General features: G+C 37.5%; 1 protein-coding gene across 3 annotated transcripts; it reads right to left on the bottom strand.

The window, feature by feature from the left end:
• Positions 1-16,513: 16,513 nt before the first annotated feature.
• ajap1 (adherens junctions associated protein 1) lies at positions 16,514-58,189 on the bottom strand. Of its 3 annotated transcripts, XM_077613886.1 has the most exons (7): positions 57,430-58,189; positions 38,255-39,009; positions 27,157-27,244; positions 26,778-27,020; positions 23,765-23,897; positions 22,760-23,694; positions 20,165-22,452 (listed from the first exon to the last, which is right to left on the bottom strand). In XM_077613886.1, the coding sequence occupies exons 1-5, from the start codon at positions 57,456-57,458 to the stop codon at positions 23,825-23,827; spliced, it is 1,188 nt and encodes a 395-aa protein (XP_077470012.1). In that variant the 5' UTR covers positions 57,459-58,189; the 3' UTR covers positions 20,165-22,452; positions 22,760-23,694; positions 23,765-23,824. The 3 variants fall into 3 exon arrangements, with proteins under 3 accessions (XP_077469999.1, XP_077470012.1, XP_077470004.1); XM_077613873.1 differs by lacking the exons at positions 20,165-22,452; positions 22,760-23,694 and adding an exon at positions 16,514-20,151; XM_077613878.1 differs by having other exon boundaries at positions 20,165-23,694.
• Positions 58,190-72,089: the final 13,900 nt, after the last annotated feature.

Genomic DNA, 72,089 nt, shown 5'->3' on the forward strand with positions numbered 1-72,089 from the left:
TAAACATTTGTTGGGGAACTTTGGAACTCAATTGTTTGTTTTTTTGTTTTAATCTGTTTGTTTTCCCTAAAAGAGTTTTCTTGGGTTCTCGATGAAAAAAAAAAAGTTGGGGCTTCCATCTCGAGAGGTTCCAATTTATATGTAAATCACTAAAGAAATACGGAACCAGGAAAGAAATGGTCAGAATCAATGCCATTAATCATAATTTGTTGATTAATAGCTTAAAACAAATGAAAAGGGGGACAGGATAGCTCTATAATACATTTGAACATTCTCACTTCTATTTCACTGGTGACTCAGATCAAAGCGATATTTTAATGATTTATGATAAGATGTTCATAAATTTGCATTCTGTGAAAGAAGGAGAGATGTGGGTAGGCAAGCCTGATGGTCTACTCCACAGCAGGACGAGATCGCCAGGTTCCAACATGATTAAGGACACACACACACACACAGACACACACACACACACAAAAAAGATGAAAGCCGATAGAGCTTCTGAGATAAAAGCTGACTTTGGCTATCGGCTGGATTGAATGGACGGCTCTCTTGGGGCATCAATTTACTACAATGATCTTCAATAATCCTCAAAATCTAACTTTTCCTTTAACTGGTTCAAGTTTGAACTGCGGTTGTGAGTTATTTGCGGATTTGGTGGATGAACTTCGGTCATCTCATCTACAATCACATCTGACGCGGGGTTACGTTACATCTTTCTTTTCATTTGCACATGAAGAATAATAAAGATATGGCTTATTTGATCGAGTGATGAAGAGAACAGAGTTTAGGGAGTACCCGGAAAAACCCACGCAGGCACTGGGAGAACATGCAAAGTGCACAAAGGAAGTTCAGAAGCTCAGGGATTGAACCCTTGTGTATTTTATATATTAAATTTTTTTTTTTTTTTACCTGTGTACTTGTAGGCGCAAAAAGTATTGTGGTAGTAATAATGGGGGTGATCCTACTTTGCGTTTTTTGGTTTATCGCGGCCATGTCTGGTCGACATTAGTCGCGATATTTGAGGGATTACTGTATTTTTCTGAAGATCTGTACATTTAAGTCTCATTGCCTGCTGTTGTCAATGATAGATTTCACTTAAACTGGCAGTAGATGCTCATTTTTCAGTGCCATAGACATCCAATCCTCTTTGACTGGAATGTTCGTTTATTCGTCCCTTGCAGTCAAAATGGATTGGCGTCCTCAAAGGCGGGCAGTAAGTTAACTTTTTGGGCCCAAAATAAACTCATACCTGTCAACTTATACGTTTTTCCTGTATTTCATACGTTTTTTGATCTTTTCAAATTGTGTACGCCGTATAACAACTTTTTTACGGGATGTTTTTAAGTATGTTTTTTGTAAAACCGATCTCGTTGTACCCATTTTGGCTCTACTCTGGATCGTGTCGGTTACCATTGGTAGCAGACCAAAACGTCATTGTCGACTGCTAATATTGTCATGCTTTAAGCATGATATGCACACACGCATTCCCCTTTCACACATCTGCCCTTTTCACTGTATAAATATAGCGCATCAGCAAGCAATGTACCCAGACAGTCAAGCTGTTAGCGTCATACAGCGACATCTACAGAATCTTGAATGTAATGCATACTGAATCGAATATCAGATACAGATCTTGATTTTGTTCCCCCTTTCCATCTTTTGCGATTATCATACCTGTCACTTATATGTTTTCCCCGTATTTTATATGTTTTTGGATCATTCCAAATTGTGTACACCGTATAACAACTTTTGTACGGGGGTTTTGTAAAAAAAAAAATCGTTAAAGCCATTTCGGCTCTAATGCGGATCGTCTTGGTCACTGATAGTAGACGAAAACGTTAATGTCGACTGCTAACATTGTCATGCTTTAAGCATGATATGTTTCACGCCCACCTTTTCACTATATTAATATAGCGCGTTAGCAAGCAATGTACCCAGACAGTCAAGCTGTCAGCGTCATACAGCGACACCTTGAAGAAAATGTTAGACATTGAAGTGTGCCCTTTGTGAGTAAATTGCATTTGTACGTTTTTTTAAATCGCTTAATAAGGGGAATTGCAATCATTAATAAGGGAAGCAATTGGTCGAGGTTGACGGCAATGTAAACTAGCCGTTTCACATGAGATCTGGTTGGCACGAATGTTGCCTGTGAACCAATCAGAGTTTGATACCCCTGCTATATAGGCTATAAACAATCTCCCCCTAGCTGGTAAAAAGACATTACAGTTGTAAGGAAAGTATAAAGCTACTGTATAATAGCAGAGTCAGATGGGAGGCCGAAGCTCTTGCAGCCGGTCCTCTTTCAGCGGGTTTTCTTTAATCCCTGGACTCTTGATCCCTTTCCCTGGCCATTCTGAGAGAAAGTAATCAAAGTTATGTGTGGGAGAGAGAATAGCATTATTGTGACAATGAGAGTGGACTGAGCCCTACAAGAGATATGTGGGGAAGCAGATCTACACTGTCATAAAGTCAATGTGTTGCTTCAAAGGGAGACAAGAGCAGGTGGAGGGCAGAAGGGGGTTGCTTGGGTTGAAGCTTCTTTTGTGAGAGGAGATGATGAAACCTTCAGGCGACCACTCACTAAACATTTAGCATTCACGGGGAGGAAATCTATTGCAGCAGCAGGTGAATTCGCCGTGTCGTGCTCTGGGGGTTGGACCATGTTGTCATTTTACTAGAGTTTTTTAATTGCCTTTTTTAGGTTGTTTAACTAAAAAAACGTGAAGAAAATTGTCTTAATTGAGGATAAATTTGTATGAAATGGATAAAGAAAATTATCTTAAATTTGTATAAAATGTAGAACAAAGAGGAAAAGACTAAAGAAAGATGGTCAAATCAAAATGGTTGTTTTTAAGCTTTGTGAAATGAGTCGTAACATTTTTTCCTGTCATGCGGTTGGAATTTTTAATGATACATCTTATTTTTTTAACAGGAATAGTGAGGAAGTAAGCTTGTCAGGTTGAGTAAATGTTATGTTCAGCGGAAGTCCGTTTGGACCCCAAAGTAGGCGAGTTGGACCAGGGTGGCGTGTTCCAAGATGTATTCAAATCAAAACACACGCGAAACACAGACGCGAAAAGGAAGTGACAAAAAGGTCACTGGAGATCCAATAAAAACCCGAGGGAAACTAGAGGCAATGAGAAAGGTGCTACAAGAGAAGGGTACGACAACAAAAAAACACTACACATGGCTGAGGTTACAAAATACAGTGTAACGATCACTAAATACAAAACTAGACAAACACAGATACAGAGAGGCAAAGATTTCAAAATAAAATAACAGATAGAGGAAACCTATATTTAGTTTTGGGGGATTTTGTAACATGATCTTGTTTTCGCAACCTGAAATGTTTGTAAGTAGAAGCATTTGTAAGTAGAAGCATTTGTAAGTAGAAGCATTTGTAAGTAGAAGCATTTGTAAGTAGAAGCATTTGTAAGTAGAAGCATTTGTAAGTAGAAGCATTTGTAAGTAGAAGCATCTGTAAGTAGAAGCATCTGTAAGTAGAAGCATCTGTAAGTAGAAGCATCTGTAAGTAGAAGCATCTGTAAGTAGAAGCATCTGTAAGTAGAAGCATCTGTAAGTAGAAGCATCTGTAAGTAGAAGCATCTGTAAGTAGAAGCATCTGTAAGTAGAAGCATCTGTAAGTAGAAGCATCTGTAAGTAGAAGCATCTGTAAGTAGAAGCATCTGTAAGTAGAAGCATCTGTAAGTAGAAGCATCTGTAAGTAGAAGCATCTGTAAGTAGAAGCATCTGTAAGTAGAAGCATCTGTAAGTAGAAGCATCTGTAAGTAGAAGCATCTGTAAGTAGAAGCATCTGTAAGTAGAAGCATCTGTAAGTAGAAGCATTTGTAAGTAGAAGCATTTGTAAGTAGAAGCATTTGTAAGTAGAAGCATTTGTAAGTAGAAGCATTTGTAAGTAGAAGCATTTGTAGGTAGAAGCATTTGTAAGTAGAAGCATTTGTAAGTAGAAGCATTTGTAAGTAGAGGTATCAATGCAAAGGCAAAACAACAACCATATTTTCACAAAAAATAAGCAACTCAGAGCCACTCGTTGGTGCCGTGGTTATATCGCCCGACATTGTGATGAATAGGGAACTGAGTATAAGAAAATGACATTATGCAAGATAAAATAAACAATGACAAATCACAGGCATATTGCAATTGAGGACAAAAGACACGAATAAAGGCTATTATTTTCTTTGCTGCAAACCTGTAGCGGTCGTAATCGTTTACATGCACATTTTTCATTTTGAGTTTATGTCATTCTGTTTGTACACAGAGGCACGTTATGATAGAAAGTGCCACAGTACAAGTAAGCGGTCTGTGATAAAGATATTCTATCAGCCAGTGAGTCGGCGGTTATCGCATCAATTCTGCATCTGTGAACTCACGCCTTAAAAACCCAGCAAAGCAACTCTTGGGGAAGCCTGTTTGCAAGCGCTCCAATCGCTTTATGGAACGCCGAGTGGTGCGCTCGGGCCCCGAAGGGGAAGGAAAATATTCAAGTTGTTGCATTATCTGTCTTTCTCTATCGTGCCCAGGTCATGTCAGCAAGAAGACCACCAGAGATGGCAAAAACTGCAGAGACGGTGAATGTTTCAATCACAGTTTTTTGACCTGCAGTAAAAACAAGTATCCTTATTCCTTGAGTCAATACTCGCCGTGGATGTGCGGAGGCTGATCTATGTTTAGACATGCAAATGTGGGGATTAAAACTTCAGGCTACGCCGGAGAGCGGGATGGCGCTCGCTGCTAAATTAGTCATTCTCCGAGAAACGCATTCACAGGCAAATGCGTGCATGCGGTCTCACATTAGTGAGACCCACATATTTTGTTTGGTTGCGCTTTTCTGTCAAATTGTTATGTAAAACCGTTTTACCCAAGTGTTTGATGTCAAGAATAAACTGTAAATCTCCTGGCTTGTCATTTTTCGATGATGCGCTACAAAGCAGGGTTAGCCACGTCCTCCAAAATGTGACAAACATCCGCCGTCCCGGAGACATCAGCAATCTTCTTTGGCATCAATCACCCCCAGGCACAATACTTGTCCCCCAAGCCCATTTGGGTCCTCTCATTGATGTGCTTCCCTCAAAAAGGTGAATCATTTGTTCTAGCCCCAGACATCGTCTAATTGGATTGTAAATCTTCACTGATGATTAATCATACAGCCTACTTTTGAGGTGCTAATGAGGAGCTATTTTAGCCAGATGACATCAGCACCAATCACCTCTGGCCACTGCAGGCGATATGACTGAAAGTATTGTCAAATGTGTCTGTCAAACAAGAGATAAATGTGATTTGAGCTCTTTAGCGGTACGTACTATCGAGGCCCTGACTCTAAAGGTCTATGCCAAATACCGACTTCATTCTACATTACTGGAGGTTATTAAGATAAGTATGTTTTAAAAATGATTTCCATTGGCAAAGAACAGCTTTTACCAGAAGTACTCTTGTGAGCTCTCAGGACATCGGCGCTCTGGCCTTTTTGTTATTCCTTAAAGGTCATCAACTCACAGCTTTCCTTCAATATTCAACCCTTAATTCTTTATATAGACAGCCTATTAAATGGCGGATAGTGCATTAGAGCTTTGTGTTAAAAAGGCCTGCCTGCTGACATTTCCACTAATAAATATAAAGTGTTACCTCTACTTATGAATGTCTCTAAATATGATATTTTCAAGTTACAAAACACGTTGACATGCAAATGACCGCTGCAATCTACAAAAGCAAGATCCTAGTTACGAAATCCCCCAAACTGTAAATTCATTTTCTACATCCGTTACCTTATTTTGAAATTGTCCTGGATCCTGCTTGACACTCCGTTTGTCTTCACTGAGTTCCTTACTTCAAATGTAGAGGACTGAATCACCGTATATCTGTGGCACAAGAGCCGGGAGCTGGATGAGGTGGCTTGAGTATCTGGTTAGGATCCTTCTGGATGCTTTTCTGGTGAGGTGGTCCTGGCAACTCCCACTGGGAAAGACCCCTAAGACAGTCATGCTTTTAATTGCATTTTCATAAATCCTGGCCTCTAAACCAGCAATGTCCCCTTCATCTGAAGTGGAATTAAATTCAAGTAAAACATTGTACATGTTCAAGACTTTTCATGATTTGTTGAAGTCCTTGTCAAGGCGCTGCAACCCTTCCACGAAGGATAAATTAGAGGTCCCGTGATTTAAGGTAACCCACGAAAGCCCCTTGAGCTTTGATGTATTTAAGAGGCTTGGGATGCTCCTTGATGTGATGGTAGAAGAACAACCTCTGAGTGTTTTGAAGAGAGAGGAACAAGGTTCATTCCAATTAAGAGAATTGAAATTAAACCTGATATTTCCTAGCACGCCTGGGAAACCTTGATTTTCCCCCTGGGATAACTGGACCAAGTTTTATGGGAGAAGAAAGTTGGGACGGGTGGCCCAGCGGATGAGTGGTTAGCCCGTCAGCCTCACAGTGGGGGACCTGGGTTCAAATCCAGGTTGGTCCAAAGTGTGTGGAGTTTGCATGTTGTCCCTGGGCCTGCGTGGGTTTTCTCCAGGTACTCCGGTTTCCTCCCACATTCCAAACTGATTGGACACTTTAAATTCCCCCTTAGGTGTGAGTGTGAGCATGGATGGTTGTTTGTCTCCTTGTGCCCTGTGATTGGCTGGCCACCAATTCAAGGTGTCCCCGCCTCTGGCCCAAAGCTGCGATAGGCTCCAGCACCCCCACCGCGACCCTAGTCAGGATAAAGCGGTTCAGAAAATGAGATGAGACAGTTGAGGCTTCCCTGGTACTCGACCTTAGGTTTTTCGGTCATTATCTGGGCCTTCAACATCATAGATACCAAAGTGAGAAATTCGCAACCAAGAATTAATGGGAGTAAGTGTTTTTTTTCTATTCCATAATTCATAACCCTGCCATAAAATGCCTCGTTTAACCTTCAACCTTGCCTGAGCCTCATCTACTTGTCCCTTCAGGCAGTTAGAAGTGGCCTGAGTACTCTCCTCCACGCTGGGCAACAATAATCTAGTCAACTGTGCTGTCCAAGCTCTTGGGGGTGTCAGTGTCTTTGGCACATGCAGGTTTGCAGGGAGGATTGATTACACCACGCTAAAGTATCTCTCTGGCAGCTGCTGGCAGGTGCTGTCCACCCCATTGATCCGGCTCGCCTGTGTAGGCAGGTCTGCATAATTCTACTTAATGTATGAGGAACAAGGGGGTGCTGTAGGCTCGTCAAAGTCAGTGTGGATGTATCCATCTGGCTTTTTTCTAGTGCAGCCAACAGCCGTGCTACAAGGACAGACCCCGGCTTTAGGGAGTACTCATTCTGCCCAGGCAAATCTGTCAAATAGGAGACAGCATTCCTGAAAATACCTAGACAGCTTGGGTGGGGGAGAAAAGGGAATGAAGTACTTGCTCATTGGTTTCAGTCGTGATTAAAAACAGACACCGAAGTATTTCTAAGATCACAAGACAACATATTTTCTCGCATATATGCCGTATTTTTCACCAAAAAAACTCATGACTGAACCGAGTGTATGGCTTATATGCGCATAAATTAGACTCGACATGTACAAAACTTCAACACAAAATGCCATACCGCAAGACAAATTTATTTTGACGTCTATGAATGAAATTTAATTTAAAAAAAATGCATAAAATGTGAAAAAAACTCACTTGTGCTTGCCATTGCTCGCTCAGGGCGCCGCCATCTTACCTAGGGATGACAAACTAGATGGCTACGGACACACTTCCTGGTTGTACTGCTCACATGGCCTCCTTTTTGAATTTGTCTACGTGCAGGCAACACCATTTAAGAATGTGCAATCCAGGAATCGATTTATACAGTATCTCAGAAATACCATGTGCGATATTTTTTCTTAAGATTCTCCCTTCAAAGTAACACATTTGTACTCCCAAATAAAACAATGAATATGGAGGTGAAAATTGTGAATCAGGGGGCGTCTTATACGAGATAAATTTTAAAATTCAACATTTTTAAGGCAATTTTAAGGGTGCGGCTTATACGTGGAGGCGGCTAATATGCGAGAAAATACGGAATTTTTCTACACCCAACCAAGTCCAAATTACAATACATAAAGTACAACGATCCGTTTGGTGTAGCATACGCAAAAGATTCATACTTTGAAATGGATAGTTTGAAAAGAATAACATTTTAGCGCTTGTTACATTGAGTGAAATCATAAGCATGACTTTAATGTACTGCAGGACTGTTTCAAAGGAATAATAAACAAACCGTCTTCACGCCCACAAAGTAAAATCAAAGCTATTATAAATGGCTGTCGATGGAGGAGACAATTCACACCGTAATCAGGTGGAAAAATTGTGATTGCAGCATTTTATGGCTCACCTTTCAAATGTGTCACTGCTCATTTACAACACTTTATCCTGACAAATTACAGTTCACTGCCAACCTTCAATTCTCGCAAAGAAATACTTTCTGGGGCCGAAAGAGATCATTACGACCATAACTTTAATGGCAATAACAGCAGATTGATAGCATTGCTTGCCAGATGTCTTTTTTTCCACATGGAATATCAGATGCTTTTGTGTCACTGACCCTTGAAGTGATAAAACAAATCCATTGTAAACAGTTACTGTGCCAGATTTACAAATCATGATGTATAAAACTACTGATCCTTTTTGGACTGTGCACACCGTGCATGACGTTAAAGACCTGTGACAAACTAAGTCAAGGAATAAAGCATTCTTACATTCTCAATAATATTAATCCATTTGGAGCATTTTCCCAAAAACTAGTATATAAAAAAACAAACAAAGGATGTAAACAAAGAACTTGGAAGGAACTACAGAAAATATAGTATTTAGGTTATAGTCATTTTTTATACACATTAAATATGGTTGAAAAACAACATTATGAACAGGCTCCAGCACCCTACCCTAAGCGGAAGGGAAAGTTTAAGTGGGCATCAGACATAAAAATATCAATGTAAATCTATAGCTATCACCATATTTTCTAACATATATGCCGTATTTGTAATAAAAACAATGATGACTGAATCAAGGGTACGGCTTATATGCGCACAAATTATACTTGACATGCACGAAACGCCATGATGCAAGACATTGCGGCTGATACAATCATTTATTTCAAAATAGAGAAAAGATAAACAGATAAAACGCAAAACAAAATTCATTTTGACGCCTATGAATGAAATTCAAGAAAAAAGATGATATCTTGCATAAAACTTGCTTGCTCAGGGTGCCACCATACTTACCTTTTACCGAAGACTCGGACTCACTTCCTGGTTGTACTGCTCACGTGACTTTCCTTTTTAATTTGTCCACGTGCAGGCAACTCTCTTTAAGGAATGCCCAATCCAGCAGCCGATCCTTTCGATTCATACAATATCTAAAAAATATCATGTGCAATGATTTTTCTCAAAATTTTCTCTTCAAAGTAACACACTTGTACTCCCTATTAAAACCATCAATATGGAGGTGAAAATTGTGAATCAGGGTAGTCTTATACGAGAGAAACCTCAAAATTCAACAATTTTAAGTCATTTTTAAGGGTACGGCTTATACGCGGAGGCGGCTTATACGCGAGAAAATACAGTATTAAAATGTATTGCCCATCGTATTTGAACTCCACCAAATGCAACCATTAAGTCATCATTTTGGATTAAGTTTAATAGACAGAGGTCGATGATAAGCTAACTATCGAGGTGTTACGGTAGTTACCATAGCATTGTAGAAACATTCATCATCATATTGTTCAAAAACTGTTCATGCAGTGTTTTAATTAAAATATCAATGTGTCCTTTAACCTGTTAAAAGAGCACATATATTTATGTTTTGATAAAGTTAATTATTTTGGGCTGCATGGGGGGACTTTAGATACGTTTAGACACCCCGGGGTATACATATAGTTCATTTGAACACCTGTTTGGGGGTGTGTGGTTTTTTATCTTTTTCATTTAAGGGTGCCACTTTAGTATCTTTTGCTTCCCCTTTGTTGTCCCGTAGTTCCGGTTTTCTGTTGACTTTGGTGTTAATAAAGTAACATTTATTGTTAATTGCCTTGTGTGTCTGTCTCCTCATTGGCCGGGTTTTTCTGCTGTGGTAGTTGCGACTCCCTGGTACATCTTACCACCAGGGGGAGCCGTAACAATTGCGTAAAGCTTAAATACATCATGAAAGATTTTATTTTGCGTGTGATGTCAATATGCTTCCTAAAAAACAAGAAAATATTTTTTTTCTACATTTTATTAAGAGCAACATCAGAGTACTAAATGTACAGAGGACGAATCCAATGAGAATCGCATTTACAGTGCTTGCAAATACAGAGCTTAGTAGTACAAGATCAAATTCACTTGAAAATCGTAATGTGTACCAATACTTTAAAAAAAGGAGGTGCGATTTGTAGACAAAACTAACAAATTAAAGTTATACAACATTTAAGCTGTCACATAGACAGTTCTTTGTGAGTTGTGTTTGTACGCGTTCATAAATACTATAGTCATAGCTCTTGTATACAAAAGTTGACAGAGGTACTGGCATATATTAAACACAAATATAAAAACTTAATTACAAAGTACAAACAATTTGTTTCATGGTGAGAAAAGAACAAGTTGAGTCACGTTTTTTTTCCGTATGGATTGAGATTGTACATAAGAACAGTTTCCCTCTCTTTCCTCCAAAATGAAGCAATTTACTAAAACGGCATTCATTTGATTAAGTGATAGATGATCTGTATTTTTTTTATTCTTTTTGATTGTGTAGTGCAGTTTTAATCTTTCTAAAAGGAAGCATGTTGACTGAAAACTTTCTTCATTGAGTTCAAGGCTGTCAGACATTGCAAATGCTTACATAATTCCATTTATTTATTTTCCAACTTATTTCGGTCTTTGTTTATTTATTTTTAATTTAGGTCACTTAGCCAGAGAACCAATCACGTTCATTGGTTTTTCCAATAAACAGAGCCTGGTTCTTTTTTTATTTATTCTTTTATTTTTGCTACTTTGGGACGCTACACGATGGGAATAAAGAACTTATTGTTGTCACACTTTCAAGGGGGGATTCAGAATGCAATATTTTTCCTTTGATAGTGCAAATAAGAGCTGAGATTATTTTTCCAAAGAGAAAATAAACACAATACGAGCAAGATAAACCAACAAGTGGATGGAAAACGATGGAGACAAAAAGATGTTCATTTTGGAGACATTTTGAATCCAAGATAAGCATTTTCCAACCTAGGATTAGCATTTCCCAACAAAAAATAGCACTTTCAATCCAAGATAAGCCTTTTCCAACCCCAAATTAGCATTTTCCAACTCAAAATTAGCATTTTGCAACCCAAAATTAGCATTTTCCTACTCAAAATTAGCATTTTGCAACCCAAAATTAGCATTTTCCTACTCAAAATTAGCATTTTCAATCCAAGATAAGCATTTTCCAACCCAAAATTAGCATTTTACAACCCAAAATTAGCATTTTACAACCCAAAATTAGCATTTTACAACCCAAAATTAGCATTTTCAATCCAATATCAGCCTTTTCCACCCAAAACTAACATTTTCCAACCCAAAATTAGCATTTTCCAACCCAAAATTAGCATTTTCCAACATTTTAGTTGTCAAATTAGTCATTTTTTTCCAAATAATCCCTTTAAAATTGATTGTAAAGTAAACACCTCGTGTGTACAAAAGGTTTATTTATTTAAGAAAATAAAAATAAATAAAAACTGAAATCTCTTTTTTGGGGATGGCATAAAATCAATTCACCTCACAGGTGTGTTTTATCAAGACGCTGATTAGTCAGCATGATTACAGTTGGTGTGTTTTGGGCTTCCTCCATTGAAGGTCCTCTATTAAATATGCTCAGTAAAACAGATTTATGAACAATATTTAAAATTAACATTGAATCGTCGGTTTTAAAGAACAGCTCGGGGGGGAAATAGGAGGGAAAACTGGAGTGTTGTGTTTTAATTTTGTCCTCATTCCCGTATTTGCGCTGCTTTAAGTATGACGGTGCTGGCGGTTCATTTTGACCTGATTTCTTGCTGAATAATTTTGCGCGAATGGAATAATTATCTTAGAGCTAAGATCATGGAAACAAAAGCCTGAAAATACTCATGTTGACACAAAGTCTTGTTGTTTGGATGAATATTGTTATAATATCAGAATATCAGAAAAGAAGAATGAACATTTTTCGTTCTTTGAATGTACATCTGAAAGGTTTTATTGATAACAAATCTCAAATTAAATCATAGCACTCAATTACTAGATGTAGGAATAACAACTACAATATTAATGTGTATGTCAAATAATGTATGTCAAATTAATTAAGTGGATTTTACACATTAAAAATCATTTGAAAAAGAGTTCTAGATGATGTTTTGTTTTTGGGGGAGTTTACATAATAGCAATGGTCAACATGTCAGATTTTAATTAGGAATTAAGAAATAATCTGCATTTACAGTAATTCTACTACAGTTTGTCACCACTGAATGCATGGAATTCTAAATCAGTAATTTGTGCCTCAACCAGGGCTTTCTCGACTAATTAATTAATTGTTACTTTGATAATCGAGGAATCTATTCGAGGCATATTTACCTAAAAATTGCTATAATCCTCTTTTTTGGCCTTCGCGGATGGGGATATTGATCGGAATGGTATTAAATGAATTAATACTAAATATTTTCTCATATATGTAATCTTTAATGCAAGCACAAAGATCATATTGGCAATGATTAAAAATAAGATGTCTGCAAATATCAGCTTTTTCTTTGGAAAATAAGGATATTCTTATTTACATGGTTGTCAGTGTCGAACTTTTCTTAGAGAATATTTGGTTTCGCATCTACACCTGAAAGGTGAGGTGATGATTAGACTTATCGCAACAATAGTATAGCAAAATAATTTGTTTTCAATTGCAAGGAGGCAAAATATAATAAAGTCCCAATAGATATGTTTGTACTGACATATGTCGGTACTGTGTTTATTCCGTAACAGGCACACCAGGCGGATGCTAATAATAATAATAATAAACGTATAAATCACAGACTAATTCAGTGACATATACCATATTTTTATCTCATGTTTATATTGGCAAAAATGTGAATAGGTTTTAAAGTTGTACCTCTACTTACAAATGGTTCTACGTAAGAACTGTTCAAGTTACGAAACTCATTGATATGCAAATAATTGTTCGAATATTTTTATCTAATGTTTACATTGGCAATAATGTGAATAGGTTTTAAAGTTAAAGTTGGGATGAAATTTTTGTGACTATGTTGCCTACTTTTATTGTGTACCTTTACTTACAAATGGGTGCCTCTACTTACAAATGGTTCTACGTAAGAACTGTTCAAGTTACGAAACTCATTGATATGCAAATAATTGTTCCAATATACAAAAACAAGATAAAAATCAACTCTTTCTGACAACTTTCAGACAAAATTGGGACAATTTGATCATTTTTAAAGGATTTAGTTGGTCTTTTTAATTTTTTTTCAGGACCGTAGATTGACCAAGAAAATTGACATAAATAATTTTTTTTATGAAAAATACAAGTTCTGGAAACAATTAAATTTGATATACAATATTTTTATCTAATGTTTACATTGGCAATAATGTGAATAGGTTTTAAAGTTAAAGTTGGGATGACATTTTTGTGACTATGTTGCTTACTTTTATTGTGTACCCTACTTACAAATCGTTCTACGTAAGAACAATTCAGGTTACGAAACTCATTGATATGCAAATAATTGTTCGAATATACGAAAACAAGATAAAAATCAACAGTTTCTGACAACTTTCAGACAAAATTGGGACCATTTGATTATTTTTAAAGGATTTAGTTGGTAATTTTTTGGGTATTTTTTCGAGGACCGTAGATTGACCAAGAAAATTGACATAAATAATTTTTTTAATGAAAAATACAAGTTCTGGAAACAATTAAATTTGATATACAATATTTTTATCTAATGTTCACATTGGCAATAATGTGAATAGGTTTTAAAGTTAAAGTTGGGATGACATTTTTGTGATTATGTTGCTTACTTTTATTGTGTACCTCTACTTACAAATCGTTCTACGTAAGAACTGTTCAAGTTACAAAACTCATTGATGTGCAAATAATTGTTCCAATATACGAAAACAAGATAAAAATCAACTGTTTCTGACAACTTTCAGACAAAATTGCGACAATTTGATTATTTTTAAAGGATTTAGTTGGTCATTTTTGGGGGGGATTTGAGGACCATAGATTGACCGAGAAAATTGACATAAATAATTTTTTTAACGAAAAATACAAGTTCTGGAAACAATTAAATTTGAACGTAGAGGTACCATTGTATGTCTAGTGATGAGCCAAAAACTGCAACGATATTCAGTTGTACATTTTTTTCTTAAAATGGAACACGTACGATTCGTACAACAACCCTTACGCATACAATAGCATCTTTAGTATTTTCACGTAATAATAATTGGAGCGGAACAATACATTGATGTCGATGGATACATGGAAATGATAATCAATAATCCATTTGAATCGATTAAAACACAAAACATCGATCAACATCGTCAACTTTTTTCTCAGAAACAACAGATTTTAATGTCCGAAATGTTTCAGGAATAAAATTGTCAAAAAATAGCTTTTGTTCTGCCACATGTGAATAGTAAACAATTGTGGTAAATGTTTACATATTATATTAAATCAATCAACTATTTTTGAATAGAATTGACTCATTAACTTGGCACACTTTAATATGAGCAAATATTGTACCATAGCAAAATTTGTCATATTCGTAACAGTTGCCTTTTGACTTGCGCTTAACGCTTGTTGATATAATAGAGTGGAAAACATAATTTTGGGGAATAAAATATATAACATGCTTTAGTTTTAGTTGCTCATTAAATTACAAGATGATGGCCGTGCAAGCTGGTGAAACAATTACTAGGTAAAACTTATCATGCAGTCTTTTATACACAATTAAAACAAATCCAAATCACAAATTAATAAACAAACTGACAAAAAAAGCAAAACAAAGAACATTTGTCGGCATGCTAAGAGAAAAGATGAGACTATCACGCGATCACCACATTAAGAGGGGACGAAACAAACAAATTCAATAAATGTTAAAGCCGACCGTGCACAAATCGAGGCATTTTGTGACAAATCAAAAGCTTTGGTGGCACTGGAAGATTAATCGAGGGGATCAAATGTTGATGGGTGAGTTTCATCAAAGACAAGCTTTTTGAAAGGCCATCCAATATTTAAATATCTCTGTTATTTTGTTAATTATTTAACACGCCGACAACAAAGCGTCAGCCATGTCGTTACGACATGCGACGCTGAAGACACGTACATAGTTTCGGATCAAAGTTGAAACCAACCAAGATTATCCTTTGAAGAAAGTTTTTTCTTATAGCATCAGAGACAGCTCGAATCGAATTTCGGATACAGATCTTGAATTCGTTCCCCCTTTCTATCTTTTGCGATTATCATAACTGTCAACTTATACGTTTTTCCCATTTTTTATACGTTTTTTGATCATTTCAAATTGTATAACAACTTTTGTACGGGATATTTTTTAAGTATGTTTTTTGAAAAAACGATCTTCGGCTCTAATCCGGATCGTCTCGGTCACTGGTAGTAGACGAAAACGTCATCGTCGACTACTAATATTGTCATGCTTTAAGCATGATATGCATAAATGCATTCCCATTTCACCCTTTTCATTATTCAAATATAGCGCGTCAGCAAGCAATGTACCCAGACAGTCAAGCTGTCAGCGTCATACAGCGACATCTACAGAATCTTGAATTTAGTGCATACTGAATCAAATTTCAGATACAGATCTTGATTTTGTTCCCCCCTTCTATGTTTTGCGATCAACTTATACGTTTTTCCCATATTTTATACGTTTTTTTTATCATTTCAAATTGTGTATGCTGTATAACAACTTTTGTATGGGATTTTTTAAAGTACTTTTTAGTGAAACAGATCTTGTTTTAGCCATTTCGGCTCTAGTCCGGATCGTATCGGTCACTGGTAGCAGACGAAAACGTCATTGTCGACTGCTAATATTGTCATGCTTTAAGCATAATATGCTTATGCAGATTCCCCTTTCACACATCCGCCTTTTCACTATATAAATATAGCGAGTAAGCAAGCAATGTACCCAGACAGTTAAGCTGTCAGCGTCATACAGCGATCTCTAAAAAATCTTGAATTTAGTGCATACAAAAGGTGCACCGACTGATTGGGCGCCCCGTCCACTTTGGGAGCAAATTTTAGACTTTTAAGTGCGCCCTATGTGAGTAAATATGTGCATTTGTACTTTTTTTTCTCTTAATAAGGGCAATTGCAATCATTAATAAGGGGAACAATAGGCCGAGGTGGACATATTCATTTAAAATATCAAATTCTCCGCTGTCATAACTGCAGTCAATATTGTGACCATAAAAAGGGCAAAATAGGAAACAACATAAAATAAACGTACACCGTTCCGTTCAGGTGCAAATGTTTGGCTTCTTGACAGCTACTCTTCAATTGGTACCATTTATTATTCATGTGCTGAAACACGATTTATCATAAATAACATGTAAATGACAGCAAGTCATTGGTTTATCAACTGACCATGAATACAGAAGAACCCAAAAAATGTCCCATTCTGGCGGCTTTTCCACGACATTCAAGCCAAAAGTGATACTTCAGTTTCTGATCTAACTGCAGCGTCTACGGAAGTATTGTACTAGTTGTCTAAAGTTATAATACATGTACTGCTTGAAAATGCAGGTAAGAAGCTTGGCACAAAGTTAGTGTTGTGTTTAAAAAAACAAACAAACAAAAAAAACCAATACTTTAGTTACAAATGTAAACAGAGACACTATCCCAGACCTCAAACCTTCCCGAAATCAGTTGTTAGGAAAAAAAACAAACCAAAAAAGTTACACAACTGTACACAAATATAAGCAAATATATAGAAAATACATTTACATGTGTATAATATACATTTTTTGTAACCCTCTATTAAGTAACGCTCTTCATTCAAAAATATATGTTAGCAGCCGGATACGCAAGTGAGGCTGAACTGGTCTGTGTCATTCATGAGTGGTTTAAAAATGGGCAAAAAAAGCAGTTTTGCACCACAGTGTTTTTGTCCCAGGCCATCTGGGTAACTCTTTAATAGCTTGCGTTTATGATTTTGATCTGGTGGGGACGGGGGGCGGGGTTACCCGCTATGATGTGTCATAAGGAAAGGAGCATAAATCCATAATCACCACGGTGAATAATGTGACCAATGCAGTTAGGCCCACATCTGTCAAGTGCTATCTACAGCCAAAAACATTTACATTTCCACAATTGTATTTGTGCTTTGTACAACCCGACAGCACGTGCCAAAGTAGTAGTAGTAGTAGTAGTCATATTGCATGTATGCAGTCGTCGTATGGAAGTTCATTCGTATGCGACGAATCGGCTGTAATAACACTTACCGTATATTTTGGACTATAAGTCGCACTTTTTTTAGGTTTCTAAAGTGCAAATTATTTTTGTTTTTCTCTGACCATCCTCGTATGTTGTCTTTTATAGGCTATAGTTATCTGAAAAAACTAACAGATGACTATTCAGCCTGTTCTCCATTTTACAACTATTAATGTAAGGTTTCTTTGTTCTTAGTTTCTGATCAAATAAAAAATAAATAGAAAAAAAAAACCAAAAAATACAACTTTTACTCTAGTGTGATATATATATATATTTATTTAATTTTTTTATTATTTTTTTTTATATATATTGCACTAGAGTAAAAGTAAAAATATATATATAAAAAATAATTTTTAAAAAATAAAAAAATAGATACAAATAAACAAAAAATTAATAAAACATAAATAAATAAATTTAATCTTTTTTAAAAATAAATAAATAAAACATAAATAGTAATAAAAAAACATAAAAAAATTAAAAAATACAAAATATATATTCCTTTTTATTGTGTATTCTTTGGCTGGTGCGACTTATAGTCCGAAAAATACAATAATTTCTATTTAATGTGTGTGGGAGCTATTTCCAATAATATCACAGGCCATTGTTTGTTTTGAAACTTTTTTGATTTGCTTATTTTCTACCAAATGTGACCTGGTATGGAAAAATGAGTCAGAAATCTGGAGAAATGTTTGAGTGAACATTTTCCAAAATGACATTAACGCATTCATCTTATCATCAAAATAAACATCGTGAAATGTTGAATTTTGATTACGCTGCAAAACATCAGAAATCTCCAAAAACAACCCCACTAATTTCTTCACCGTTTTCTTAAATATCCACTTGAGGAATTCCTAATGTAGGGAAGATTCCCTTTAACTACATTTTCAATAATTCTATTAATTTTATGCCTTGGTAAAATAATATTAGAGATTGGAAACATAAGGATTTTCCACATAAAAAATTAATCGCTGTTAAGAATGTGTCTTTTAATAAACTTTTCATATATCGGTCACTGATTGGTCTTTTCTTCGTGTTCGGGAATTGCAATATGAAATAGTTTCTCATTGTCTACAGACTCAACTTTTAAAAAAGATTAAGCATATTGTAAGAATATTCTTTGGAATAAGAAATAGTCATCGGTCTGCTTAGAAATGGACTGAATAAACAATATTAATGTAAATATGTGATGATAATGGAGGTCAAGGTTGAGACTGGAGGAATCTGGAAAAGACTGTAAATAATCAATAAATCTGTCAGTCCAACTTGTTTGACACTTTTTCCCGAATATTTTTCAAAAGTGAAATGGAAAATTGCCATTTTCCGCTATGTTGTCTATTTTTGGGGGAAATCTGAGATGTTTTGATGACAATATTTGAAGTCCCATTTTTTCAGATATAATTTAACAGTTTGTTTATGTCATTAGAAAGTTGGGAAAATGCCATTCTGACTCATTTTACTTTGCTGGGTAACATTTGAGAAAATAATTGATAAAAACAAATATGCATCCGGACCCTCGTATGATTTTGGTTAAAAAAAAAATGGCGTAATCCCAAGAAAATTTAGATTTAAAATACTTACTTTTTTTGGTTCTTTGCAGATAACCTTAATCCTGAGATTTCCCTTTCTCAAGTGAATTTGTCTACACATAAAAATCCCCCTATTTTATACCCATTATTTTATCATAGCACATTTCGTCCAAGCAAACATCAAATTTTACGATGATTAACTCGTCTTCATCGAAGAAACGATGACCTTAAATGGAATAAACGCAAAAAATCATTTTGCCTTAATATTACGTTCGAATCTAACCTTGGAATAATCGCCTACACACAAACACAAATTTGCTTTGCGCTGAATTATGAACAAAAAAAATGATATTGAAACATCTTTTTTTAGCAGACTAAAACAAAATACCTGCTGGAGCAAGACAGACCTGAGGCAGTTAAATGTCCTGTCCAACTTTAAGCAATTTCTTTATATTTCTATCCCAACAAAATCGAATCAAACACCACATTAGATGTTCCAGTCTTTCAAAACAGGGAGGAAAAAACTTAATGTAAGTCTTTCCTTGCGTTAGTCCAAATTAATTGTCTCTTAATCTTAATTGAGGGGTGTGGCAGGATTTTCTGTATAAAAAAATAGTACTGTATTTAAAACGGGATTCTATATTTTTCCTTCCATCCTCACATTCTGTTGCAGTTTTAAATAAATAACCTTCTCGCGACCTTTCAAAATATTTCTACATATCCACGTACATTTTGTAGCATTTTCCTATTTGTTCAAAAAACACACACGCACACAAAAACAATGTCAATACACGGTAAATAGAGCTTTCTTTTTTTTTTGTCATTACAACTTCTTTCTATCCGGGTTTGTGGCACATAGTGGCATTATTGGCACATTGTTCAGAAATAGAGTTCGTCTTCCCCCCACAGAAGCCCCTTTGGGTGCCTTTTGTCAAACGTCTCAACGTCTCAACGATTAGCGATATCAATGATCTTCACAGTCTTGTCCACACGTCCTGTAAATGTACCAGCAAAGGTGTAAAGTCTACATCTTAATGGTGAAACATGGAGTGTACAGTAGTAGTCTACGCTGTGACTGCGCTGTTTGTTATCCCTAGAAAAATAAATATCTTCGCCAGTGTCCAAAGAGAGATCACACTACTTTACAAAAGAAGCTGTTGAATCCATTTGGATCCTGTAGAGATGCAAAGAACAACAATTAAGAGTTAATCAAAAGTCCAAATAAATAAAAAAGTCCCTGACCACATGGCTGAAAAAGTCAAATACAGTGGTACCTCGAGATACGAGCTTAATTCGTTCCCGGGACTGAGCTCGTATGTCGATTTTCTCGTAATGCAAACAAACTTTTCCCATTGAAATGAACTAAAAACAAATTAATTTGTTCCAACCCTCTGAAAAAACACCCAAAACAGGATATTGGATTGGAAAAATATTTTTATTTGTTCTAATTCGCCATCTATTAACAAAGTAACAAATAACTAGTGGTTTAATAGTACTAAAATGTGTTTAATAGTACTAAAATTATACAGATTTCGAAAGGGGGGGGGGGGAGACGGACAGACATAGAGAAGGGAGAGAGGGGAGGGACTGCACGGCAACACGCTCGTAACATAACAAACAATTTAAATGAACTTGGTTTACGATGCAGACACTCAAAATTAAATTTAATTTAACCTTACACTAAACTTCATTCTAATTTTGTTATAAATTTTGATACCTTTCTTCTCCCGGGTTGGCTCTATTTGCCCCGCCTCCACCCTGACTTTCAGATGTTACCTTATCGAGGGTTGTTTGCTTTTGTCTTCCCTTCAAAATATTCCCAAAATGATGCACACAAATGTCCTCACAATAGGATAACGCACGGCCACTTGCCAACGAGAAGTAGTATATACTCCTCTCGTATTAGCGATCGCTCCGCCATTCGCATTGACTAACGGGGGGAAAAAACACAGAAAAAATGCAAGGCTTCGCCCAGTGCTCGTAGAGACATTACACGAGGGCGTTGCGGGGAGAGAGACAGTGGGGATGATGTTCTTATGAGCAGCCTCTCACGTCCGCTGTCTGCTCGTATGTCAAAATTTGTCTGGTATCTCAAGATAAATATTTGCTCAAAATTTTACTCGTATCTCAAATTGCTCGTATGTCGGGGCACTCATATGTCGAGGCACCACTGTCCAGTGGTGCCTATACTTACAAACTTGTGTCGTAACTTGGATTTTTCGTAAATAGATGGGTATTTTCTTTGTAAATTATCGAATTCGTTTCACGCTCATCCAAAAAAAACAACTAAAACGCCATTCGCACTGACTAACAGGAAAAAAAACACTGAAAAAATGCAAGGCTCCGCCCAGTGCTCGCAGAGACATTACAAAGAGGGAGTTGCGACCAGAGACATTACACGAGGGAGTTGCGGGGAGAGAGACAGTGGCCATGATGTTCTTATGAGCAGCATCTCGCGTCCGCTGTCTAATCGTATATCAAAATTTGTCTTGTATCTCAAGATAAATATTTGCCCGAAATTTTACTCGATCTCGAATTGCTCGTATGTCGGGCCACTCGTATGTCAAGGTACCACTGTACAGTAATACCCCGTTCATCACGGTTTACGGGTTCGAAGACCTGCCACAATAGGCGAATAACCGCGATGTAAGGACAGTGTTTTTATAGTGTCTCTTTAAAATTATTTAGACTTTTAAAACTACTACTACTATCGTTTAACTCCTGAAGGTAGACACATATCTGTCAACTTTTACGTTTTTCCCGTATTTTATAGGTTTTCTGTCAATGTCGCTCAAAAAATGGAAAGAAAGAAAAAGATAATGTACAACCCATTACCGCTTAGTTAATGGTTACGGAATCTAATAAGGATTTTAGAGGCCGTGAAAGAATGTAACAATGGCCGCCTTGGAGACCGGAACTGATTGAGACAAATGTATGTCCAGGATCAGAAAGATGCTCTCCTCTCACTGAATTACCGGCAGGAAAGCTATTCATTTTCAAATATGGGTCAATGGCAAACTTAATAGCTAGCCGCGGGTCTGCAGGACCAGAAAGTGTGTTTAACTTTCACCATTAGAATTTCAAATGCAGCCCATTCAAGCATTTATTAGCACCGTATAGAAAAATGTCAAGCCAAGAGATATCTCTTTTGTCTCAGAAATCTTCCAAAAAAATTGACTCCAAAGTTTTCATACCTGTCAACCTCGGCCAATCGCTCCCGTTATTAATGATTGCAATTTCACTTAAGTGATAATAATCCGTATAAATGCAACGCGGCACCCATTTACTCACACAGGGCGCACTTAAAAGTCTAAAATTTTCTCCAAAGTGGACAGGGTGCCCAAACTTTTTTTCTCTTCTTCAATGGCATACCTCGGCCAATTGCTCCCCTTATTAATGATTGGAATTCCCCTTATTAAGCGATTAAAAAAACCTACAATTATTTTTTCTCTTCTTCAATGGCATATCTGGCAACCTCAGCCAATTGCTCCCCTTATTAATGATTGCAATTCCCCTTAATAAGCGATTAAAAAAACCTACGAGTATTTTTTTCTCTTCTTCAATGGCATATCTGGCAACCTCGGCCAATTGCTCCCCTTTTTAATGATAGCAATTCCCCTTATTAAGCGATTAAAAAAAACTACGAGTGTTTTTCTCTTCTTCAATGGCATATATGGCAACCTCGGCCAATTGCTCCCTTTATTAATGATTGGAATTCCCTTTATTAAGTCATTAAAAAACCTATAAGTATTTTTCTCTTTTTCAATGGCATATCTGGCAACCTCGGCCAATTGCTCCCCTTATTACTGATTGCAATTCCCCTTATTAAACGATTTAAAAAACCTAAAAGTATTTTTTCTCTTCTTCAATAGCATATCTGGCAACCTCGGCCAAATGCTCCCCTTATTAATGATTGCAATTCCCCTTATTAAGCAATTAAAAAAAACTACAAGTATTTTTTTCTTTTCATCAAAAGCATATCTGGCAACCTCGGCCGAATGCTCCCCTTATTAATGATTGCAATTCCCCTTATTAAGCGATTAAAAAAACCTACGAGTATTTTTTCTCTTCTTCAATGGCATATCTGGCAACCTCGGTCAATTGCTCCCCTTATTAATGATTGTAATTCCCCTTATTAAGCGATAAAAAAAACGTACAAATGCAACGCGGCACATATTTACTCACATAGGGTGCACTTAAAAGTTTAAATTTTGTCCAAAGTGCCCAATCAGTATGCATTAAATTCAAGATTCTGTAAATGTAGCTGTATGACGCTGACAGCTTGACTGTCTGGGTACATTGCTTGCTGACGGGCTATATTTATATAGTGAAAAAAAGGCGGAAGTGAGTGCGCATATCATACTCAAAGCATGACAACATTAGCAATTGACAATGACGTTTTTGTCTGTTACCAGTGAGACGATCCGGATTAGAGCCAAAATGGGCAAAACGAGATCAGTTTTACAAAAAAATATACTTTAAAAAATCCCGTACAAAAGTTGTTATACGGCATAGACAATTTGAAATGATCAAAAACCCTATAAAAGTCGGGGAAAAACGTATAGGTTGACAGGTATGAGTTTTTCCACTATTGAACCTCATAAGGCACAATTGACTACGACAGATATCCAATCCGTTTTGACCGGGAGGCCTGTCTGTCATTATTCCCGGCTCGCTCCCCCTTAGTCAAAAAAAGGTTGGGAGTCGGTCAGCGGCACTGAAAGAAGATCCGTCATCATCGTTGAGGTGAAAAAAGTACTTGTGACAGTTGCATGCGCAGTACCTACCAAAGCATGAATTCAGGAACTCTCCTTCTCTGGAGGGAATTGAGCAAGGCCTTTAGGTTGTCAACAAGAGATCTCAAACCATTTTTCCGACACAAAGGCGACAGGAATCAGTTGTCTTTCGGAGGGTGAAGGCCTGTGAATGGAGTTGAAATATATGTTCAATGAATAAAGAAGAAAACAGGACGTTGACATTTGTCATTGGCCAGAACAAAGTCAGGATATCCTTCGAGAGTTACACCACCTGCAAACCCACTGATATGAATAATGACCTCATATTATTACAAGGCTGCCGAGATTTTTATTTATTTTTTTAACTAGGGCACGGTTACCCGTAATCTAAAATTTTAGTGTCGCAAGAATAGGATAAAAACGAAGCAAATATTCACTTTACCATTACTTAACGTAACAGCTAATTACTTACAATAAGGGGATCGGAACTAAAAATTGTGCGCTATTTTAACTATAAAAAACTAAGTCAGTGTACCCAAATATTGTTCGAATATTTGAGTCTCTTGATAATATCTATTTTTGTTTTTATTTACCGTATTTTTTGGACTGTGGGTCGCTTAATTTTGAGAATACATTTTTTTCAATAAGAAACCAGGAATAAACAAACAATAACGTACCAATAGTAAAATTGAACAAAAGAGAGAACGGCAGTTTTTTTTTCAGATAAATACAGAATAAAATGAATATAGTGAATTTCCCAAAGTACGGAATGAATAAAATAATAAGATAATAAAATAATTAGCCTAAAAAAACAACAACATAACAGAAAAAAGATCACAATTCAGTTGTAGGCCTATCTAAAGTCTATATAAAGTAATAAAATACTATATATAAAGTAATAATAGTGCTAGTTATAGACTGCAAAGTATGATTTATTTATTCATAAATTTATATATTCACTTATGTATCTACATACAGTCATTAAAAATGTGAGTTGAAAAATATGTATTTTTATGTATTAACATTTGAAAATAAAAACAAACAAAAAGTAATTTTGAAAAATGTACAAAAGTTTCTTAACTTTAATTTATGAAATTTAAAAAAATCTAAATAAAAAATATTCATTTTTATGTATTAACATTTGAAAATAAAAACAAACACAAAAAGTAATTTTAAAAAATGTACAAAAGTTTTTTAACTTTAATTTATGAAATTTTAAAAAATCTAAATAAAAAATATTCATTTTTATGTATTAACATTCGAAAATAAACACAAACGCAAAAAGTAATTTTAAAAAATGTACAAAAGTTTCTTAACTTTAATTTATGAAATTTTAAAAAATCAAAATAAAAAATATTCATTTTTATGTATTCACATTTTAAAATAAAAAAAACATAAAAAGTAATTTAAAAAAATGTACAAAAGTTTCTTAACTTTAATTTATGAAATTTTAAAAAATCAAAATAAACTGTAAATATTTTCCTAACATTCTAATACAGCACTGCATTATTTCAAAAAGTATTTTTTCACTTTAAAAAACAAACAAATAAAAATATTTACCCTCCAACGATAGTTTTTGGTCCTAATACACATTTCTATCTCAAATGTAAAGCCATAGTTAAAGTAATATAAACAAACATGCTTTATATACAAGCCTGTGAATGAATCTAAAAAATTCATTGGAGATTAAGTAAATGTTTCGAGCAACCCTAGCAAACAATCCAAAGCTTATGTAAAAAGTCACCAAGAGTGCACTTTGCATGCTGAAATATGGAAGACACTCGGAAGACTGTTTCTTTCTACCCGATGAATTACTCTTCCCTCACTGCTAGCATACTAAATCTCTTGTAAGCTTTGGTTACAATAAGTAATCGTGACCATCTTTGCATGCCCGGCAGCTCAGATGACACTAACTGTTATCCCATCTGACAGCGAATACTGTTAAAACTAAGAAGCCTCTCCCCGCACGACACCAACAATGTTCAAGGTATTCGACTCCAACAGCATCCTCCACAAAACAGAATCCTTTTTATATAAACTTCATAAGGCGTTGGAATCTCAGTGTTAAGTTGTATTGGTGACTATTTTGTAAACAGACACTGCAGTTGTCAAATATTACCGTATTTTCTCGCATATTAGCCGCCTCTGCATATAAGCCGTACCCTTAAAATTGCCTTAAAATCGTTATGTAAAGTTGTAAAGACTTAAAAAAATAAATTTATAGTATATATTATACTAGTACAGTATACCCGGGTATATTAAATGGCGCACAAACGGGAAAGTACGATCCACTACGCACTCTTTATGCCGTGACGGGGTGCATCAACGTTTTGCGGAATAAAACTACTTACGGCTCAGGTTAAAAGTACTTACTCCTGAATAAAGTCTGACTTGGAATTTTAATGAACTTAAGTATCTATAATTATGCCCCCATGAACACCATACAAATCTTGCCAAAAAAGCGGAGTTGCCGTTTAATATACCCGGTCGGGTATATTACCTCAGCAGAGCCAGGAACATCATCGGGGACCCATACCACCCTCGTCACAATCTGTTCCAGTTGCTGCCCTCTGGCAGACGCTATAGGTCCCACAAAGTACGGACAAATAGGCTTAAGGACATTTTTTTCCCCACATCCATCAAGACTCTAAACTTGTGGTAACACAACACACAATCCCTTCTGTGTAATAACTTCGGGGTGAGGTAATATGAAAAGACGTTTGGGCGGTGATCTGCCTCCTACTGGCTGACTGAAGGTAAGTGAAAGACAGTGAGAGGTAAGTGATCCGCTCGGGGGGTGATGCGATGTATCCATAACGGCAGAATGCCAAATTACGAGTCCGAAATTATCACTTATTTGGGTCTTTTGCCGAGAAAACGCACCTTATGGAGAATCACTACCAATTTCATTAGGCTTTTGTTGTTGATGATGACGACAGGGCCTATGTCCGATTATATAATATAGTAAACAGCAGGGGTATATTAAATGGCACACAAACGGGAGGCTCCAAAAAGCAAAAATCATTTAATATACCCGGATATATTAAACGGCAAAATACGGTACCTGTTTCCGTTATAAGCGCTCTTGTAGACCGGCGTCTGCTGGATCATCTCGTCGGTGTAGATGGGCACAGCAGTCCGAACACACTCGTGAGAGCACTGCAGACTGTCGTTGTAGGCAGTGAAGATATCCATCTTGCTAGGAACCCTGGCTGGGGTGAAATCTGTCAGGTTTTGGCAGCTTTCTTCCTGCTGGTGGATCTTGCGTTGATGGCTATTGTGGCGGCCATTTCCTGACTGTGCACAGCTACAAAAACACGCACCAAAGACAAGAAACCACAATAAAATCATACCTTGTGCTTTCAAAAAAGAAGAAACAACCAAGTTTTGATAGATAGCAAGCTTTGCTTTATCATGGTTTTAAAGAAAGGAGACTTTCCTACCAGTTTTTAAGGACCAGTGTTGTGATCAAGGCTGCAATAACCATAATGAGAGACACAGTGATTGTGATTATCTGGTGAACGGCCAAACCTAAAATGCAGGGGAGACAAAAGCACATTTAAATGAGTCACATGGAAGGTAAAATTAGAATATAAAATGTTCATTCTGGTTCATAGGGCTGAGTATAATTCAGAAATTCAAATCTTTGATTTTGTTTTCACGAAAACAAACGAAATGTTTTCTGCTCAAAATTATTTTTTGGTGTGGAACCGGTTTTTATTTTCATTTTTTTTTAAACAGATAATCAAAATCTAATCAAAAGTCTTGATTGTCATCATACACAGCTGCGTATAACGAAATTGGTGGTGCTACTCCACCAAGTGTGTTTTCCCAGTAAAAAAAACATAAGTAAGTCATATAAAAATATAAAAAGTCACACCCTGGCAAGGTAAATTCTAAAATACTAAAATATTGCAGAATCTGGAAATAAAATAATGCGGAAATAAAAAGATTTACTTTTTGGCGTCAAAGTGAAAATTCATTAAACAATAATTGCTGTTGTGAATGCGTAAATATGAACCAATATATTGTCGATGGTTAAAAAAATAATTTGATGTTTGTTAATCACTAAACCTAACTTTGAGCATTTTTAAGGGTTTTAGTTTTTTTTTTTGGCGAGCGTGAAACAAATTCGATAAAATACCGATCTATTTACGAAAAATCCAAGTTACGACAAGTTTGTAAGTAGAGGCACCACTGGACAGTGGTACCTCGACATACGAGCAATTTGAGATACAAGTAAAATTTTGAGCAAATATTTATCTTAAGATACCAGACAAATTTTGACATACGAGCAGACAGCGGACGCGAGAGGCTGCTCATAAGAACATCATGGCCACTGTCTCTCTCCCCACAACTCCCTCGTATAATGTCTCTGGTCGCAACTCCCTCTTTGTAATGTCTCTGTGAGCACTGGGTTGCATTTTTTCAGTTTTTTTTCCCGTTAGTCAGTGCGAATGGTGGATCGTTCGCTAATACGAGAGGAGTATATACTACTTCTCGTTGGCAGGTGGTCATGCGTTATCCGATTGTGAGGACATTTGTGTGCATCATTTTCTGAATATTTTGAATACAAAAGCAAACAACCCTCGATAGGTTGCATCTGTCAGTGGAGGCTGGGCAAATAGAGCCAAGCCGAGAGAAGAAAAGTATCAAAATGTAAAACAAAATTAGAATTAAGTTCAGTGTAAGGTTAGATTAAACTTATTTTTCAGCGAGTTTGCATCGTAATCCAAGTTCATTTAAATTTGTTTGTTATGTTACGAACGTGTTGCCGTGCAAAAAGTCTCTCTCGCGAAATCTGTCTAATTTTAATAATATTGAACACATTTTAGTACTATTAAACCACTAGTTATTTGTTACTTTGTTAATATATAGTGAATTAGAACAAATAAAAATGTTTTTCCAATCCAATATCCTGTTTTTGGTGTTTTTTCAGAGGGTTGGAACGTATTAATTTGTTTTTAGTTCATTTCAATGGGAAACGTTCGTTTGAGTTACGAGAAAATTGACATACGAGCTCAGTCCCGGAACGAATTAAGCTCGTAACTCGAGGTACCACTGTATATCCATTTTCCATTTATGTCCACCTTACATCAAACACTATTTCTGAAATAGACTAACCCACAACTAAAAACTAATGTTCTTTCTGAGTTTGCAGTTTCATATTTTTGGATTATTCCGCTTCGTGCGGGTAAGTGATGGAGCATTAAAGCTTATTGGACACAAAGACACATTGCAGCAAGTGACATGCTTCAAGAGGAGAAAGAAAAGAGTTGTCATGATGAAAAGGCCTCTGGTGGCCTTATGCATCTCACCTCTCCATCAAGCGGCTGTCTAATGGGACGGATCCAAGCCAATTTGTCTTTGGAAAGCTCAAAAGGAAGTGCCGCTAAGTCATTTTCCAAAAGCTGCTTGGCTGGCGAGCCTTCTCTCGCCCAAGTCAACCTTGGATGAATGATATCTACACTTGGCACCAGAAAGCTTTAACTTCCAGCTGCATTCGGGGGTCGCTCGCCACAGAAAAGGCAGATTAACTTCTGACATTTCTGTCATTTGCATTTCCTCTTTTGGCCGTGACTGACGTCAAGGCCGTGGACAATTAGAAAAGAACATCTGTCCAAACTCAGCAATAATACAGCGAGCCCCTGACCTTGATCAATGGATGAAATTCCTTAAAGGCTGACAAAAGCATTTCATTTTATACGGGTGGCCAGGTTAGAAAAGGCCACTCTCACAAACAATATTTCCTTTGTTTTGCATACCTTTCAACCTTGGCCAAATGCTCCCCTTATTTATGATTGCAATTCCCCTTATTAAGCGATTAAAAAACGTATAAAAGCAACACAGCACATATTTACTCGCATAAGGCGCACTTAAAAGTTTAAAATTATCTGCAAAGTGGACAGGGTGCCCAATCAGTATGCACTAAATTCAACATTATGTAGATGTCGCTGTATGACGCTCACAGTACATTGCTTGCTGACGCGCTATATTTATATAATGAAAAGGCGGAAGTGCGAAAGAGGAATGTGCGTGCGCATATTGTGCTTAAAGCATGACAATATTAGCAGTCAACGAAGACGTTTACGCATGCTATCAGGTACGAGATGATCCGGATTAGACCGGAAATGGGTAAAACGAGATTGGTTTTACAAAAAACGTACTTGAAAAAAATCCCATACAAACGTTGTTATACGGCGTACACAATTTGAAATGATCAAAAAATGTATAAAATATGGGAAAAACGTATACGTTGACAGGTATGATAATCGCAATAGATATAAAGGGGGACCAAAATCAAGATCTGTATCCGAAATTCGATTCAGTATGCAGTAAATTCAAGATTCTGTAGATGTCGCTGTATGACGCTGACAGTTTGACTGTCTGTGTACATTGCTTGCGGACGCGCTATATTTATATAATGAAAAGGGTAAAATGGGAATGCATTTGTGCATATCATGCTTAAGCAAGACAATAATAGTAGTCGACAATGACGTTTTCGTCTGCTACCAGGTACCGAGACGATCCGGATTAGAGCCGAAATGGAGAAAACGAGATTGGTTTTACAAAAAACGTACTTGAAAAAAATCCCATACAAACGTTGTTATACGGCGTACACAATTTGAAATGATCAAAAAATGTATAAAATATGGGAAAAACGTATAGGTTGACAGGTATGATAATCGCAAAAATGGAAAGGGGGAACAAAATCAAGATCTGTATCCGAAATTCGATTCAGTATGCAGTAAATTCAAGATTCTGTAGACGTCGCAGTATGACACAGACAGTTTGACTGTCTGGGTACATTGCTTGCTGACGCGCTATATTTATATAATGAAAAGGGTAAAATGGGAATGCATTTGTGCATATCATGCTTAAGCAAGACAATAATAGTAGTTGACAATTACGTTTTCGTCTGCTACCAGGTACCGAGATCCGGATTAGAGCCAAAATGGGGAAAATGAGATTGGTTTTACAAAAATGTACTTAGAAGAATCCCGTACAAAAGTTGTTATAGTGTACACAATTTGAAATGATCAAAAAAACGTAATATATACGGGAAAAGTACAAGTTGACAAGTATATTTTTGCAACAATAAAAGATTTTCTGCGAAGAACCCTAGTACCTTGTATCATTATATCATTTCCTCCAAAATAGTCGCCCCTATTGTTTTGTTGACAAAAACTCCAATTTGCAAGGAATTAGGGTTACCACTGTAGTTTTGGTCATTTAACAACTAGCGCATCTTCCGGACTATAAATCTCCCTTTTATCATAGTTTAGGTGGACTAGCGACTAATACTCAAGTGCAATTTATATGGTTTTTTTTCTGCTCCGACCACTGACAGTCTGTTATGTTGTTTTGCACAGATTTTTAAGTTCACACTGTATTTTTTGGACGGCTGTTTGTTGAAATATAATAAGTCATTGCCAAGGCAAAGTCATTTTTACGTTACAAATTCAAGGCACATCGCATTGAAATAAGATCCTCGATACCTTACAATTAATTACAATTCTTACAAATCCACAAGTACTAATAACCACATACAAATGGGTTTTTTTTCAGGATAAGGCAACTGTTTGTACAGCCTTCATTAGTTGGAGTTCCTTATAAAAAAAGAAATAATGATGCTCAAATGATGACCTACATCAAGCTAAATTAGAAAGAGAGCAATACAATGGAAACGGGGTGGACAGAATAGCATGTAAAACTCATTGTTGTTGAAAAATGACTTTTTGTGGTCCGTTGCTTTGTAGATTTATCAAATTGTCACCAAGTAAAAAGGCAGAGAAGATGATACAGCCGATAAAGATGAAGGCTAAAGACCTCTAGGCGGCAAGCTTTGCCATCTCCACTAAAGCCGTCATGATTCCTTGATGTGAACGACAAAGGCGCCCCCTTGGCTTCTTAATTTAATAAAAGATCTGATATGAAACTTCATACAAGTGTTAAAAATGTGAAGGTAACCTACATAATTCACTACTATTGGCTGTACAACTTCAAATACCTATCTATTTAAAAAAACAACAACAACTAAAGCATGTAACTTCCCACAATTGGCGAGGATAGGCTCCAGTACCCCCGCAATCTTTGTCTGGATAAGCTTAACGGAAAATAATAAATGTGTGAGCGAGCAACTAAATTCAAACTATCTCACAGAGAACTAATCACAGTTATTTGAAAGTTTATGTTAGGAGATATGGTCATAAATACTGTATTTTCTAGACTATAAGTCGTACTTTTTTTTAATAGATTGGCCAGGCCTGCGACTAATACTCAAGTACAACTTGTTTTATTTTAACTCTATCTCTGACTACCGACGGCCTGTTATGTGGATTTTTAGACACTAATTATCTGTAAAACTTATATTAATAATAATATTATACACCATGGGACGGTTCTATTTTCTCTTCATTGGGTATTTTTTGGCGCCTGCGACTTATACTCAGGTGAGGCTTATACTCCGAAAAAGACGGTATTCATTTTTGGGCTGTTGCGACTTATACTCAGGTGTGACTTATAGTCCAAAAAACATGGTATACATTTTTTGGCTGTTGCGACTTATACTCAGGTGTGACTTGTAGTACGAAAAATACGGTATCAATTTTTTTCTCTTCATTGGGTATTTTTTGGCTGTTGTGAATTGCACTCAGGGGTGACTTGTAGTACAAAAAATACGGTATCCACTATTTGGCTGTTGCGACTTATACTCAGGTGAGACTTATACTCCGAAAAAGACAGTATTAATTTTTTGGCTGTTGCGAATTATACTCAGGTTGTGACTTCTAGTCCAAAAAATATAATACAAAAATGTTTTTCTTCTCTTCATTGTGTATTTTTTGGCTGTTGAGACTTATACTCTGGTGTCACTTGTACTCTGAAAAAGACGTTATCTATATTTTGGCTGTTGCAACTTATACTCAGGTGTGACTTGTAGTCCGAAAAATATGATATTCATTTTTTGGCTGTTGTGACTTATACTCAGATTTGACTTGTAGTCCGAAAAATATGATACAAAAATGTTTTTCTTCTCTTCATTGTGCATTTTTTGGCTGTTGTGACTTATACTAAGGTGTGATTTGTAGTACAAAAAAATACAGTATCCAATATTTGGCTGTTGCGACTTATACTCCGAAAAAGACAGTATTCATTTTTTTGGCTGTTGCGAATTATACTCAGGTTTGACTTGTAGTCCAAAAAATACAATGACTATTTTTTTTCTCTTCATTGGATATTTTGTTTGTTTGTTGAGACTTATACTTATACTTTCACATCCGAAAAACATGGCATCCATTTTTTGGCTGTTGCGACTTATACTCAGGTGTGACTTGTAGTACGAAAAATAGGGTATACATTTTTATCTCTTCATTATGTATTTTTTGGCTGTTGCGAATTGTACTCAGGGGTGACTTACAGTCCCAAAAATATGATATCAATTTTTTTCTCTTCATTGTGTATTTTTTAGCTTCTTTGTACTAAGGTGTGATTTGTAGTACAAAAAATAGTGTCCAATATTTGGCTGTTGCAAATTATACTCAGGTGTGACTTGTAGACCGAAAAACCTGGTATCCATATTTTGGCTGTTACGACTTATACTCGGGTGAGACTTAAAGTAAAAAAAAATATGGTATGTATTTTTTCTCTTCATTGTGTATTTTTTGACCGTTGTGACTCAGGTGTGACTTATAGTCCGAAAAATACAGTATCTCTATTTTGTCTGTTACGATTTATACTCAGGTGTGACTTTCCATTCCAAAAAATACAGTATCTATTTTTTCTTTTCATTGTGTATTTTTTGGTTGTTGCGACTCCGGTGTGATTTATAATCAAAAAAATACAGTATCTATATTTTGGCTGTTACGATTTACACTCAGGTGCGACTTATAGTCCGAAAAATACGCTACATGGAAAATTGGTCGTGAATTAAATGTCCTCTAGCTTTTTTGTGCATTAAGCAGGCATTTTTAGTGAGAGCCACTTGGAGCTAATGCTGAACACCCACGCAGCATTTGCTCAGAAAGGTCTTGAATAATGTACTTATCTTTAAAAGGTTGAAATACAACCACCTCACCGCTAGATAAGATTCACTGAGACGTTAAATACCCTCATATAGACTCTGTAACCAAGACAAGTTCACCTCTGGCACCGCCAAAAACCTTGGCGGGACAGGTGAGGGGAAGACTTCCGTCAAAGGGGACGGCCGATCGTTAGGAATTGGCAATTAGCGTTGATGTCAAAGTGTCAATCTATCCAGATTTTCACTGAGCCGCCAGGCAATCTAAAACAGCGATCGAAGGACGAACTGCCGAGTGGCGCCGAGTGAAGTGTGGGCTTGAGAGATGTAGCAAAGGTTGAAGGAGAACTCGCAAACAATTGCTCGACAATGCCTCACTCTCATTGTGAAAGGCGTCGCTGAATAATTTAGTCGGTCTGGATGGAAAATTCTCAGAAGGAGGCCAAAAAGGGCAAGCTGGGGGTAGATTGCGACGACGGTACCATTTCTTCAAAGTCTATCCATGATTGTAGGTTAACACGCACACTACGTTTCAATGCAGTGTTAAAATTTTACTCCTGGGAAATGTAACTTTTTTTTATGGTGTTTATTTAACCATGGAAACAGAGACCATTGGTGTCAAACTGGTGGCCCGGGGGATAGATCTGACCCCGTTATATTCTTTTGTGCGGGCCACAGAAGTAAATCATGTATGTTATGCCTTATCATCATGGTAATGCATAAATTCAGATTATGTATGTATAGGAAATGTTTACTCTTAAAAATAAAACATTATTATTATTTTTTTTAATTATTATATTATATTTATTTAAAATATGTATTTTATATTAAAATAATTTTCAATTAAAAAAATATTGTTATATTATATTTATTTAAAAAATATATTTAATATTAAAATATTTTTTAATTAAAAAAATATTGTTATATTATATTTATTTAAAAAAATATTTTATATTAAAATATTTTTCAATACAAAAATATTGTTATATTATGTTTATTTAAAAATTATATATTTTGTATTAAAATATTTTTCAATTCAAAAATTATTGTTATTTTATATTCATTTAAAACATATATTTTATATTAAAATATTTTTCATTTAAAAATATTGTTATATATCTATTTAAAAAAATATTTTATACTAAAATATTTTTCAATTAAAAAAAGTATTATTATATTATATTTATTTAAAAATATATTTTATATTAAAATATTTGTTTTTTCGGTTTGCTTTTAATCAAAAACTGTATTTTTAAAAATATAAACATTAAACATATTTCCAGTTTTCCACTTTTTTAATTAAATTTAAAAAAAACTTTTTAAAATATACTTTCTTTTATTTTTTTACATGAAAATAGAAATTATTCAAAGACATAAAGAGGGTGTTTAACGTTTAATTTAAACAAATCTTTCATTTTTTCATTTAGTTTTTAATCAAAAACAGTATTTTAAAAAATGAACATTAAAAAATGTAATAGAATATTTCCAGTTTTCTATTTATTTAATTATATAAAAAAACATTTGTTAAAATGTTGAAATCAAAAATGCAATCTAAAAAAAGAATATTTAATCAAACTCTCTCAATATAATAATTGTATTTTTTCTTTCTAAATATTTTAAGATTTCTACATTTTACTATTATGCACATTGACTATTTCCCCTAGAGAATTTCTCAATTTCATCGTACAATTGTTCAGTGACAAAAAAGGCATTCAATCATTCATTCAAAGGTGGACTAAAATCTCCATAGACATTGTAATTAAATTTGATGTATATTGCTTGCAAAATCCATTATTGTGCAGAAAATGGCCACTGGTTTATAAGTAACCCCCAATTATTCCCCAATTTAAATGTCAGAGGGGTGTTTTTCAGACTCAGGCGCTAAACGCTCAATATTACATCCTTGACAACTATAAACACACAAGAGATAATTACGGTAATATTACATGCACGCTTATAAACGGAGACAAAGCACATTAATGGCTTTCATTTGTGCTGACTGCTGACGTTATTCATGAGTCAGTTGGACTCACGCATCTTATTTAGTGCAAGGGTGAGTGCAGATACTGTAATCTCACACTTACTGAGAGCCTGACTAATTATGATAAGTACTTTTTTCCCTAATCTGCAATGACAGGATCCTTATGTAAAGTTGGAAGACTTAAAAACATATAAAGTATATATTACCATAATTTCCCGCATATTGACCGCCTCTGCGTACCCTTAAAATTGCCTTAAAATCGTTGAATTTTACAATTTCTCTCATATAAGCCGCCCCCTGATTCCCAATTTCCCCCTCCATATTGATGGTTTTAATAGGGAGTACAAATGTGTTACTTTGAAGGGAAAATCTTAAGAAAAATCATCGCACGTGGTATTTCTGAGATACTTTATAAATCGATTGCTGGATTGCACATTCCTTAAGATTGTTGATTGCACGTAGACAAATTCAAAAAGGAAGTCACGTGAGCAGTACAACTAGTAAGTGTGTCTGTAGCGGTCTAGTTTGTCATCCCTAGGTAAGATGGCAGCGCCCTGAGCGAGCAAAGGCCGGCTCAAGTAAGTGATTTTTTCCTGTTTTATGCAAGATATGTTTTTTTTCTTGAATTTTATTCATAGATGTCCAAATACATTTAGTTTATCTTTTCTCTATGTTGAAATAAATGACCGTATCGGCCGCATTGTCTTGCGTTATGGCGTTTCGTCTTTGTCACCTTGCAGTTTTGTGCGTGCTTAGTGTAATTTGTGCGCATATAAGCCGTACCCTTGATTCAGTCATCTTTTTTTTTTTGCGACAAATACGGCGTATATGCGAGAAAATATAGTGTTATACAGTCCACTACAGCTTCCTCTAATAACACATTCTATTCTATCTAATCAGTTGTATCTGGGGAATAATGTATTTTTTTAACTACATACATCAATAAAGTTATATTATGCAGGGGGTGGTCTTTAATTATGAATCTTATTTTTTACTTTATTTTTTTCTGTTGGGAAAATTGGTCCAAATGGCTGTTTTAGTGGGAAATGTAGCAAAATCTTGGTTGATACTATACTTACTTAAAATGTCAAGATAGAATGTGTGGTGCATGTTTAATCAGTCTTGTAATGTTTATCAACGCCTAAAACAACAGAAGAACAAACATAATGCAAATCCCCATCTATTCCAGAGCCCCATCATCACATCTGAGCGCCATTTTCACACAAATGCTACATGTATTTATTGTTGAATATTTAGGTTAAGAGACAACAAGCGTACATTTGAACACAAAACTGTTTGCAGTATTCTACTACTGTGTTGTCAAATCTATGGCCCGCGGGCCAACTCACTTGTTTTAAACCCTACTGTGCAATCCAAACTAGTTGTAGACAAATTTTAAAACCCTAAACGTAATAGTACTAAACAATACTGCCTTTAATCCTTCAACGTGCCACGTATAATTGTTTCATGCTGAGACTTGTTTCACACATCACCAAGAAGTGATTTTTCTTTTCCGTACACGAATGCTACCTGATCTTCAAATTCTGAGAGTACCTTCTACTTCTACCACACCTGTCAACCTCGGCCAATCACTCCCCTTATTAATGATTGCAATTCCCCTAATAAAGAAATAATAACCTGAAAAAAATTTGGCACATATTTACTCCTCTAGGGCGCACTTAAAAGTCTGAAATTTTCCCCAAAATGAACGGGGCGCCCAATCAGTCGGTGCGCCTTTTGTATGCACTAAATTCAAGATTCTGTATGACGCGGACAGCTTGACTGTCTGGGTACATTGCTTGCTGACACGCTATATTTATATAGTGAAAAGGCGGATGTGTGAAAGGCATGCGCGTATTATGCTTAAAGCATGAGAATATTAGCAGTCGACGATGACGTTTTCGTCTACTACCAGTGACCGAGACGATCCAGATTAGAGCCAAAATGGCTGAAACGAGATCAGTTTCATAAAAATTTACTTAAAAGAATCCCGTACAAAAGTTGTTATACGGCGTACACAATTTGAAATGATCAAAAAAACGTATAAAATATGGGGGAAAACGTATACGTTGACAGGTATAATAATCGCAAAAGACAGAAAGGGGAACAAAATCAAGATCTGTATCTGAAATTTGATTCAGTATGCACTAAATTCAAGATTCTGTAGATGTCACTGTATGACGCTGACAGCTTGACTTTCTGGGTACATTGCTTGTTGACACACTATATTTATATAGTGAAAAGGGCTGTGACTGGTGCATCTCATGCTCAAAGCATGACAACATTAGCAATCAGATTAGAGCCGAAAATGGGGAAGACAAGATCGGCTTTACAAAAAACATTTTTCCCGTCCAAAAGTTGTTTTACAGCGTACACAATTTGAAATAATCAAAAATCATACTTAAAAAATATATTTTTTCCCATCCAAAAGTTGTTATACAGCGTACACAATTTGAAATAACCCAAAAAACTTATAAATTAACATGTATTTACTCCATTATGTTCCATCCACGAACAAAGAAAATAAGAATTTCCGTCTTACCTGACGTATCCCCGTATGGCTTTGGTGGCTTGACAGTGTCCCCAAAGCTGTTGGGGCCCTTGGTAGTGCTCGATCTTTTGGGTTCTGGGGTAGTCACCATATTAAACGTCCTTTGGGAGAGCCTTGTTGTAGTGCTAGTGGTTCCGGTCACGGTAGTAGTCGAGGGCCTCGTGGGCAGGTTAACTTTGGACTCGGGTTTACTATTCTCATCAATACCATCTGGCCCCGTGGGTCCCCAGTCAATAAATCCGGCCACCGTGGTAGTCTGGCCCTCCTGAGACTTGTCGATGCTCTCCCATTTGAGCTGCCTTTTGGCTCGAAGTAGCAACCTAGCTTGGTTTCTTCTGTTCCCATTGGAAAAAGCAGCTGCAAATTGCGCTACCCCCGGATCCCTCGCCCTCATTTCAGAGACCGCCGACCGGCATTCCTTACACGGTCGTTTGCGTGGGGGCTTCCGATGCTTTTGGGCGGCGACTTTTGGACCGATCCCGGATTTATTGTCTTGGGCTGGAGGTATAGAGTTTAAAAGCCTGCGGGCCAAAGGGCTCACGGTCCTCCAGTGGAGCTTGTTAGGCATGTCCCAGATGGGCTGCAGTCGAGGTTTGGAGCGAGGCACCGGTTTAGGCATGAGTTTGATCCCCAGACCTTGACTGAGGGGGCTGCAGGCCGAGAAGTCCAAGGTCATGTGGGTCACTGCCAGCAGAATCCACACCCGGTGACCCACACAGCTGCTTGGCCTCAAAGCAGATGGACTGCTAATAAAAGGAGACATTAAAAGAGTCATTTTAGATTTACATCGTCACACCTTGCAAATTTGATGAGTGAGGTTCAATCATCAATATTAACATCTGGGTTTGGCCTCCATTTAATCTCGAAGGCCAAGTTCCACTCAAAGACGTCGACTCAATTGAGGTGGGATGATAATTCATTTCACTTAAACCCATATAAATGAAAGTGGAAAGTGCAGAAAATAACAGGAAAGATTAGATCATAATTCTACATTTTTACATCTGACTGTTGGAAATCTTTCAATTTACAGATGCGCCATGTTATTGTCATTTGCTACATTTGCGTCATTTGCTATTTGCTACCGAAAGCTCGTTTTGTATTTTTGCTGCTTTTCTGTCTTAATGATTTGGTGATTCTTAATGATCCCATTGACTTTGATTTTCTTTGTACTTTGTGCTTTTTGCTTTTGCTTTGTTGTTCTGCGGCCTTTGACTGTACTGTCTAACGTATAACTATGTCTTTTCTTGCTACTGTCACAATGTAAATTTTCCCGAATACGGGATGAATAAAGTTATCCAATACAATACAATCCAATTTCAAGTTTAAGCATCAAGACTAAACAAACTTTAGGGCAAATTATGAATGAACTGGCTACTTAAACTCTAGTTATCATTCATGCAGTCCTCAAACATGTTCCGTTCAAGGATGCATTCATTTTGCTAGAATCGCCATTTCATAATCTTGCTCAATACTTTAAATTGGTACTCGGACGTTCTGTCGCCGGACGTTTGGTCGCCGGACGTTTGGTCGCCCGGACGTTTGGTCGCCCGGACGTTTGGTCGCCCGGACGTTTGGTCGCCCGGACGTTTGGTCGGCCGGACGTTTGGTCGCCCGGACGTTTGGTCGCCGGACGTTTGGTCGCCAGACGTTTGACAACATGACAGAGAGTTTACTGTTGAAACCAGCTCTCAAAATTATATTCATGAGAGAGAGAGTTTAATATCTAAATATCTACTGCTGAAACCAGCTCTCAAAATTATATTCACCTGGGCGACCAAACGTCCGGGCGACCAAACGTCCGGCGACCAAACGTCCGGTCATGCTTTAAATTAGCTGGACAATTTTTTAATGCCTTTTCCCCACCTGTTATTGTTCCCAAATGGTCACCGTACCTGCAAGCAGCTCTAAAAATTGGAGAGTAAGTAACGCACAAACAAGATGGCTAATAATTTAGGGTGGCAATTTAATAGAGCCATAAACTGTGATTGATGTGGTCATGACATAGCAGTGGCAAGGTCAACGCATTATTGACAACTATAATTAGTATTTCAAGAACTTCAGCCCTGACCTCTACCAAGATCCTGGTAATCATCACACTGGAGGCAACCAGAGGCTAAATTAATGCAACGCCTCACCATTTTTTTTAATGGCTTCTTCGCTTTTCACTCTGCTGCTTCTGGCTGTGGCCAAAACAAAGCGAAATCTAAAGGCAGTTTGAGTCAACTAAATCACATACCTGTCAATATATACGTTTTTTTGATCATTTCAAATTGTGTACACCGTATAACAACTTTTGTACGAAAAAAAATGTTTTAAAAAGTATGTTTTTATTGTAAAACAAATCTGGTTTTAGACATTTTGGCTCCAATCCGGATCGTCTCGGTCACTGGTAGCAGACGAAAAGGTCATCGTCGATTGCTAATATTGTCATGCTTTAACCATGATATGCGCATTCCCCTTTCACCCGTCCGCCTTTTCACTATATAAATATAGCGTGTCAGCAAGCAATGTATCCAGACAGTCAAACTTTCAGCGTCCTACAGCGACATCTACAGAATCTTGAATTTAGTGCATACAAAAGGCGCACCGACTGATTGGGCGCCCCGTTCATTTTGGAGAAAATTTTAGACTTTTACGTGCACCCTTTGTGCCACGTTGCATTTGTACAGGTTTTTTTTATTGCTTAATAAGGGGAATTGCAATCATTCATAAGGGGAACAATTGACTGAAGTTGACTGGTATGGAATCATTACATTCATTTTATTAGAAAGCAATGTATAAAATATTTAATCACCAAAATTGTTACCCCATGGCCCCATAACTTAAATTTCTCATAAAAAATAATACACCTCGACTATTGTCATGGGAGTTTCTTGATCTTAAACCGCCTCATTTACTTTTGCCTACAGCCATCCGAACATGGAACTCTGTAGGTCAATAGTCACCACACACGATTAAGCTATCTAGCAATGAACCAATAAGAACTATACAGTCACTCATTTTCTGTACTGCAGTTCTGTAAATTTGAGCTTTCCACACAGAAGCGCTATTTGCCGAGCTTAAACACCGTTTGACCAGATCGCTTGGCGTGTCCTGGGTCTGACGATATGTATTTTAACGATGCATTTATGGTTAGATTTGTAATATAATCAGAAAAGAGGCAAACAAACGTAGAAACTTTTATTTAGAAGACCTTTAAGAGAGAATTCTTCTACTAAAAAAGGTCAAATACATCTACCAAACATAGCCTGTTTGACTGAAAGCCAGATAGATAAGTAACAGCAGTGTCATGTCTTTGTTTCATTTTTTATGAGATGACGGGCATGAACCAGTTTCCGTAAGAGTCTTTTCAATCCCCAAATGAGGATACTAAAAAGCTGTTTTTGTCAGTTTGTCCCCAACAAGACAAAAAGTCAAGACCGATTAGCCCTAGGTGGAACATTGTCATACCTGTCAAAAAGCTCCCCTTATTAATGAATGCAATTCCACGTATTAAGCAATAATAAAACGTAAAAATGCAACGAGGCACGTATTTATTCACATAGGGTGCACTTTAATGTCTAAAATTTTCTCCAAAGTGGACAAAGTGTATGCACTAAATTCAAGATTCTGTAGATGTCGCTGTATGACGCTGACAGCTTGCCTGTCTGGGTACATTGCTTGCTGACGCGCTATATTTATATAGTGAAAAGGCGGGCGTGTGAAAGGGGAATGTGCATGCTAATAGCATGACAATATTAACAGTCAACGATGACGTTTTCGTCTACTACCAGTGACCGAGACGATCCGGATTAGAGCCGAAATGGCTAAAACGAGATCAGTTTCACAAATATGTACTTAAAAATCCCGTACAAAAGTTGTTATACAGCGTACACAATTTGAAATGATCAAAAAAACGTATAAAATGTGGGAAAAACATATACGTTGACAGGTATGATAATCGCAAAAGATAGATGGGGGGACAAAATCAAGATCTGTATCTGAAATTTGATTCAGTATGCACTAAATTCAAGATTCTGTAGATGTCGCTGTATTACGCTGATAGCTTGACTGTTTGGGTACATTGCTTGCTGACGCGCTATAGTTATATAGTGAAAAGCCAGACCTTTAAAAGGGAAATGAACGTGGGCATATCATGCTTACAGCATGACATTATTAGCAATCAACGATGACGTTTACGTCTGCTACCAGTGACCGAAACGGTCGAGATTAGAGCCAAAATGGGTAAAATGAGATCGGTTTTACAAAAAACGTACTAAGAAAATCCCATACAAAAGTTGTTATACGGCTTACACAATTTGAAATGATCAAAAAAACGTATAAAATCTGGGAAAGTATGCATTGTCATGATTGGAGCCAAAGCGTTTCCAATAGAGGGCACCAACATCTCCCCTAAAGGTCTCTTAATTTAATAAAAGAGTTTCATGAACAAACATACTTACCCAGTCCCACTTTAAAAAAAAACTAGAAGACTTTTAAAACCCCAAAAATAGTGTATTTGGTTTTTCAATGCGTTTATATGGCATTTTACTGCGAAAAACCTGATTATAAAATAGTTCTTGGCTGCATATAAATAATGTTACAACCACTGCACGGCTTGATCAGATGGCTCCATTTCTTCAGTATCTTTCAACACTACCTGCCATTCAACAAGTTTAAGAAGAATATTTTGACACCACACGGTGAAAATATCATTTGCAAATATACCGCACAGATGGCAGATAAAGACCGGTATTAGCGATGTGATCACGGCAGATTGCTTTCTGATGAAAAACGGTGCCTGGTGCCCTATTTTAGGAGGACATGCTCCATCACAACATCATTACCAACTTAAGTACAGAGTTAAGCTTAAACACCACACTCGGAAATCCCTTTAGTGCCCGTTTTGTCGTTTCCTAGATTCAGGGTCACAAAAATGTGGCTGTCTATGCACCCTCTGTGGGGCCAATGGCAGATGGGTTTTAATTTCAAAGATAAATTAGGAAGTGAACATCGCACAATCAGTTTATTTGACGTTGTCGTAGGAATTGCACCCAATTGCTTGAAAGAATGGTGATGTTTAAATTGACCAGTGGGTACATTATCGATAAATTGAGCACCATTTATTCATCGAAACAACAACAAACCTGTCTGAAAATTCACATTCCATGAACAATTTGGGTCACATTAGACCAGGGGTGTGGAACATGCTGCCCGGGGGCCGGAAGTGGCCCGCTAGGGGGTCCGATCCGGCCCACGGGATTGTTCTTCCTGACGGCCACTTTTTAGCTCATTCTAATATACGTGCATAATTAAACGATTTTTTTTCGACAAGAGCGCCGCAAAACCTGATGTTTGTGAAGTGTCGCATTTTTGGGAGGACTTTTTTTATTTTATCAGAAACCAACACAAACGTATGTTACCGTAACAATAGTAAAATGAAGAATAACAGCCTAAATAGGCACTTGTTAGCGTAATAGTTTTTCTGATTACTAGAACCTCAAAAAACACACAACAGTGTTAGGAGTAGCCTGCTATTGTTTTTCCCGACTCGTTTGTCCCTCCTGCCTTGCCATTGTGTTCGCGCAGCTGCGCGTGATTCGAAATTAGTCCCTGATGTGTCTATTTAAACCCCACTGAGTTTAATGTCATTGTCGGATCGTCTGCCTAAATTCCCTTACCAGGCATCCACGCCACCTTGTTCCTCGTTTCCACGTGTTTTCCCTAGTCCGGTTTGGTTTCATGTTTCGTTTCACAAGTCCGTGTTATTTTGTAAGGTCCCTCCTAAGTTATTAAAGTTTTGGTTATGCGCACAATTTGCCTCGTCCTCGGCTGCTTCCCCGCGACTGGGTCCTAATCCCTCTTATCTTGACTCGACGTCTGCCGTGGACGTAACAAACAGGCTGTCGGTGGTCAGTGAGAGAATAAAAAAAAGCAAGTCGCACTTCAGTATTAGTCGAAGACCTGGTCAAATTATGAAAAAAGGGCGACTTATAGTCTGTAAAGTACGGTAATTGTAAACACATTTGCACAAAGGTCCTCATTTGCATTTTCTATTGGCTTAATTAGTGAGTTGCATTTTTGGGAGGGCAATTTTTTTATTACAACAGAAACCAAAAAAACGTGTTAATGTAACAATAGTAAAGTGTAGCATAACAGGCTATATAGGCATATGTTAGCATAATAGATGACTGGAACCTAAAAAAAAACACATAGGCTGTCGGTGGCCAGATATAGAAAAAAAATCACACTTGAATATTAGTCGCAAATTATGAAAAAAATGGCGACTTATAGTCCGTAAAGTACGGTAATTGTAACCGCATTTCCACAAAGGTCTGTCTCCTTTCCCTCTTCAAATAGAGTCCAAATTTGCATTTTCTATTGGCTTAATTAGTGAGTTGCATTTTTGGGAGGGCAATTTTTATTACACCAGAAACCCCCCCCAAAACTTGTTAATTTAACAATAATTAAGTGTATAATAACAGGCTAAATAGGCATATGTCAGCATAATAGATGACTGGAACCTAAAAAAAGGAAAAAAACATAGGCTATCAGTGGTCAGAGAGAGAGAAAAAAAATCACACTTAAATATGAAAAAAGGGCGACTTATAGTCCATAAAGTACGGTAATTGTAATCGCATTTCCACAAAGGTCTGTCTGTCTCCTCCCCCTCTTCAAATAGAGTCCACATTTGCATTTTCTATTGTCTAAATGATCATTAATTACACTTTCCGAGTCCTTCTTTGTGTCACGTAAGATCCGGTAAACAATTATCTCCGCCGCTAATTAGATATGGCGGCTAATTATTGTCTAGCGCACTGTATCCTTGGCCCACTTCTGCTGTCGGAATCCCACTGTGATCACTTGGGTGAAGCCATGTGGGTCTTAATTAGAAGTTCTCTTCTTGCATTTGCAGAATGGAGGCTTCAATAGGTGGTCTTCCCACCTGGGGAAGGTGAAAAAGCCACGTCTCCTTTTAATCGCATTGCTTGCTTCCCAAGGCTGTCGCCGGCAGAAATGTTATCAGCGGGGTCTTGACAGCCTCGCCACTGAGTACACATCATTTTATACCTCACACAGACATTGAAAGGTCTCTTGGTGAAGGTGACTCCAATCCTGGGAAAGGCCAGGAGATTTTATTTGAAAGACGGGATTTAGACCAAGGGGTGGGCCGGACCCGTTTATTTTTAACGTTAACTTAATGGGCGCCATTGACGATGTTGGATGTCTGATCCGTTTTGACTGGAACGAACGTCCATTCGCCCCTTCCAGTCAAAATGGATTGGACGTCGAGCAACGTCAACTGAAACTTTAGTCAGTTGATGACATTTCAGAGTGCAGTGCATGGTTTTTCCCTGGTGGCTCCAAACAAACATAGCAGGAGGTATAAAAGCAACTTTATGACCATATAGGCCGGTCGATTGGTCGCCGGTCCTTTGGTCGCCGTCTTTTGGTCGCCGGTCTTTTGGACGCGGTCTTTTGGTCGCGGTCTTTCGGTCGCGGTCTTTTGGTCGCGGTCTTTTGGTCGCGGTCTTTTGGTCGCGGTCTTTCGGTCGCGGTGTTTTGGTCGCGGTCTTTTGGTCGCCCCGACCGCGACAACGGGCGACCAAAAGACCGGCGACCAAAAGACCGACGACCAAAAGACCGACGACCAAAAGACCGGCGACAAAACAAGGTAAAACAACACGGTCTACGCATCAATAAAAGCCAACAATGGCCATGAGCAGTTTCACTGAGCCGACGTGTGAGTGTCTAAGAGTTTGTATGTACATGCGTTGTCCCTTTAAGAAGCTACGTCAGTCAGGGTCTTAACAAGTTCTCCAACCAAAAACAATAAAAGTCTGGGAAATTTTGAGCTTTTCGCTAGCCTAATAATTAATAGGGCATTAAGTATGACTAAATAGTAATTCGCAGTTTGTATTTAGGGAGTTTGAGCAACGATTTAAATGGTAATTATCAAAAACCTTCCGGGCGACCAAAAGACCGGCGACCAATAGACCGTGTACCATATAGGCAGATACATTGCAAATAACATCTAATGACAAACTAACATTTCGTCTGCCGATATTTTTGTTATTGTCCATTTTGTATGTTTAGATCACATGTGTCAAAGTGGCGGCCCAGGGGCCAAATCTGGCCCGCCGCATCATTTTGTGTGGTCCGGGAAAGTAAATCATGAGTGCCGACTTTCTGTTTTAGATCAAATTAAAATGAAGAGTATAGATGTATATTAAATTTCCTGATTAAATCAATAATTGTAATTTTTTTAATCATTTTTTTCTGTGTTTTTAGTTCATTCTGTATCATTTTGTAAAATCTAAAAAAATATATAAAAAAGCTAAAATAAACATTGTTTTAGAGCTATAAAAAACTAAATATTAAGGGCTTTTAATCCAGTTCTTTTAATCCATTTGTAAAAAATTGACGTTAAAGCGGTCCGCGAACCAACCCGAGTCTGACACCCTTGGTTTAGATGATAACATTTTTTTTTTAAAAGTTGGACATTTTGGTGCCAAGTGTTCGGGGTAGGAATTCAAGCCACTGCAAATGATCATTTTTGTGATTAAACACATAAAAAGAACATGTTATTCCTGTTATATGTTACTTTTAACGATGTAAGTTTGTCATTGTTTTCCAATAAAGTCCATGTTTGCAAAATTAACTAGCTTGAGGTTGATTTTAATGAAGAAAAACAAATAAAAAGCACTATAGTACCCTTTTTTCAGTTGCCTGGAACCAAAATAAGGTTACAAACAAATATTTTTTTACATAAATAAACATACAGCAAATAAACTTGGTCAATAAACTGAACTATTTTAGCTGTGATTTGTTGGATATTAGCTTCTTTATACTATATTTTGTTTCAATCGTGTGCCTTGCGCCTGCCATTGCTCGCTCAGGGCGCTGCCATCTTACCTAAGGATGACAAACTAGGTTGTACTGCTCACATGACTTCCTTTTTGAATTTGTCTACGTGCAGGCAACACCGTTTCAGAATGTGCAATCCAGCAGACGATCCTTTCTATTCATACAATGTCTCAGAAATACCACGAGTGATGATTTTCCGTAAAGATTTTCCTATCAAAATAACACATTTGTACTCCCTATTAAAACCATGAATATGGAGGTGAAAATTGTGAATCAGGGGGCGGCTTATATGCGAGAAAATGTAAAATTCAACGATTTTAAGGCAATTTTAAGGGTGCGGCTTATACGCTGAAGCGGCTAATATGCTTGAAAATGTAAAATTCAACGATTTTAAGGCCATTTAAAGGGTACGGCTTATACGCGGAAGCGGCTAATATGCGAGAAAATATGGTATAACTCAGTTTTTCCCGATAGTTGCGTTGCTCTATTGAGCCAATTCTAAAGATTCATACAGGCAGAATACAGGAACACTAAAGTTCTCCTAGCAAGGCTTTTTTTACATGGTGCTTTTATACACTTCCCTAATTCTGCCAGCCTGGAGGACAAGCATTTCACACTGGGGAGAAGACTTAAAATAGACGGATAGAAACATGCATTTATATGACCTAAAGAGAGCAACACAGATTGCAAAAGAAAAGCCAGTCCGAGCAAAGAGCTGTGCAGCCATTTTTTGCCCTCCGGGGGGGCCGCAGAGTTGGATTGTCTGATAACATCCAGGCCACGGAAGAAGGGCACTTTCCCTTTCACAGCTCGTTGTGAGGGGAGACAAGGAAGCTACTGGCAAAGAGAGATGCATTTGACTGCTTCATCAAATTACAACAATGGCCTCGCCAGGATTCATACAGTAAGTAGTATAGAGGCCAATAAAAACAGAAATGCATACCGGTTAACTTGTACCTTTTCCCATATGTTATACGTTTTGTCATTTCAAATTGTGTACGCCGTATAACAACTTTTGTACGGGAAAAAATGTTTTTTTTTTGTAAAACCGATCTCGTTTTAGCCATTTCGGCTCTAATCCGGATCGTTTCGGTCACTGGTAGCAGACGAAAACGTCATTGTCGATTGCTAATGTTGTCATTTTTTTAGCCTTATATGCGCACATGCCTCAATCATTTCTGCCTTTTTGACGTTAACAATTTTTTACGGGATTTTTTAAGTGCGTTTTTTGTAAAACCGATCTCGTTTTAGCCATTTCGGCTCTAATCCGGATCGTCTCGGTCACTGGTAGCAGACGAAAACGTCATTTTCGTTTGCTAATGTTGTCGTTTTTTTAGCCTTATATGCGCACACGCCTCAATCATTTCTGCCTTTTTCATGTTAATTTTGTACAGGATTTTTTTAAGTACGTTTTTTTGTAAAACCGATCTCATTTTACCCATTTCGGCTCTAATCTAGATCGTCCAAAGCATCCATTGGATCTGCGGGGATGGACCCTGGTGGCCATTTTGAGCAACGCAGCTCAGCGCAAGTGAATTTCAGGTCTCCAAAGAGAAATTATTCTGTTTCAGACCAGCAAAATAGCGAATAGCAGAGACATATTGATTTTTTGATAGAAATACTTTTTACGATACAAAGTTACAGCAGGGAATGCCTTGATAAATGTGCTTCCTTAAAGTTTCCCAAGCTTCGGGTCACTCTAAAACAGGCTTTCAAATCTCCAAATAATATCTAGGACTGGATGGAACTATAATTCATGGACGACAATAAATGTTCCTCTTTCTGGTCAGAGCTACTGTTGTCGAGCCATTTCCATGCTGGCTATGAAAAAATGCCTTCCTGCTTAAGACTAAAATAACTCCGTAAATCGTCTATTCCTTGAAATGCGGCTACGTCGGCAATAACAAATTTGGACAGGAGCTCCTTTGTCTTGCCTCCGCATTGTGCGTTGGGACTGATTCAGATTAGGCTAAGCAACAATTATAACATCTTTTCCCCCTGATTTTTTTGGGGAGTTGACATTAAACTGAACTGTTTCAGAAGTATTGGTAAGCTAAAAGGATCCAATGTAAACAGAAGCAGCATAGTAGCATACATGCAGCATACCCGTCAACTTATACGTTTTTCCTGTATTTTATCCTTTTTTTTTATCATTCCAAATTGTATACGCCGTATAACAATTTTGTACAGGATTTTTTTAAGTACGTTTTTTGTAAAAGCGATCTCGTTTTACACATTTCGGATCTAATCCGGATCGTCTCGGTCACTGGTAGCAGACGAAAACGTCATTGTCGACTGCTAATATTGTCATGCTTTAAGCATGATATGCAAACACGCATTCCCCTTTCACACATCCGCCATTTTACTATATAAATATAGCACGTCAGCAAGCAATGTACCCAAACAGTCCAGCTGTCAGCGTCATACAGCGACATCTACAGAATCTTGAATTTAGTGCACCGACTGATTGAGCACCCCGTCCACTTTGGAGAAAATTTTAGACTTTCAAGTGCACCCTATCTGAGTAAATATTGCTGCGATGCGATTGTACGGTTTATTATCACTTAATAAGGGCAATTGCAATTATTAATAAGGGGAGCAATTGGCCGAGGTTGACAGGTATGATGCAGTAATTTTGCTCAAATGTAAGATCTCTTTAATTTTGTCATTTTCCGAACTGCTTGTCCTCACAAGAGTCTCAGGGGGTGCTGGAGCCAATCCCAACGGGGGACACCTTGACACGGTTGCCAGCCCCTTGCAAGGAGGCAGACAACCATTAACACTCGCATTCATATCTAGGGGCAATTTAGAGCGTTCAACCAGCTAGCTTAGCATGCATGTTTTTGGGACGTGGGAGGAAAGCAGAGTACCCGGAGAAACCCCATGCAAGGCCGGGGAGAAACTGCAAACTCCACAAAGTAGGATTGAACCCTTGACCTCAGAACTGTGAGATCGGCACACTAACCACTCATCCACCGGGCCATCTGTAAGATATCTAATGACTAATCCTATGACATGGTTTTGACGTCAACTCCGTCAACACTCTGTCATCTGAAATAATGACTTTACAGTGATCCAGTTTCATAACACTACCGAATGTTTCAGAAACCAAACTGACCTTCAAAAGAAGTTTGGAATAAATAGGCGGATCAGAAGAAAAAAAATCCTGAATATCTCTAAAAAGCTGTCTCTTAAAGAAAAAAATCTTTAATTCTTCTTTTTTTTTAAAGGAAAACAGACACTGATCTAAAATATCTAATGGAAATGAGTCTAACCTTTCTAAAATCACCAAGGGAATTTGTTTTCACGGTTAACATGAACAAAATGAGGGCAAATCAGCGCCTCTCTGCTCTTCCCAATGCTATTAACTTGGGAAAGCAGCTTAAAGGGAATAGGAGGCGGAATGAAGACCTTTGTCAATAGGTGTAGCTTATCTTATTCAGGCTTGATTAATGATCTTTTTATAGAAAAGACTCATATCAGCGACGCCTGAAATATTCCCATTCATCCAGGTATATAAAAACATACATTCTGCTTATCCTCAAAAGTCTCTGAAATGGTTGCCAGCCAATCCCAGTTTATTTATATATGTATGTGTATATGTATGTGTATGTGTATGTGTATATGTATATGTATGTGTATATGTATTTGTATGTGCATATGTATATGTATGTGTATGTGTGTGTATGTGTGTATATATATATATATATATATATATATATATATATATATATATATATGTGTATTTATGTATGTATATATATATATATATATATATATATATATATATATATACATATATGTATATATTTATATATATGTGTGTGTGAGTCAATTTTGTGATTTGGGGGCATTTCCGGATTCCTGTTGGTTTAGGGGGTTCCCTATTAACTCATTGGCTGATATTGAAGGCACCATTTTGACAGCGGGGGCAATGAACAAATAGGAAATTGAGCAAAGTGCACAACTTTTGGTTTTATGGCGCCCTAGTCAAGAAAAAAATCAAAACATTTAATTCCTTATTTACAGAAAGTGTGCTCCAACTAGTTTCTGTCAGACAAAACAACCCCCGTAGACCGAATCGGAACCCCTAGCAGTCCACTTCCTACCCGGGAGCCGCACCTTTGACACCCCTGCTTTCTGTAAATAACGAGCAGTGAAGACCCACATTCACAACACACGTCTCTCCACCTGATCCCAGCGTTGCCTAAATCCATTCTCAAAAATCTCGGCAGGAAATAATATTCCGACAGGTGACTGGCTAATCCACTTTTTGGCGGCTTCTATAATTATTGTAATGCATTTGTCCAAAGATTACTTGCCCCCCCAAACCCCCCGACCCAGAATTGAATAGCTATTTTGTTGCCTTGAAAAATGGGATCAAGGGTGTCAAGTTAAGCTCTCAACAGTACATATCCTGTATTGAGGAGATAAACATTACAGTTGCCTTTGCGAGGGGTTGAAACCATCTACGGATTGCCTCTGAAGACCGACGGCTGAAAATGCGGAACGCGGGGCTAAATAAATACGCTAAATAAACAAACGGAAAGTGGAATGGCTGAGAATCTCCTTGATTTGCTGCTCTGGTGAAGCTCAAGTCTAATTCAAAGAAGGAGGAACAAAAAGAACACCAAATTGTCAGGAACAGTGCCCACGGCTTTTTTTGCATGATTCTCTTAATTGTATAACTTTAAAGAAGGTATTCGTTGCAGTGCTAATGAGCCTCCGGGCGGCAAAAGAATGGAAAACAATGGAATGTTCCGGTAATCTCAGGGCGAGTTGGGCAAATTTTGATGGTATTTTAGAGAAATGTGGCCAAGGTGAGTGGTTAGCATGTTGGCCTCACAGTTCTGGGTTCCTGGGTTCAAATCCAGGTCGATCCACTTGTGTGGAGTTTGTCTTGTTTTCCCCGGCGGGGTGTGGGTTTTCTCCAAGTACTCCGGTTTCCTCCCACATTCCAAATACATGCATGGTAGACGGGTTGAACACTTTATATTGTCCTGGGCTATGATTGGTTGTCCATCTTCTCGTGCCCTGTGATTGGCTGGTCACCAATTCAGGGTGTCCCTGCCTCATGCCCAGTCAGCTGGGATAAGCTCCAGCACCCCCCACACCCCTTGTAAGGATGAAGCGGTTAAAAAAATAAATGAATGAATAACAATAAATAATCAATAAATAATAAATAAATAAATCATAAATAAATAAGCAATAAATAATAAATGAAAAAGTAATAAATTAATAAGGAATAATTAATAAATGAAAAAGTAATAAATCATAAATAAATAAGCAATAAATCATAAATAAATAAGCAATAAATAATCAATGAAAAAGTAATAAATCATAAATTAATAAGCAATAATTAATAAATGAAAAAGTAATAAATCATAAATAAATAAGCAATAAATCATAAATAAATAAGCAATAAATCATAAATAAATACGTAATAAATCATAAATAAATAAGTAGTAAATCATAAATAAACAAGTAATAAATCATCAATGAATAAGTAATAAATTATAAATAAATAAGTAATAAATCATAAATAAATAAGTAATAAATCATAACTAAATAAGTAATAAATCATAAATCAATAAGTAGTCAACACAACAAACAAACAGATAAATAATCAATAAATAATAATACACAAATGATCCATATATAACTCTTCTATAAATAACTAGTCAACACAAAAAAACAAACAGATAAAGAAACCAATAAATAATAATACACAAATAATCCATAAATAAGTCCTAAATAAATAAGTAGTCAACACAACAAACAAACACATAAATAATCAATAAATAATAATGCACAAATAATCCATAAATAAATCCTAAATAAATAAGTCGTCAACATAATAAATAAGTCGTAGACAACATAGATAAGTAGTCACTACAGGATCATAAATATCCGCCTGTCAAAGCATATGTAATTGCTGAGCACGAAATATTGAATTATTATTTTTTTATTTTCTAAAGTACATGCAACTGAACTGCAATATATAATGGACATACGCTGTAGGTTAGACAATCCGTTTTTTTTGCGATTTATTCGAGGTCTGGTCACGGGACAGCAGTTTCATAGCGCCCAATTCGCACACATATTTTTGAGAAGGTCACCGTGAATAAAAATCGAGGTTTGATGAGGCGCAGTTTAATAAAATATTGGCGAAAACAAAAGGGACATATACGGGATTATTTTCAAATAATTTAAAGGATATTGTTGTCACTGTAAAGGCCCGAGTCAGATTGGTTTTCAACCCTCGCCTGCATTCCGGGTTTGCTATATCCTGTTGCCAAAACCTAGAGAATGACTGCCTAAAACACAATTTTAAGAAAATGACTGGAGTTTGCATGTTCTTCCCGGGCCTGCGTGGGTTTTCTCCGGGTACTCCGGTTTCCTCCCACATTCCAAAAATATGATTGGACACTAAATTGCCGTAGCTATGATTGGCTGGCCACCGATTCAGGGTGTCCCCCGCCTCTGGCCTGAAGTCAGCTGAGCTGGGATAGGCTCCAGCACCCCCTGCGACCCTAGTCAGGATAAAGCGGTTCAGAAAATGAATGAGTAAATGAAAAGAAAAGAAAAATCTCCCAGCCTCAGACATTCAAAGGGTTAAAAAATAATTTTCTTACCATGCCGTTCTTTAATTCAGGGGTTTCAAAATCATTTTTTTTGTCGCGAGCCACATTTTGGTGGTTTTATTTGGGGTAAGGGAGGATGTAAATAGGCTGCCAAAATAATTGACAAAGCCTAATTGACAGCCTGATGGGTGAGTGGTTATCTTATCGACCTCACAGTTCTCAGATCGAGAGTTCAATCCCACAACGTTCTCCCCAGGCTTGTGTGGGTTTTCTTTGGGTACTCCGGTTTCCTCCCACCCCCAAAAAACATGCACAATATGCTAGTTAAACACCGTAAAATGTTCCTCATGATGAGTTTGAGTGTAAATGGTTGGCCATCTCCTTGTCCCCTTCGTTTGGTTGGCCACCAATTCAGGCTCCGGCACCCTCGTGAGGATAAATGGTACAAAAAATGAATTAATTGACAGCTTTTCTAGGAGTCGGGAGATCATTTATAGACTATAGAAGTGTCTTTTTTCTCAGTAGCTCGTTATTTTGTTCTACTTAAGCCTGTTTGTCATGGTCCTCTTTTGTTTTGCACCCATTGAAGAGAGTTTTAATGTGCCTTTAACGGGTTGAGAATAGTCGAACTAATCCTGCAAACTCATCAGCTTCCGACTTGCTATCAGAGTTGGTCAGTGGAGCAAGTTTGAATGTTGCAAAACATCTCATTATCTTCATGTCTGAAGCTGCATAAGCTCCGTTTCGGAGTCACGTTCCACTTTTAAACACATTCTGCGTGAAAGGCACAAACAAAACGCTGCTTATCTTCTACGTTAACCTAGGACGATAACATACCTGGCAATTTATACGTTTTCCCGTATTTTATACGTTTTTTACATCATTTCAAATTGTGTAAGCTGTGTAACAACTTTTGTACAGGACTTTTTTAAAGTACGTTTATTTTCATCATTTCAAATTGTGTAAGCCGTATAACAACTTTTGTATGTTTTTTTGTAAAAACCAATCTAGTTTTACCCATTTCGGCTCTAATCCGGGTGGTCTCGGTCACTGATGGCAGACAAAAACGTCATCGTCGACTGCTAATATTGTCATGCTTTAAGCATGATATGCATAAATGCATTCCCATTTCACACTTTTCATTATATAAATATAGCGCGTTAGCAAGCAATGTACCCAGACAGTCAAGCTGTCAGCGTCATACAGTGACATCTAGAGAATCTTGAATTTAGTGCATCCTGAATCGAATTTCAGATACAGATCTTGATTTTGTTCCCCCTTTCTATCTTTTGCAATTATCATACCTGTCAACTTATACGTTTTTCCCGTATTTTATACGTTTTTTGATCATTTCAAATTGTATAACAACTTTTGTACGGGATATTTATTAAGTATGTTTTTTGTAAAACCGATCTCGTCTTCCCCCTTTCATCTCTAATCCGGATCGTCTCGGTCACTGGTAGCAGACGAAAACGTAATTGTTGACCTCTAATAGTCATCCTATAAGCATGATATGCGCACCCGCATTCCCTTTTCACTATATAAATATAGCGCATCAGCAAGCAATGTACCCAGACAGTCAAGCTATCAGCGTAATACAGCGACATCTACAGAATCTTGAATTTAGTGCATATTAATTGGGCACCCCGTCCAAAATTGTAGACTTTTAAGTGCACCCTTTGTGAGTAAATATAGGCCGCGTTGCATTTGTACATTTTTTATGCCTTAATAAGGGGAATTGCAATCAGTAATAAGGGAAGCAATTAGTCGACGTTGACAGGTATGCGGTATCGCTATTTCGGTTCGCCCTTCAGATGATTAGACCGAATTCACCTGGATTTTGAAACGTTTTTATCTCACAAACTTCATGTCCCGACACCCTCGTGTGTAGCTTTATCATTTCTATACGGGTAAACAAGTTGTTTCGGGAACAGAGTGCTTTCCAGCAGGATTCGATGAAGCCGCAAATTGTTGTCGAGTCTCGTGCTTTTTCACAGGGACGATGAGTTTTTGGCCTTTTTTAGATTGAACGCACTGCTGTGCGCTGGGTATTTATGACAGTGGAGTTTCCAGACGTCTCTGGAGGACAGAATTGCAGAGAAGCAAGACAGTCAATTTCATTGCAAATTGGGTTAATCATACTCCAGAGAGGCCATCGCTAATAACCCTGATAGAATCTTATTAGGGGGCCACCTAAATTACACCAATACAGATATATCCGTGATGCCACCTTTGCACCCCAACGTGTGTTAGGACTTCACCCGGCTATATTAAATGAATTTAATTCCTGACCGTGCAGTTTAAGTCCGTTTTTTTTCTTCCTGAAATGGAAACTGAACTGTTTCCTATATTTAACTAACCCTTTGATGTGAAAAGTTGCACCAGTTCTGGCTTGAAATGCAACTAGTGTCTCTGCCAGTGATATTTTTGTAGCTTAAATCCGTTCCGATGGGAATTTTAAGCATGGAATAAGCATAATGTGGGACCAGGAATGAGAGAAATCGAGGTCTGCTGGTCAATCAAGTTGCATTTCAATGATTAAAAGCTATTTTTGTTGGATTGTCTGGAGTCAAGAAGGATTTTGATGTTTTTTTTTAAATAAAATTAAAATTCCTGAATAACTTCAAGCAAAATCTGAAGTTTTTCCTCCTGACAATTCAGCCGTAAGCCTCAGAACAATTTTTTTTTCTGACGAACAAGGCGCTAGTTTGTCACCCTCGCTGAATATGAACGCTGAAACGATATCGAAGGCTGTTTGAGGAGCGAGAAAAACACAGTTGGAGTTTGATGTTGGTGATAAAATTCATAATGAGAACATTTCCAAAAACTGCTCCATTGTTCGGGCTGCCAAAATGATGCCTACTAAAAAGAAGAAATGAGGATATATTCCTTTAAAATTGACGAACACTAATTATTTAGAATCCTATAGTCCTTGATTAACGCAGCAATGCATCTAAATGACGTATTCGCCAATATCTCCCTTTACATATGCAAAATAATTCAATAATTACATCACATTTATGTCCAACTTTACCCAGTGGATCGTTATTGGTTCCACTGTACATTTCCAGAGTATAAAAATAGTTAATAACATATGATATGTACTATTTATGAGCTGATAAATCAACTTATTGCAGAAAATTTAATCAGGGAATAATCAACTATCAAAATATAATGTATATTAGCCCTGGCAGACATTTTTTTGCATAATTTATGCAAATATATCTTACCAAAACAACAAAAAGGGACGTCTTATTCATTTAAAAATGGAAGGACTGACTAGAATGCTCATATTATGATATTATGTCCTCCTGGTCAAAATGGATTGGACGTCCATAAACGTCAAAACCAGTTATTGTGTGAAATGTAAGAGTATTTTTGTTCTTTCTATACAATAAAGTAAAGATCCCTTAATGGTGTTGTTGTTTTCAGCTAGTAATTAGCCTGATAATTCAGACTGTGCTCTCACAGGTGGGGGGCTGAGCCAATCTCGACTCTCACGCGTTTATTGCTACTTTGGCGACCCGTAGTGGTCAGGTTAGGAATGAACTGCTTAAAAATGCATCGAAAACAGCCACACCTGATTAAGAAAAATGTAGTTGACAAGACAGGACCATCAATAGACTCCAGGCACAATGACGTATAGCAATGAAACACATTTAAAAAAAAGATACTTTTAACCAAAAGGAGACATTTTGAAATGCAGCTAAACATGGGAGAAAAGTGGCGTCTTACCTGCGGGCGGCACTCCGATGTATCCACATGTTCTCCTTGTCAATCGGAATATCAATCCGCCGGGTATTCGATCATTCCGATTGGCGATCGATAAAAGTCAACAATGGCTAACGACGCTCAAGTGACGGACTTTTCTCCTTCTCGTGGTGACGCCAACATATTTTAAGCCATGTTCGCCGTGGTGGCGTACGTCAATTCCTCCAAGAGATATCGCAGGGGAAAAAAAACAATGTCTAACTCGTTGGAAATCGGGAAAAAAATCGTTGGAGTTGGAAAAAAAATGTGGGCGCTAATGTGAAGGTGGACAGGTGAACCGGAAGCCAATAAACGAGCCTTCAAACTTTACCTTCATTTCTTCTTCGAGGGCGATTAAAAGAGATTTGGGGTTGGGAAAAAAGGGGGGGAGAAAACATCCTCGTCTGCTGGATTTCTTTCTTTATCGCGATCTTTTTACATCGTTGTCAGGGTGATAAACGTCCGGAGATGTTGACATGTAGCTGCTGGAGTCGGGTGGTCGCGAGGAGTTAGGGGGTCCGGCATCTCGGAATTGGACGTAACGTCTCTCTGGTGGAGGGAAGGTGGGCAGGCGGGATGGATCTGAAATTTCCTCACACACAAAAAAAGAAGGGGGAGAGAGGGGGAGAGAGAGAGTGTGAGAGAGAGGAAGAGAAAAGAATAAGGAACAGCCACGAAGAAGGTGGCGGGTGTTTGTGAAGAGTTGGAAGGAGAAAGGAGGAGAGAGCGTGTTTGAGAGTGGAGAAATGGAGCCAGAGAGAGAGGAGGGGGGAGGGAGATAGAGAGAGAGGGAGAGAGAGTAAGAGAGGGGGGGCTTGTGAGTGTGGGGGGAGATACAGAGAGAGAGAAAGAGGGGGAGAGAGAGAGGGAGAAAGAGAGAGGGGGAGAGAGAAAGGGGAAGGGAGAAAGTGAGAGACAGAGAAAGAGAGAGAGAGGGGAGAGAGATGCAGAGAGAGAGAGGAGGGAGAGAGATAGATAGAGAGAGAGGAGGGGGAGAGAGAGGGGGGAGAGAGAGGGGGAAAGAAAGGGAGGGAGGGAGAGAGAGAGAGAGAAAAGTGAGAGAGAGGGTGGGGGATAGAGGGACGAATGGAGGGAGTGAGAGAGAAACACGGAATGAGAGTGAGAGAGAGAGAGACAGAAAGAGAGAGAGAGAGAGAGGGAGAGAGAGGGAGAGAGAGAGAGAGAGAGAGAGAGAGAGAGAGAGAGAGAAAGAGAGAGAGAGAGAGAGAGAGAGAGAGAGAGAGAGAGAGGGTGGGAGAGAGAGAAAGAGAGTGAGAGAGAGAAAGAGAGAGGGATTAGAGAGAAAGAGAGGGAGAGAGAGGGGGTAGAAAGAAAGAGAGAGAGAGAGAGGAAAGAGAGAGGGGAAGGGAGGGAGAAAGAGAGAGAGAGAAAAAAAGGGGAGGGAGAAAGAAAGAGGAGAGAGAGAGAAACAGAAAGAGAGAGAGAGGCGAGCAACTCCTCTTGCCGCTCGTCTTCTTCACCACTGACAAACGAGCTGCTTTGTCGAGGCTGCCGTGACGTCATTTTCCAGTGGAATATGTCACATGGCGAATTCCGTCAAATTATACCAGTGCCCCCACTTTAGGGTGTACAGTACCCGCATCTTTTGGGTGGACGCCAACACTTGGATCAACTCCAAAGTTTAGCCATCATTTCAGAATAAGAAAGACTTGTTTTGTTTGAGGCAAGTGTTTAGCGGCCTAACAGTTCTGCGGTCGATGGTTCGAACCCAGAAGGGTCCTCACTGTGTGGAGTTTGCCTTGTGTGGGTTTTCTCCGGGTTCTCCGGTTTCCTCCCACATTCCAAAACATGCTCGCGAGGCTAGCTGGTTAAACACTCTAAATTGGCCCTAGGTAATGATTGGTCGTCCATTTCCTCGTGCCCTGTGATTGGCTGTTGTCTCCCATGCTATCACCCACTCTCCACACACAAGGCACGTCCAACTTCCAAGTGAAGCTCAAAAAGGATAAACTGTGCCCATCTTGATATTTCCAGTTGGCTTTTATTACACCCTAACAATAAAATATGAAAGTGATGAACAAGATGTCAAAAGCTTCACCTCTTTGAGTTTGATCTCATGAAATGTAGATGTAGCCAGTGTTTACAATTTGGCTCCATTCAGACTGCAGAAGTTTGAAGGCACATTGTGTGTGCACAGGAGTGTGTCATGTTCGACCTTTCGGTATGAGCGTTGTGTTTTCCGTGGGGGTCCTGAAGGTGACAGGCACGTGTGGAAGGAAGATCTGGCATATCTGCATCACTAAAAACGTCCCAGGAAGCCGAAAAATGGGCATCAAAATATTCAGTTCTTTGTTATTTAAACTGAATCGTCGGGTTACAAAAAACTAGCAAATAGATCATTATTTTTGTTTATTTTTTGGACTGCAGTCAGCTGAAAAGACAAACTTAAGCAAGCTTCTTAAAAGTCGCCTTTGCATTGTTTTTGGACTGTGGTTGGAGTTTAGATTTTAATATTTCTTGAATTGTCAAATAGCGAAGCTTGGTTTAAATGAATAATTTCTGTCAGGGTTTTGTTCATCAGGGATATTGTTTTTCATGACAATGCCGACAAACTTAAATTGTGTCTTTGACGACCGTGTCTTTGACGACCGTGTCTTTGACGACCGTGTCTTTGACGACCGTGTCTTTGACGACCGTGTCTTTGACGACCGTGTCTTTGACGACCGTGTCTTTGACGACCGTGTCTTTGACGACCGTGTCTTTGACGACCGTGTCTTTGACGACCGTGTCTTTGACGACCGTGTCTTTGACGACCGTGTCTTTGACGACCGTGTCTTTGACGACCGTGTCTTTGACGACCGTGTCTTTGACGACCGTGTCTTTGACGACCGTGTCTTTGACGACCGTGTCTTTGACGACCGTGTCTTTGACGACCGTGTCTTTGACGACCGTGTCTTTGACGACCGTGTCTTTGACGACCGTGTCTTTGACGACCGTGTCTTTGACGACCGTGTCTTTGACGACCGTGTCTTTGACGACCGTGTCTTTGACGGTTGTGTCTTTGACGGTCGTGTCTTTGACGGTCGTGTCTTTGACGGTCGTGTCTTTGACGGTTGTGTCCTTTGACGGTTGTGTCTTTGACAGTCGTGTCTTTGACGGCCATGTCCTTTGACAGTTGTGTCTTTGACTGTCGTGTCTTTGACGGTTGTCTCTTCGACGGTTGTGTATTCGACGACCATGTCTTTGGCAACCGTGTCTTTCACGATTGTGTCTTTTACGATTGTGTCTTTGACGATTGTGTCTTTGACGATTGTGTCTTTGACGATCATGTCTTTGACGATCGTGTCTTTGACGGCCGTGTCCTTTGACGGTTGTGTCTTTGACGACCATGTCTTTGACGGCCTTGTCTTTGACGGATGTGTCTTTGACGGGGCGTCTTTGATGGCCGTGTCTTTGGCGGTTGTGTCTTTGATGGTTGTGTCTTTGACGGTTGTGTCTTTGACAGTCGTGTCTTTGACGGCCATGTCCTTTGACGGTTGTGTCTTTGACTGTCGTGTCTTCGACGACAGTGTCTTCGGCGACCGTGTCTTTGACGATCGTGTCTTTGACGGTTGTCTCTTCGACGGTTGTGTCTTTGACGACCATGTCTTCGGCGACCGTGTCTTTCACGATTGTGTCTTTGACGGTCGTGTCTATGACGGCCGTGTCTTTGATGGCTGTGTCTTTGACGGCCGTGTCTTTGACGGTTGTGTCTTTAACTGTTGTTTCTTTGTCGGTTGTGTCGGTTGTGTCTTTGACGGACGTGTTTTTGACGTCCATGTCTTTGACGACCATGTCTTGGTAGACCGTGTCTTTGATGACTTTAGTATAACGAAACAATTGCCAATTTCCCCTGATATGGTTGCCAGCTAATCGCAGCACCCTTGTGAGGATAAGCGCAATGGAAAATCAATGTTAAGCACGGAAAGGACTTTTCTGGACATTCATTCTTTATACTCACCGCTTTTCCTCACCAAGATTATGGGCCACTTTTGGGACTTTCGAAGGTTAAAACAAATAACGAGCATTATTTAATACACAATTTGTTTGCTGGCATTAACGCTGAGTCAGCAAGAAAAGGCGGCCACCACGAATGTCAGCGTGGGACTGGAAAAGTGCGAGAAATAATTTGTAGGCACATTGACACCTTGGCTACTTTAAAGGTCAACACTTGGTACAGGTTTTGGTGCGTCTCACTTCAAATAAAGGCCTGCCAAGAACACAAAATGCACCAAGAATAAAAGGGCAACCTGCATTATACTTAAACACACACACATACACACACATCAGGATCATTCACATCATCAGGATCCCACTTTTAAACTCTTTATTTTTTCGTAATTTTAAACAACGGAATGCTGAAGTGACGAGGACTTCAATTGGAAGAGTTACTTATTCCGCACTTTCCCGCAGAGACACGAATGCAGCATTAAACTGTCACCCCAGAGGCTTTTTTACATATCTGTACTACAAGATGTCAGCAGTAGGCAACATGCATTAACTCACACACAGACACACACACACACACACACACACACACACACAAATCACCTATGACAAGAGCAACTCTTGCGTAAGAACAAGAGTGAATGTGGCAGCCTTTCTTGTGAAGCTCCAGGTCAAAGTGTCAAACCAGCGAACGCATCACACCTGCTTTAGCCGTTACGACTGCTCTGGCCTTTACCGCCGTAGAAAAACCCAGGCTTATATTACGCTTGCTTTGGTGCTTGTCTTTCCACAAAACCTCATTAATTATATATTGAACGTGTCATCCTTCTTTTGTGTTTATAATGGCGTTTCACCACATCGAAAATTGTGGGAACCATTCACCTTCAGACGTAATTTAGAGTGTCCAGTCAGCCTACCATGCATGTTTTTGAAAGTGGGAGGAAATACCCATAGAAAACCCACGTAGAACATGCAAACTCCACACAGGTGGACCAACCTGGATTCGAACCCAGGACCCCAGAGTTGTGAGGCCAACGACTTAGGAATTTTAATGAAAAATAACCATACAAATACTCAAAGGAAATACCCATAGAAAACCCACGTAGAACATGCAAACTCCACACAGGTGGACCAACCTGGATTCGAACCCAGGACCCCAGAGTTGTGAGGCCAACGACTTAGGAATTTTAATGAAAAATAACCATACAAATACTCAAAGGAAATACCCATAGAAAACCCACGTAGAACATGCAAACTCCACACAGGTGGACCAACCTAGATTCGAACCCAGGACCCCAGAGTCGTGAGGCAAACAACTTAGGAATTTTAATGAAAAATAACCATACAAATACTCAAACGTAGCCCAAATTAACAAAATAAAAAATAAACAGGGGAGACGCACACCAACAAAGAGGCAAACATTGCTTACGGAAACATGAAATAATTCTCCAATGAAGACATGGGGTTTTAATTCACAGACAGGGGTTGATGACAAATCACAAAATCCTGGGTCGCACAAGGAAAACACAGCAATCCACCGACCCCAATAACGTGACAAAAAACTAGTTTTTCCCCAGACGTTAGTATTATTGTTATTGCTGCTGTTATTTTGAGAGCTGCTGTATATGTCACATTTGTTTTATGTTTTTATTTTAGTACACTAAGCTTTGACGTATTTTTACTGGAATGGAGGTAAAAATACGAAAAAAAATGCAATAGCAGGGCTTTGTTTAAATTTAGAATTCAAGCAACAACAAATATTTTGAAAAACTGATCCATCTTTGAAAAAATGACATTTGGAAATCTGGAATTAATTTAAATTTTAGAAGTTACTGGGATTTTGTTGACCCGAAAATTCTCGAAATTGTTTTAATTAACTTCTGATCTACTTATTTTTATGACCACTTATTCATGTTGACTACTTATCTATGTTGACTACTACTTAGTATTTATTCAGTTGACTACTTATCTATGTTGACTACTACTTAGTATTTATTCTGTTGACTACTTTTATCTATGTTGACTTCTACTTAGTATTTATTCTGTTGACTACTTATCTATGTTGACTACTACTTAGTATTTATTCTCTTCACTACTTATCTATGTTGACTACTACTTAGTATGTATTCTGTTGACTACTTATTTATTTATTACTTATTTATTGATCAGTATTTATTGATTATTATTGATCGATTATTATTTATTGATTATTATTTATCAATTATTATTTATTGATTATTATTTATTGAGTAGTATTTATTGATTATTATTTATCAATTAGTATTTATGTATTATTATTTATTGAGTAGTGTTTATTGATAATTATTTATTGATTATTATTTATCGAGTAGTATTTATTTATTATTATTTATTGAGTAGTATTTATTGATTATTATTAATTGATTATTGTTTATCGAGTAGTATTTATCGAGTAGTATTTATTGATTATTATTTATTGAGTAGTATTTATTGATTATTATTTATTCATTAATATTTATTTATTAATATTTATTGATTATTATTTATTCATTATTTATCTGTTCATTTGTTGGTCTGTTATTGTTATTTGTATGTTGTTGAATACTCATTATGTGACTACTTTTTTATTAATTAGTTATTGCATATTTATAGTTTTTTTTAGTTATTGTTATTATGTATTAATCATTCATTTATCTGTTTGGTTGTTGTTGTTATTTGTCAACTTTGTGGAGAAGCTTTAAATCTCATTATACTTGGATAATGACAATAAAAGCATTCAAGTTGATGAATTGATTCAAGGTGATTGATTATTTTAAATAATGGTTTGTGATCGCCACGTTTTTGCTGTGTTGGTCATTTTGAGCACACGGCACAATCATTAGGAGAGCAGAGTGCACATGATTGGTATTTGTTTCTTTCTTCATCATGTGTTTGTCGCCCACGTTTTTAAAAAAATCAATATTTCTTTTTGCTGCACAGGCACCAAAGTATTTTATACAGCTTTACTTTTTTCGTTCGCTAATAAATGATCAATCGCACTCCACCCAGGAAAGCATTGATCAATTTTCTCATGCTGCTTGATTTGACTCCCCTGTCTTTAAAAGTCTTGTAAGTCAATTGTAAAAAAAAAAAAAGAAGCTAAACTATAACTAGAACATTTTTCTCAGGATTATAGAAGCACGCATCACTGGAGTCCAATTGACTTTTCTCATTTATTTCTGCTAAAAAGAACTTACAAGTACCATTTTTCAAAGTATTCACGATTAAAGACATTTTGAACATTTTAGATGAAGCGGTGTTTTTTTAACAAATTGATTTTGCCATCATTCAACAGCTTTTAGCAGTTTATTGGGCCAACAGACAAATTGAGGTCTGAGTTATTGCTTGTATGTTCTGAGATGCATGTCAGAACCTCTTTTTATTTCGCGAGCAGAGAAAAAGTATACTTAAAATTGCCTTCAAATCGTTGAATTTGACCATTTCTCTCGTATAAGCCGTCCTCTGATTCACAAACTTCACCTCCATATTGATGGTTTAAATAGGGAGTACAAATGTGTTACTTTGAAGGGAAAATCTTAAGAAAATCTTCGCACATGGTATTTCTGGGTACTCGGACGTTTCGTCGAAAGATGTTTGGTCCCCGGACGTTTGGTCCCCGGACGTTTGGTCGACCGGACGTTTGGTAGAACGGACGTTTGGTAGAACGGATGTTTGGTAGAACGGACGTTTGGTAGAACGGACGTTTGGTCGCCGGGTTGTTACTGTTGAAACCAGCTCTCAAAATTATAATCATGAGAGAGTGAGTTTAATATCTAAATATCTAACATTGAAATATCAACAGTAAACTCTGTCATAATTTGACAGCGAGCGAACCCTGCGACCAAACGTCCGTTCTACCAAACGTCCGTTCTACCAAACGTCCGTTCTATCAAACGTCCGGTCGACCAAACGTCCGGTCGACCAAACATTCGGGGACCAAATGTCCGGGGACCAAAAGTATTTCGACGAAACGTCCGGTCACGATATTTCTGAGACACTTTATAAATCGATTGCTGGATTGCACATTCCTAAAGATTGTTGATTGCACATAGAAAAGTTCAAAAAGGAAGTCAGGTGAGCAGTACAACTAGGAATTGTGTAGTCTGTAGCGGTCTATTTTGTCATCCCTAGGTAAGATCCTTATGTAAAGTTGCAAGACTAAAAAAAAAATATATAGTACATATTACCATATTTTCTTGCATATTGACCGCCTCTGCGTACCCTTAAAATTGCCTTAAAATAGTTAAATTTTACGATTTCTCTCGTATAAGCCGCCCCCTCATTCACAATTTTCACCTACAAATTCATGGTTTTAATAGGGAGTACAAATGTGTTACTTTGAAGGGAAAATCTTAAGAAAAATCATCGCACGTGGTATTTCTGAGATACTGTATGAATCAAGAAGACCTCCTGCTGGATTGCTTATTCCAAAAGGCTGTTGCCTGCACGTAGACAAATTCAAAAAGGAAGTCACGTGACCAGTACAACCAGTGTGTCCGTAGCGGTCTAGCTTGTCATCCCGAGGTTAGATGAATTCCTTGAATTTCATTCATAGACGTGAAAATATAAAGGAAGTCAAGAATCAAGAGCAATTTATCATGTTCAATGTCATGAAATATGCTTGACATATAAAACAAGTTCAGCTATTTTGCACGTCAAGATTTATGCTTGATATATAAAAACTACTTCCGCCATTTTGCATGTGAGGCTTTATGCAATGCACTGAGGTCGAAATGTTGCGGGCTGTTAGACAATTAAATTGAGATAAAACATTTCGAGTATAATATTAAAAAATGTCGGAAACAGCAGGAGTGGTGCAGAAACCTTTGCATGGATGGAAAAATGCCTTTGCAAACAAAAATGTGCTTTTTGTGAAGTGACACAAAAGTAGTTTTGGCAGTGGCGGTCCGTGCATTTTCTCGTAGCGCCTTCAACGAATCAATCCAACCCTCAACAACTAGTTTATGGCTATAAAACCTCTACTGCAGCTACAGCTGCGAGACATAAAATTAATCAATAAATCAATGCACGAAAATGGGGCAAAATCCACTTCCTAGCAGCATTTAATGATTAAATACAAATACTGGAGCTTTACAGACATTACAACCGGGCCGGGGAGTGATTTTCCCGGGAAAAGACAGCGATGAACGTCAATGGCGAACCGGCAAAGATTGCCCGAAAATGGGGTAAAATCCAGCCGAAAACAGCATTTATTGATTAAATACAAATAAAGTCGATACGTCCATATACGTCCATACGCGAAACGGCAAAAATTGCACTAAAATGGGGTAAAATCCACTTCCTAGCAGCATTTAGTGATTAAATACAAAGACTGGAGCTTAAATACAAACACTGGAGCTTTTCAAATATCAGAACTGGGCCCACAATTGAAATATTATTTAGGAATATAGCCATATTTTACTCACCAAAAATCCTTTTTAACTGTACACAATATCCATCCTACTTTCTTTCTTCCTTCTTTTCTATCGCCATCGAAGCTAATGCTGAAAGTTGAGCCTATCCTGTTGTATTTCTAGCATAGTCCGTCTTGAAAATGGCTTTGAATCAACACAACAATATATTTACGTGTGCAGTTAGCTCCAAATACAGTTTGGTAGCTCTGGCTAATCACTAGCCAATCATAGTTGGTGAAAGCGATGACATATCCCTCCGCCTGCGACAAGGCATTGTGGTTTTGCCAACTCGAAATCTGATTGATTAAAGCAACAGTCTTATCGACGCTTGTTTAATGCAGCAGAGCCTGCAGAACTGATTGTGAAGGCCTTGAGGCAGATTTCTGACCCTGGCAACAAATAATGGCTGAAATGTGATTGGTTAAATGCTTCAATATGTTAGCACACATCTGGAAGCAGTGCAACCAGGGGGAAAAGCAATGAAAGGAAGCTAATAGACAATTTTTGAATTATTTAATAAGTATTGATGGACAAAATATAATATATGATTCAGATATTTCTTAGGCCAGCAGAGAAGGCCTCGAAGGCCCTGACGGCCCGCCACTGAGTTTTGGGAATTCAAATTCTGGAGCGTTTATTAATACAACCCAAAATATTTTTATATCTTTCAATTTGACAGCAAGGTTAACAATATCATTAAAAAACATACTTAATGTGATTTTACAGGCACTTTAATCACAAAAGCACAGTTTGGGCTCCCTCCACTAAATTAAAAATGCACAGCGTATGTTATTTCTTTTAGCTCTCAATTAAAAATCTATTGCTTGCTGCCAACCAAATTCAAAATAATAAATCACATATTTAGTTTGCAGGAATTCATGACATACCCTGTCAATTATTTTAGATCCAATTTGACACTTGTGCTTCTCATGCAAGCACCAGAGGCTTAGTTTATATCAAATATATTTTGACACGACTCCATCCATAAAAAAGCGGATGTGTTGCCATGGCAACAGCATCATTTGGGATGAATAATGTACTGCAAGTGTATTAAAATCATATTTTGAAGAGAATCATGACACCAAAAGAGAGAGAAATAGCGAGATAAATATTGATAGATAGAGATATTTTTTTAAAAAAAGGATTTCACTAAGATGTCTCCAATATTTTAATTATGTAAAATGAATGTCAGTTCCTATAGAAACCAAAGCGTGTGCCTGTTCAATGGCAGTCTGCTCTTATTGTTCATCAGTGTGTTTTCTGTCTGGAGATTTTTCTCTAAAAAGGGACATTTTCCATTAGAACTGTTTTTTTAATGTAGCGGTGTCAAAGTGGCGGCCCGGGGGCCAAATCTGGCCCGCCGCATCAATTTGTGTGGTCCGAGTAAGTAAATCATGAGTGCCAACTTTCTGTTTTTAGGATCAAATTCAAATGAAGAGTATAGATGTATATTAAATTTCTTGATTTTCCCCTTTTTAAATCAATAATTGCAATTTTTATCCATTTTTTTCTTTTGGTGTTTTTAGGTCAAAAAGCATTTTGTAAAATCTAAAAATAAATATTTAAAAATACTTTCGGTTTTCCACTTTTAATATTGAATATAATAAAAAAAAAATGTTTCCATTTGAAATGAAAAACAAATGATTATTAGATGTTTTCCCTAACTAAGAAAAAAAAGTTCAGATAAACAGTTTTATATCTATAAAAACAACTGAATATTTAGGGCTTTTGATCCAGTTCTTATAATCCAATTAAAAAAAACAAAAAAAATCTAAATATTATATCTAAAATGGTCCGGCCCACATGAAATGGAGTTGATGTTAATGCGGCCCGCGAACCAACCCGAGTTTGACACCCTTGATGTAGAGTAAGAGTAGCTTTTCCATCTAGCCTGAAAAAATAGAGAGGCCGTATTAGCTGCATTACTGCCCACTCAATCGACATTGAGGGATGCAATTGTTTCCATTCTAGTTGCGGTAAAATACTGCAGAAGTCATCAGATTCAATATTTTTGTTGATATCTTTTAGGCTTTTAGGCATTCCCTGGTTCTCGGTATTTTTTTATTTTTAATATTCTGTGTAGGTGACCGAGTGGTTAGCGCTTCAGATTCACATTTTAAGGCAAGGGTGTCAGACTCGGGTTGGTTCGCGGGCCACATTAATGTCAACTCGATGTCATGTGGGCCGGACCATTTTAGATATAATATTTAGATTTTTTTTTAAATAAATTGATAAAAAGAACTGGATTAAAGTCCCTGAATATTCAGTTTTTATAGATCTAGAACAATGTTTATTTTAGCTTTTTTGATTTTACAAAATGATTTTTGAACTAAAAACACAGCAAAAATGGATATAGTGTAGTCCTCATTTTCAATGTGGCAAAGTCACCATATGCAATGCCAACGTTGACGAAGTTCCCACTGACGGCCAATTAGAGGAAAGCGTTTGCTAATGAGTTGATCATTTGATTCAGCTGAGTTGGAGGGATGTCCCAAATGTTGGGATGGGAGATTTTGCCGCATGGCTCTTACTCGGAGGACAACTTTTATTCTGATAACTTCTCTTAAATGGATTTTCCAAGCGAGTTGATACACTATTTTTTCTACGAGCACACGAATTATTACCTCTGCCAACCCGGTTTTCTTTGCCCAGGGTTTGTTTGTTAGTAATATTTCTATGAAGCAACATTTTTATGGTGAGTTGGATTTCTTCTTCGGACGTTCCTATTAAAGTTTTTGGAGATGATACACATATTGTAAATAACTTATACTATGCATCATCATGGGAAAAAACAGCATTTGTATTAGAATGCCAAAACAAAATAATTCAGTATGTAATACGTTTTTTATTTATTTATTTTTACTTCTAACGGATGCCTTTAAAATATATACATGTTAAAGGGTTTAAAAGATTAATGTATAAACACGTAAAAATTTATGTTTGTTGGTGTATAGCGTAGGATGTTGTTTTAAATTTTAATTGCACTTATTTGAATTTTTGCAGGATTATCAAAAGTCTAAAAAATTGAAAAAAATAAAAATGGATAATAGAATCATTTTTAAAATATTTTGGGTGAAGTATTTGGATACTAAAACTCAACAATACTTTAGTTTAGACCACTTATACATCCATTGAGAGAATTGTTAATCCCTAAATTGCTTGCCCATATTCCACTTATGACATGCAATATTCAGAAAGCTATTTAAAGCTTTTTAGAGCAAGTCATTTAACATTGTTTGACATGATGGGTCTGCAACCAAATGAATTGTGAGTAAGCGCGAGGAAGGCGGCTGTTAGCTTGAAACCATGACACTGATTAATTGTCATCCGGACCTTTGAAACTCAGAAGTGTGAGAGCTAAAGACTGCCTGGTTTATTTTGTTTGGTGTAAAACTTTGTCGTTCCGCTGCCATTTGGAGATCAATCAAAATTTGGGAGAAGCTTTAAACAATGAATGTGAAATAATGGCTCCAAGGTATTTCATTTCTCTTTTCAAATGGATTCTGAAACAGGGTCACTGACCGACATTTTCAACCAAGGGTTCTTTGTTTGATTGATTTCCCAACGTTGGACACTATTTTTGTAAGTAGACCAAAATAGACTAAGCAGAGGCTGATATCTTCAGAGAGAAAAAGCTCATTCTGAATAGTATGGAAAATCGGGGGACGCTTTTTTCCATAATTTCAGTTTATAATGACACATAATCTTGAAACTGGGCAAAATAGGAATCTTCAATTTTAACTTGAAACCCATTCATTGTGGATTCCCTTTGGGAGTTTTTACCAAAATATTTCGGAATAAATTGTGTTTACTGTAATCCCTCGAATATCGCAGACAATAGACCCATGGCCGCAAGAAGACAAAGGACTTGGACTAAAACTCCCCTTAACCTGGTTTTTGGGATTTATATCAAGCGGAGAGGAACTATTTTCACTGTTAATACAGTATTTAAAGTATTTAGAATTATTTATATATGTACATGTCTATATGTCTATAAATAAATACATGTAAATACTTTAAATACTGTACTAATACATCAGTCTTTTGAAATGTTTATAGCTGCATGGTTTAATAAATGTACCGGTTTTGATAATAGTATTGTGTACTTGTTATTGCGAATAGGCGCGAAAAATATTGTGGTAGTAATAATGGGGCTGATCCTACTTCACGATTTTTCGTTTATCACGGCCATGTCTGGTCTAAATTAACCGCGATATTCGAGGGATTACTGTTTTTATTTTTTGGCATATTGGTGGATACTTTTTTATAAAAATTTGATTTTTTTTAAATAGCTACATACCTACCTATCTAACTAATCTGAACTGCTTATCCTCACAAGGGTCGCCTAGGTTGCTAGAGCCTTTCGCACGAGGCGGAGGACTTCCTGAATTGGTGGCCAGCCAATCGCAGGGCACGAAGGAGAAGGACAACCAATCATAGTGTTTGACCCGCCTACCATGCATGTTTTTGGAATGTGGGAGGACTTTTGCCTCATAAGCCCGTGAAGAACATGCAAATTCCACACAATGAGATCGAACCCTTGAGCCCAGAAATGTCAGCCTGACACACTAACCACCCTTGCACTAAGTTTGTCAAAAATTGACCAAAAGTAAACAGTCAGATAGATGAATGAGCTTAACTTCACATTAAGAGAAGGCTTGTACTTGACGACAAGCTTAGATTGGTTGCAGCAGCCATTTATTTTCCAGGGTTCTTCAATGCAGCCCCAATTTGAGTCCACAATCCCAGTGCAGTTAAATGCAATTTTCGCACTAATCCCTGTCTTTAAATGATGTCACACTATGCAGTGCTTTTCTCCACGTCTTTGCTGCTCCCTCTTGTGTCGTGTCATTGGCTCGAATCATACAAAGACAGTCGGATGAATCAGTTGGAATTTTAGCTGTGTCAGCTGAGCTGTGCTATTGGAAGACGAAACACGCTGACGTGGGCAACTGCCCTTGACGGAATGTTGAATTCATGTGACTGATGTTGCTAGACTAGATGCTAACAAAGTGCTTCAAAGCAGGGGTGTCCAACGTACGGCTCACGGGTTTGTTCTGCCCGACGACTACTCATTCAAACTGTACGTACATTATTATATGATTTCATTTTTGCAACAATGGCACCTTAAAACCAGATGTTTGTGAGTTGTGTGACTACTGCACTTCAATCAATATCAGTGGCGGTCCGTGAATTTTCTAGCGACGCCTTCAGCGAATCAATCCAACCCTCAAAAACTATTTTACGGCTGTAAAACCTCTACTG

Source organism: Stigmatopora argus, chromosome 1, assembly GCF_051989625.1.
Source record: "Stigmatopora argus isolate UIUO_Sarg chromosome 1, RoL_Sarg_1.0, whole genome shotgun sequence".
In the NCBI taxonomy this organism is placed as follows: Eukaryota; Metazoa; Chordata; class Actinopteri; order Syngnathiformes; family Syngnathidae; genus Stigmatopora; species Stigmatopora argus.

Bases quoted from the DNA above. Each gene is read 5' to 3' on its own strand.
- ajap1 (XM_077613873.1), bottom strand. From the start codon at position 57,458: ATGTGGATACATCGGAGTGCCGCCCGCAG. The intron at 27,245-38,254 runs GTAAGACGGAAA...CCTGCATTTTAG, and splicing joins GCCATACGGGGATACGTCAG to GTTTGGCCGTTCACCAGATA. The intron at 27,021-27,156 runs GTAGGAAAGTCT...GTGTTTTTGTAG, and splicing joins ACACTGGTCCTTAAAAACTG to CTGTGCACAGTCAGGAAATG.